The sequence below is a fragment of the Silene latifolia genome, chromosome 8, assembly GCF_048544455.1.
Source record: "Silene latifolia isolate original U9 population chromosome 8, ASM4854445v1, whole genome shotgun sequence".
In the NCBI taxonomy this organism is placed as follows: domain Eukaryota; kingdom Viridiplantae; phylum Streptophyta; class Magnoliopsida; order Caryophyllales; family Caryophyllaceae; genus Silene; species Silene latifolia.
The window spans coordinates 100,779,937-100,852,025 of record NC_133533.1 but is presented as its reverse complement, the minus strand read 5'-3'; the positions used below and the strand labels follow the sequence as shown (position 1 = coordinate 100,852,025).

The 72,089-nt window shown below is 35.7% G+C and overlaps 3 protein-coding genes and 1 non-coding gene across 6 annotated transcripts; all 4 read left to right on the top strand.

The window, feature by feature from the left end:
* Positions 1-26,580: 26,580 nt before the first annotated feature.
* Positions 26,581-36,643, top strand: LOC141597130 (protein trichome birefringence-like 16). Of its 3 annotated transcripts, XM_074417482.1 has the most exons (6): positions 26,599-26,703; positions 27,887-27,973; positions 28,160-28,392; positions 29,515-29,778; positions 34,158-34,353; positions 35,165-36,643. In XM_074417482.1, exons 3-6 carry the CDS (start codon positions 28,242-28,244, stop codon positions 36,009-36,011), a joined length of 1,458 nt encoding a protein of 485 aa, XP_074273583.1. In that variant the 5' UTR covers positions 26,599-26,703; positions 27,887-27,973; positions 28,160-28,241; the 3' UTR covers positions 36,012-36,643. The 3 variants fall into 3 exon arrangements, with proteins under 3 accessions (XP_074273582.1, XP_074273584.1, XP_074273583.1); XM_074417481.1 differs by lacking the exon at positions 27,887-27,973 and having other exon boundaries at positions 26,581-26,703; XM_074417483.1 differs by lacking the exons at positions 27,887-27,973; positions 29,515-29,778 and having other exon boundaries at positions 26,589-26,703.
* Positions 36,644-43,141: 6,498 nt separating this feature from the next.
* On the top strand, positions 43,142-46,011 carry LOC141595634 (protein NEGATIVE GRAVITROPIC RESPONSE OF ROOTS-like). The gene is made up of 5 exons (XM_074415596.1): positions 43,142-43,231; positions 43,480-43,555; positions 44,528-45,027; positions 45,216-45,402; positions 45,590-46,011. The coding sequence occupies exons 1-5, from the start codon at positions 43,226-43,228 to the stop codon at positions 45,607-45,609; spliced, it is 789 nt and encodes a 262-aa protein (XP_074271697.1). The 5' UTR covers positions 43,142-43,225; the 3' UTR covers positions 45,610-46,011.
* Positions 46,012-58,701: 12,690 nt separating this feature from the next.
* LOC141595632 (MLP-like protein 31) lies at positions 58,702-59,826 on the top strand. Its single transcript, XM_074415593.1, has 2 exons — positions 58,702-59,010; positions 59,333-59,826. Exons 1-2 carry the CDS (start codon positions 58,806-58,808, stop codon positions 59,608-59,610), a joined length of 483 nt encoding a protein of 160 aa, XP_074271694.1. The 5' UTR covers positions 58,702-58,805; the 3' UTR covers positions 59,611-59,826.
* An 11,840-nt stretch (positions 59,827-71,666) lies between these two features.
* On the top strand, positions 71,667-71,773 carry LOC141597844 (small nucleolar RNA R71). The gene has a single exon (XR_012523058.1). It is a non-coding gene; the product is annotated as a small nucleolar RNA R71 (small nucleolar RNA).
* The last annotated feature ends 316 nt before the right edge of the window (positions 71,774-72,089 follow it).

Below are 72,089 nucleotides of genomic sequence, written 5' to 3'. Positions count from 1 at the left end.
AACAACTCAAAACATACAAAATAACACAAAACGAAAAAAAAAAAAAAAAAAAAAAAAAAAAAAACGAGTTGAAAAAAAAAAAAAAAAGTCAGCGGCGGTGGGGTGGCGGCGGCGGGGGTGGTGGGTGGTGGTGAATGAGGAAGAGAGGAATGAATGATTTATTTGAGTTTTTTGATTTTTTGGGTTTTTTATTTATTTGGATTTTTGGGTTTTTTTATTTATTTGGGTTTTTTTTAGAGTTTGAGAGAAGAGAGAAATGAAATGTGTAAGATGAAAGAGAAATGGATGAGTGGAAAACAAATATATAGTAAATTAGTGACTAATTAGAGTGGATTAGTGAAGGAGGAGAGAGATGGTGAGATTAGCTTATAAACACACTTTTTTGGGGTTGATCTCAAACCTCCATCTCCCTCCATTCAATGGCTCATAATAGAACTTATGGACTTAATATATCTAAGGACTTTAGTTGATCTCTTCTATATATATATATATATATATATATATATATATATATATATATATATATATAACCAAATGAATTATTTAACTTTTTTTATTCTTATTATATTTTGAATTAATTAATATTTATAATCTTATTTAGTTATTTTTTTTGTATTGAAATTGCAGGAGGATGACATACTCACATATCAATAACATTGCATGAAATCTAGAAATAATGGTTATGGAACATCTTTGTAATTTTCTTTTGACTTTAATATTGTTAAAAGGCTACTTAAAACATTTAATTTTTAATCCACGTGTAATTTTTCTATTGGTTAATAATAATTCACTTATCATAATTACTTTATTATCTAACTAGAACTAATCTCTAAATAGCATGTGTTACATGCTTATAGATACTAACAAAATATATTAGCTGCAAACACAAAAAGACAAATTAATACAAACCTTTTATTTTCCTCTCTTAAATTTGGTATCAATCTACCTATTCATTTAACTTTTATTTCTTTTATTTAATAGAAGGTCTTTTTATTTTTTCTCACCATTAATATACTTTGTATTTATTTTACCATAATTTTTTTTATCTCACCCTTAGTTCACAAAACCTTATTCTTATCTCAAATAAATTCTAGAAATTAATTAGATAATTAATTATAAAAATTTCCTTATATAAATATTACAAAAATCCTATAAATCATTTTTATCCAAAAAGTTGGTAGGTAAAGTATGCATTTTTAACCAAATGAATTATTTAACTTTTTTTATTCTTACTATGTTTTGAATTAATTAATAATCTATAAAATATAATTAAAAGGCTACCCTAAAATGACAAATAAACGCCACCTAGAAAAAGCCACGTAGGATCCAAAAAGTCGCCTAGATTAAAATTTAATGTGACGTGGCATATTTAAATGTGATGTTGCATATTTTTAATGTGACATGGCGAATTAACGTGACATGGATTATCAATTTATTATTACATGAAATTAATTAAAATCATTTTATCTATAAATTAATTTAATTCACTTATATTTATAATATAAAAAGATATTATCATTATTCTTAAATTAATTTTGTATATTTAATATATTGTTTTCCAAAATTTATATTAACCTTACAAATTTACATCAAATTTCATAATTTATAATTAATATTGACATTTTAACTCAAATTTTTGTAATAAAACATGTTAATAAACTTCATAATTTATAATTAAAATTGAAATTTTAATTCATGTTAAAGAATTAATTAAACCTCTTCATATTACTAAACACTCACCATTATTAACATTTTCCTATTTAATTCATTGTTTTTAAAATTTTTGTAATAAAACCTGTTAATAAATTAATTAAACCTCTTCATATTACTAAACACCCACCATTATTAACATTTTCATATTTAATTTTATTTTAATTAAACATGGTAATAATTGATTAAAACTCTTTATAATAGTTAGCACACACCAAAATAATTAAAAGTTTTTCCTATTTAATTAATTTTTGCAATATAATATGTTAATAATTTTATTAAAACCCCTTATATTACTCAACACCCATAATTTTCATTAACATTTTGTCCTATTTAATTCATCTCTTGAGTTCCTCTGCAATCAATTATCTAATTTAATAATACCACAAAATAAATTACAAATTAAATTAAAATATGGGAATTTATGGTTGTGTAATGACTATATGTAACACCCTCATTTATTTAGGAGCCTTTAGCAAGACATTCCCAATAAATAGGATTGTTACCATCTCGGTTGCCCGAGGTAAATGATACAAATTAAAACAAACCAAAGTACTTTAGTGACTTTAACTGAGTAATGGTTTTATTACATTGTCAACCGATTAAATTTAAACCTCAACATTACAATTTACTACGCAGCGGAAATTACATAAATAAAGTTGTAAAAGTCAACTAAGTGATCTAGACAGCAACTATGGTCCAAGTCGAGCTCACATCTCAATGCTCCCAAGTCATCTAATCTTTAGTACCTGTCAAATCTGCTCCCCATTATGGTTCATTACAAGTGTTAACGAATACACGGTCAACCACGAGATTGAGTAGGATAAAATACATTAAAACAACCAATCTCTTACAACTGTCAATATTCCAATCTCAAATGTTCACATGTCACATATCGACATCAACTGTCCACGTTATCCACCAGAGACTAAACCTGGGGCCTTCCAATTAATCACACACGTTATCCACCAGACAGAGACTAAGTGTAATACCCCGAATAAAATCAATTTTTAAGATAATAATAATAATAATAATAATAATAATAATAATAATAATAGTAATAATAATAATAATAATAATAATAATAATAATAATAATAATAATAATAATAATAATAATAATAATAATAATAATAATAATAATAGGACCATTAGAAACTTTATAGACTAAACTCGTATATTTTTCTGTATAAACGAAGACGGCTCCATTTTAGTATTTTTGTCTACAAGTATATGAGTCGGAACCGTTATGATTTTTCTACCTTATTAGATAGTTATGAAAAAGAAAAAGAAATAAAAGTAGAAATTTTATTTACACGTGAGAGTGACTCACCCCATGCATTTGGGTGGGTGTCACCTCAAAAATAAGTCCACCGTCTAATGCATGTATATATATACAAAAAAAAAAAAATTGAAGGAAATCAAAAATTTCATTTTACGCAAAAATGAGAGTTATAGTAAGGAAAATAAAGGGTGTTGGTTTTCATCGAATTATCTTATATACCTATTAAGGTATGATTTCGGGACCCTTCGTCGTTAAAATTATTTATTTACCGTCTTATATAGCCTGATTAGAATGATACGTCAATGATTAAGTATAGCTTTTGAACTATAGATCTTGTGTGTTGTCGTGTGATGATCGCAAAACTTTAGGAATTCTTATAAAAAAAATCAGTTAACTAAGTATTAATTACCGTCTTACCTAGTTGAAATAATAACATGTTAATGTTAACTAGGTATAATATATTTTGAGCGGTAAATTTCATAAGGTTAGACGTCATACTACTTGTTTTGGTAAAAATTTACCGATTATGAATTAATTATGTGAGTGATAGTGATTAATCTAATGCCAATTATGGTTTAAATGCAACGATAGGAATAACGAAATAAAGACGAGTGAAAAGAATGACACGGAGGATTTTTGGTGACGCGGAAAACCCGGTGTGGGAACAACCGCGGGGGGAGTCGGAATCCGGCCAACTTTGCACTATAATTGAGGTCAAATATGCAAGTAAGGAAATACAAGGATAAATTTCTAATGGAGTATTGTTGTATGGCAGAGGGAATTAGGCGAGTAAGAGTGTTGAAGTTGACGTTCAATGAGATGAGATCCCTTCAGTTTGTTCCTCCTTGGCTTTATATAGCTGATGGATCAAGGTCAAGAGTCCACCAACCTCCCTCCTATTTTTGTTGCTGAGTACTTGGCCAAACCCCAAAAAGTAGGAAGTTGTTTATTCTTTCACGTGGGTTTTACCAAAGTATGTATCTTCTTTGTGTTTGTTTACCACTTTGATCCTATGGCTCTCCATCCGCCACGTCATCAATCCCTCTTTATTGCTCTCCCCCAATCAACATCCGCCACGTCATAAGTAATAAAAGATGTATTTTTTATCCCTAACACTACTTAATCACCTGGATTAGTATAATTATTAACATATATATGATTAAGTAGGGTGAAGGTAGAAAATAAGAAAACAAAAGGAGAAGGAATGTTATATGTTGGTTGTACGCATTAAACCACTAATCATGATATTAGTACTTGGAAACTATGTAGAGCATCCAAGTTAAAAACCGGTGCATGATAATAGTGCTTTTACATGAAAGGTTACACTACTTAATTTTTTATCTATCCGTTATATTAGTTTTATTGTTAATTTTTATCTCGTCATTGTTATACTGCTCACATGTTATATAGGTTATCGTCTTATAAGTATAGTATTGTGATAAGGTTATTGTTGTCGTATTACATAATTGGCCAATTGTTGCATTCGGGATACGATTATTGGTTTGAGATGACATTATAGGGGAATAAAAACTGTGTACACAGTAGGAGCGTTGGCTTCATACAAGGGAGCAACGTTGGTAGACGTTGGCTCCAGGACGTTGGCCCATAGTAAAAAGGGAGCATTAGCTCCATGGCGTTGGCCCATATTAAAAAGGGAGCATTAGCTCCAAGGCGTTGGCCCATATTAAAAAGGAAGCATTAGCTCCAGGGCGTTGGCCCATGAGAAAAAAGGTAATGTCTATATCTCTTCAGTAATGGTATATCCTGTTGGTATGGTAGTCATATAATGTTTTTTTGAGATATCGGGTTGGTCCCTGACAGGTAATATTTGTATTCTGGTAAGTATTGTATGTATTGGGTAATATGGTAATAAATAGAATTTTATGAATATATAATATGACCTAAGACCGGTGGAGGGAACTGGAGTCATCCTCAGCCTGTGGTTGGCTGATTCCGTAACTTTCACTCTTTTTCAGGTACAAGTATTGGGGAAGGTCAAGTGTGAGGAATTGACATTATAGAGGATAATAAGTATAAGTTGTAAATAGTTTTAAGCTTTAATAGTTTATTTATTTTAATTGTTTAGCCTTGTATTCTCCGAAGAGGGAATAAGGCGGTGACGCCCTTGTAATTCCGCTGCTGCCTATTATTAATAAAAGAGCTATTTTGAGCTACCTGCTTGTTTTTTTGGGGCGTTACCGATTGGTATCAGAGCCGCACTGCAACCGCGTGGTGAGCCTTCGGCCACACGTTTAGCGGGAAAAAAAATTCTTGGGGCTAAGATAAAATTCGAAATCAATAAGCTAACTTTGAAACCGAGTAATAGCGAGAGTGGGTAGTTTAATTATTATTGTGCGTAGATCTTATATAGGTCTCGTTAACATTTGTGAGTGAGTTGTTGTGTCATGAGTGCTTGTGAAGATTTGGTTTTAGTTTATAGTGTGATGGTGTTATTTACGTATTTTATGACTCAATCAAGTTAATTGAATATAGGCATAAACCCATATGTAATGTAATAAACCTAGTCATTTATATTTGGATAAGGTAAGTTTTAGGCCAACATGTATCTTAAGGATGACCGAAGTTTAAAATGAGATCATTGATTCATTTACAAGGAGCATATATAATTGCCATATGGTTTAATATGTGTGCTATATTTTGGTGTGCGTAAACTATTTGGAGTTACTAATTCCGTAACGTGTAGCCATGTATATTAGAGTAAGATAAGATGGGTAGTCAAGTTTCGGGACATTTTACCTTTAAAATTTCTACTTTTTACCTTCCGCACATTAAAATTCGGGATTGTTTCTATGATTTCTTTAAATTTTATACTCAAACTAATTTTATGTATTAATGTTATTTGTTTCCTAAATTTTGTCTTGACATTTTGCGATGGCTAAATTTCCTAATATCCACCCTTCCGAATTAACTATGGATACTACTCGACCGCTAGAAGAGCATCTGCTACGTTTGGAAAATTACATGAACTATTATGCAGAGGTTCACGACTCGACCTTTCATGATATGTACATGCGAGGGAGAGCTTTAATCCTTACCTTACCACATACTGGAGCTTGGGATAGATTAAGGGAGAAATATATGCATGAAATCCAGGAATATCACCTAAGATTTGGGAATGGTTATCCAGAGACCCAAGATATTTACTTGGTATCTATGGCACTAAGGGAACTCGCCCAGACAATCGAAGAGGAGTGTGGGATGCCCGTAGAAATCCCCGTACCCTTTGGAGAGGCCCCAATCCCAGAGGGGTACGATTCCCCTACAGAGGAGTCATATATTGATATATGGAAACCCAAGATTGTAGAGTGGGAGAAGAAATTTGGAAGTGAGACATATGAGGGTAGCGAGTGGAAGAAACAGGTTAATGAGGTTATTGTGATGGACTCACCGGCTGGAAAGGGGAAAGAGACTGCTAAGGGCAAAGAGTGTATTGTGATAGCACCATTGTGTGGAAAGTTACCCATTCAGAAAAGACCTAAGAAGGATGTGGACCCATCTGAACCAGGGTGTAGTCAGTGGATGATGAACTATTCAGATGAGGAGGATGAGTAGACATAGATTACTCGAATTTTGACCCAACCAACCGAGATTAACGGTTTAAACAACCAAATTTTTTGTTGTAAGTACCCATTGGTTGTTTAGTGTATATGTAATCATATGTAAACTGGTCAGAGTTGGAGGGGTGGTATGTATAAGTAGTTTGGGTTAGTGTAACTGTTTATAGTAACTGGTTGTAAGATAAGTCTGTATGAGTGTGTGGCACGCTATTGTAAATAAACCTAACTATTAACGCATGTTCTATATAGTAGCATTATAAGCTATAAGCAAAAAAAAAATGATAGTTGTTACTATTGTTACTATTGTTATGCTAATTACGGAGGAATTAAGATAGTTGTGGGCAATATGGCAATTTTGGTCGTGTTATATGGCTAATTATTAGCAAGATGATTATATGGTACTCATGAAATGTGTGTATAGGCTTATGGCATAATAAATGATTCATTGAATTAGTAATCTTTGGTATGCAGCATGATGTGGAATTAACAATGGTATGATAGAATAATAGTGGCTGCTGGTAATTGTATGCGGAGAATATCACTTAGCCTTTAGTCGTGAATCGTGATCATGGTTATATCGAGGCTTTATATTTGGATTATATTGTGTTCGAATTGTTGGTCCCTTTGATCAGGTCTAGTGGGTGAGTAGCTTAAAGTCTGGTACTTTAAGTGTTGAGTGTAAGAATTAATCCGGATTGAGACCATAAACTTCATACTAAATTATTCGGTATATACTAGATGCGGAAGCGTACCTGATTATATGACGAGAGTTTGGAATAAACTGTCTGAAGGGACGGTCTTCAGGATTAGGTCTTCTAGTAGACACACATACCAATAGGGATCTCTCTACTGATGGGATGCGGGGAGATTAGGTTATTGTGTGCTACCAGGGACCATAACCCAGGTGACTTATATATAGTCTCCTTAATCTAATGCGCCCATCATGCATTAGTAACCTAATGGGTATCTACACAATTAAGACATCCGACCCATACTTTATAAGACGTAATTAATATGCCCGTATTATATTATCCAGATGGATCACTATATTGGGCTAAACTTAAACGATAACAAACAAATACAATCTGTATAATAGTGTGTCCACATGAATAGTATTGGACCCAATATTCTTACAATCTCCCACTTGGGTCAAATACAGAGAGTGTTTGACACCTGAAAAATTGTATTTATTTTATAACCTTACGCGCTCAACAATGCTATCAACATTCCAACGTCTTATGCAATTCGGTCCATCAATCATACTAACATAGGATCAAAGCGGCCTTTGCTACAGTTTGTCGTAACAGGACCCTCAATGGTCACGTATGCCAATATAACCAACGACATGAATCTAGTATAGGTGCGTAGCATGGAAACAACATCCAAATGTGATCCAAAATATGTATATCTCTAACTGGTCCACCTTAGTGAGATCAACCAAAATAACATAGAGTGAAACCGTAAACCGAAAACTATATTTCTGCAGAACTTAATAACCGTAAACTTTAACGTGTCTAACATGACAAACTCCCACTTAAACTGAATTTCCTTAAAATCGAAACACCAATTTGAGCAATTAGCTCAAGAAAGACCGAGGGTGGTAATTCCTTAGTAAGCGGATCCGCAAAATGGAGTTTGTATCAACATGTATAATTGACACATTTTCACTCTGAATTGTTTCTTAAACAGTACATCACTTGTAATGTTATTAGAAACTATAATAACTGCACATTTGTCATAAATTACTTAAGTGGTCTTTCAATACCATACTGAATTTGCAGCCTTAAAACAAATGTTTATAACCAACTAGGAGTCAAAATACCAAATGATCTCAACCTGAATCGATCTCCTATAAATAATGTTTTGTTCCAAATATAAATAAAAAACCATATTTGGCTGCCCTTAGTGGATCCAAGATCCTAATCCGTATTGCCTTAATATCTGTCCAACAAACTATAGAATGTACGCAATATCCAAACACATACAAGCTAAATATATACCATAATACTTAAACACATTAAATATTTCCTGAGACACGTGAATTTAAGCATTAATGAATTTTCTGAATATTTTCGTTAGGGCATTTAAGACTAATTTGTCTCCTTTACTGAAAGGGTATTAACTAGAAATATTTACTTACTCCCACTGAATCTTGAGTATCTACAATCATCTACCTATTCATCTAAAACAAATAAGATGACAGCAAGGCAGATTTGCAATCTTTATGACGGAAAACCTTACTTGAGCTTTATTGGATGAATTCCCTTATTGCAGAAAATCTACTTTGAATCTATTGAATCAAAGTTCTAGTTACTGCACTGACTAGTTTCATCAATATCACAATTGCAAAACAAACCTTTAACATTCATCCGATATAACCAAAAAATCGAATATGCCCAAAAGTCCTTATAGTCAATACCGACGCGATGATCCTGTGTCACATTACCTTTTACACCCTTCTTGGTAACAAATGAATATTTGAAACCAATATATTTCACAACTTTAGGTAATGGAACAAAGTCCAAATATCATCATTCATCAAATGACTTATTTTCTTTATGGCATCAATCCACTTATATGAGTTAGGACTTTCAATGGTTTGGCAAAAAGAGATTAAATCATCTTTACCATTCCATCATCTAACTCTTATTACAATTAGTTAATCCGTCACTACATTGTTGTCCATTTTTTTTTATCCATATAGGAAAACAATGTAATTAATGTAGTTGTATTTACCTTATTATGTGGATCTTCTAATGAATTGGTTATTGAGATATTTGAGTTTGTTTAACCAAATTGATCTTATAATCATGTATAAGGAGACTTAAAACAATGTCAATTACCTTTTCTCCCATTCAAACTCAATATTCTCAATGAACCTCTTAATTTTCGTCTTAAATAACTTGATTGTGGGATCATTACTTTATTACCCTTAAAACTTTAAAAGTATTATCCAACAAAAATAGCCATTGACCATCCTTAAGTCCAACTATTAACCTTATGGCTTTTAAACCTCAACCTTAATTAGTTGGACAACCCAAATGTGTAAATTATTTACACTATTATTAAATGGTCAATGCTATTGTTAGAAATTTATCCAGAGATAGCTGCATTCTTAAGAACTTATAAGTAAAGTAATATGGAAAGAGTATGAATAATCACACTCCTTACCAGGCCTTAGGATCTTGTTTGCATACATACTACACCATCCATATTAATCCTCATATGGTGTAATAATATCAAATACAAGATCAAACTCCTCTAGAAATTCTTTAAAATAACCTTGACATTGTTATCCTTAATATCATTTGCCAAAGTATTAACACTTATGTGCAAAATGACATAATTATTCCTTTACTGAGAAAAATAACTCAGTCAAATATCACTGAAAACGTCAAGAACTTAAAACTTCTCACAAATGAGATTTAGATATCCATGCCTAAAATCCGTCTACAAATTAACATAATAATTTAAACCATTAATACTTAGATGTAGAATGGTTCACCTTTCCGTATATATGTTAATAATGAGACATTTTAAAAAAAAAAAATTGGTATCTAATCTTCTCCCTTTAACTCTTAAATATGAATATCCGAAGTAAAGGGGTCAACAATTTCATTTTGACACAAAACTTTAATTTCCCTTTTAATGTGTCATACCGAAGAGAAATTATAGTTTCATAATTCTTCTTTATATCAATTGAACTTTAGTGCAAGTTTACTTGAAAGAGATTTCAATCTAATTAAACTATATAAAGTTATCAAAAATGATAGGTTCACCCTTATTTGAATTAGGAAAACACAAAATTAATTATTTCTCAATAGACAAGAAACCAAATTTGTCCATACAAAAAATAACCCTTTCCACCTAAAGGTGGTACCGAAAGTATTTTCCACATACAAATAAAAGAATAAGTCATTAATGATAACTAAATTAGTTGACTGTCTCAAATAACTTAGATGATGACATGCCCCAAATAGATGAATCTTTCATCATCAATTGGCTTGTAACATCTCAATTATACTTCCATCAATATACTTATGTGGGTGGAAAAACCAAATTCACCCACCAAACATGATTGGATATAAAAATTAACCTTAGACAAACCGAATGAGAAGTTTAACTTTACCGACACGCCAAGCGTTAAAATCGGTACTAGATTTTCCTTATGTGTCCAAACTCTTAACAAACTAACGACTAAAAAAGTCTAACCTTATGTTTGTTGTTGTTTCTTTGAGTTTGACTTTTGCAGCTTCTTAATGAACTTCTTAGTTAACTGGATTAACTGAAAAATGCCCTTAAATATTTCCTTAATATTGCCTTAGATAATCACTAAACAATGCATTTTGAATGCCCTACTCCATCCTCAAATCACGTGAGTCCACACGATCCTTTCCTTATGAGTAGCAATTATACATTCTTAAAGCAATGTTAAGATTATCGCGACCCGAAATAAGTATTTACATTCTCTTACCATTCATTTAATAAATGGTCTCGTCCGAATTGAGAATGTAACCGAATATGACAGATATAATGAGCATAAATGTCAATTGAATGAACAAAACAATGTCCTTATATTTTGAATAAATTCAAATAATTAAAGTGTCCTTGCAAAATCAATATCTAGTTAGTGGACATAAAAATTAATTAGTTAAGACATCACTCTTTAGTAATTGTAATCAAATATTGACGATAAGCTCACGTCGAATACTAAGCCTTCCTTTGGGCCGACTTAATATTCACATGAAAACCCAAATAATCGTCACATATTTATTACCCAACGTGTATATGCAATTCGGCCAAATAATGGTCTTCCTTTGGGCCGACCATTATTCGCATGAATTACACACACTAAACCCAGAATTGAATTTATTCACCTCAAAAACTTAATGGGCATAATCCTTATAAATGTCATAAATAAAATGACACTCCCTTAACTTAATTTTCAGATTCAAATATTGGCATCCCCATCAACACAAGACACCTAGCACAACATTAAGTTTAGTCTTTGGACATAAAATTAACTTGTAAGTGGTCATCTTGGTGTAGTGATCAAGTATTAACAATAAATTCCTGTCAAACATTAAGCCTTCCTTTGGGCCGACTTAATATTCACATGGAAACCTTACAATTGTTACATACCACCACAAGCATGATGAATTTCGCCAAATAATAGCCTTCCTTTGGGCCATTATCCGCATGAAACTCAATCACACAATCGTAGTCATAATATTCTAAATCATTCAACTTACACAATAGAGGTTACTTTGGCAACTTATTGTGTCGATCAAACAACCTAAAATATTAGACCCGTTATTATAAATCGATTTGCCAATTATTAAGTCCAAAACACAAGTCCTTAATTGACAAGTGACTTAACCTTTAGTGATAATATACAAAACTATATTAAAATAATTTCTCTGCCATATAAGCCCGTAAAACTTGTAGACTATACAGTACACAAGCATATAACCTTAATTTTCACTTGACAATATTCCAAACCACGACTAAGCAGAAATAATTTACATCATGCTCATGGTTTCTTCTAATCTTGCCTTACCCATGGAACCAAAATCCATTGTTACATGATTTAAATCATGCCTTATCTACATCAAATACTTAAATAGGCGAAATTTTAAATCTTGATTCTTTAGTCCAAATCCAAATAACTTAATATGAGTAGATTCACAAGGAACATATCAGATGTAGTCCTCAAGGTAGATAAAACGAATTTCAACATACCATGAAGTATGAAACGCAAGATTATGAACTTGTTAATCAACAAGAAAACTTTATGGGTTAATGGCAACCCAAATACTCTACCAGATGTTTCGTCAGAAACTAAACCACCAAATTCAAGATTGAATTGCCAAAAAAAAAGACTTAAAACCCAAAAAAAAAAATATTCCTATTGATTGAGGAGTAACATAGTAGCGACAAATACTTTACGTAGTAAATTTTTCCCAATAAAAAAACTTGCCACTTAAAAAACATAAGCCTCTATGTAATTACCAAATTATAGTCATCACCAGAAAAAACCAAATGAACAATATTACAACTGTCTAGCATATGCATATACCCGCAATTCCATAATCTCTTATTCAATTACACCAAACATTAACTCAGAGATTATTATGGGACACGGTTTATACTGTATGTGTGAATTTAGCCCACCATCATATTAGTTCTGACTTAGCTGAATTGTCTAGCACTTGACCTAACTTAATTATCAAAACATGAGATAATAACCAATATAACCCTGACCATTAACCTAATTACTTAAATCGTTGACCTCAAAAATTGGCCGAGCACTTAAATTTTTAAGTCAGATTATCAAATACGGACAATTCATACAAAGTCAAGCAAATTCACGTGATATGCAAGTATCCTAATCATTGCATCTGTAACATAATTAATGAAAAGCACCATTGGGCAAAAGCTTAACAATTAATTGATGATTTACCCACAACGACAACCAATCGTGTAAACATAAAACGAAAACACCGACGACCGTATAATTCCAAATTTACGCATAGATTCAACCGAATCCAAATCACAACCATGATTGAGAAACGAGTATTGTATATCTCAAATTGAACCCAAATAATTTAATATGAAGGTGGCTCGATACCACTTGTAAGTTAATCCTGGGATTGAGGCAATAAAACTTCATACTAAATTATTCGGTATATACTTAGATGCGAGCGTCTTTTTGATTATATGACGAGTTTGGAATAAACCGTCTGAAGGACGGTCTTCAGGATTAGGTCTTCTAGTAGACACACATACCAATAGGGATCTCTCTCGATGGGATGCGGGAGATTAGGTTATTGTGTCTTCTGGGACCATAACCCAGGTGACTTATATATATATCTCCTTAATCTAATCGCCATCATGCATTAGTAACCTAATGGGTATCTACACAATTAAGATATCCGACCCATACTTTATAAGACGTAATTAATATGCCCGTATTATATTATCCAGATGGATCACTATATTGGGCTAAACTTAAACGATAACAAACAAATACAATCTGTATAATAGTGTGTCCACATGAATAGTATTGGACCCAATATTCTTACATTGAGCAGTTCCTTTAATGGAATATTAGACAATATCGATATTAAAATTGAGATGAAAATTGATTAATAATATTGAGTTATGAGTTATGGGGCCTTTGAGCCAAGTTATATCTACGGTCCGGAATGACCGTGGTTAATGAGTTTTTATTTGAGTTGGAATCGATATTGAGATGGAAATATTGTTTCGCGGTTTTGTCCGCCAGTTCACTCACCCTTGTCCTCGTCTTAGGGTCGATGATGAGAATGCGATACTTGGTTACTTTGGAGTATAATATTATGAGACAGAGTAATGATTAAGACGGAGTAGTGAGATGAAACTTGGTTAATTTTTGGGGTGGGATGGTTTAACAAGGAAATCATTGGTTTGTAAGAAATAGATCATCAAGTACACATATATATAGCCTGAGTTGGTAAACTCATTATTTATTGAACCTTTGGGGTAGGTCGAGTTGAGAATGTGAATTGTTGACCAAATTCTATCTTAAACTGATAGCCATCATGATGTCAAAGCGAGTTTGAAATTTGATCTTAGGAGAAGTAGACTTTAAGATGAGTGTTCTTTTAACTAAATTTGATATTTAATTGAGAATAAGTTAGTACCATTTAGAGATTAATATTAAGGTAGTTGAGATTTATATTCTTTTGCTTTTAAAGGATACTTGGTCGTTAATTATGATGAGGGTTTTAGTTAAAGGATTTGGTCTTATTTTTAAAAGATTGTCTTATGAAACAGAATACCTGTTTTTTTTTTATATATAATAAATTCGATTATATTATTTATAGTATCTTAGATCATTTTAATCGTGATATTTTACCTTTAGCACAATTACTAACCCTTCTACTCATTAGATACTGGTCCTATTTCCGAGATTTTGAAGTTTTGATATTCAAATAGTTTCACGTATTACGAACATTTCTAACTAGTTAAAGTTAGTCTTTTATTTTCAAAAAATGTTACTTTTACTCAAGTGGTGTTAGTCCAGTGTAAGGATGGCAATGGGTAAGGTCTGGGTAGGGTCCGCCTAGACCCGAACCCGACCCGAGATTTTTCCTTTGGACCCGTACCCGACCCAGACCCGCAAGGGTCTAAAATTTGAGGACCCATACCCGGACCCTATGGGTAAGGGTAGGGTCTGGGTCTACCCGCGGGTCCGAGTTTCAGCCACTTTAGTACCAAGATTAACAGTTATGGGGTCGATAATATTAAAAAAAACAAAATTTATACTACTTTAACATTATGAGTTTATTAATTTGCCGATAATGGTGGTTGTCGGTCGCCGGCTATTAGAGAGGTTGTTGCCAGTCGCGTATCAGTGTTGTTGTGGTGGTTTTCTTGTGTCAGTGGTGGAGTGGTGGTATTGTCAGAAGAGTTTGGTTGGGTTTTATAACTTTATGGGATGAGGGAAGAGAAAGAGACTTTAGTTGGGTTTCTACAGTCTGTCAGTATGAATTCAGAAAAGTTGTAATTTTGATTTTTTTTCTTTAATAAAAGGGTCTAAGGGTCGGGTATGGGTCTCATAACTTAGACCCGGACCCAGACCCGAAATATTTTCTTAAGACCCATACCCGACCCATACCCATTGGGTCTGAAAAAATGAGACCCATACCTGACCCGTTAGGGTCCGACCCTCAGAGTCTGGGTCGGGTCCCCGACCCACTGCCATCCCTAGTCCAGTGGTAGCTGGGTTAAACCTTGAAGCTTGCAGAAATGTAGGAGTTGAGATGTCCCAGATTCGACTACCAGCTGGGGCGATGATCACTGCAGCCCCCGACGGGGGTGGCTTACATGGTCCATGTGGTGGTGCGGGAATGCATGGGCCCGGGGGGGACTCAACCCCCTCGTCATCAAAAAAAAAAAAAAAAAAAAAAAAAAAAGAATTTGAAAGTGAACTTTTCAATTTTACCTTAATTTTATGCGATTGGTGAGATGTTATGACTTGTTATTAGAGGCATCTAATAACTGGTTTAACGCTAACTAACGCATGAATGAGTTGTCTTTGAATTGGATTACTCGAATTTTTGTTCGCTCCGTGAATTCGTGCCTTCCATTATATAAGACATACGCTTTTTAATCATTCTATAAATATGATTGAAAGATTTTTGTTATATTCTAATAAATTTTTAAAAGTTTTGAGTAAGACGTAGTTTAGTCAAGTTTCGAAATTTTATACCTTTCGGATTTCTACTCTATGTTTTTCCGCTCATTTCTAATCGTTGTTGTTTCCAGGTTTTCTAGATGTTGATACTCAAACTGTTTTACGTATTTCGAAAATTTTAATTAGTTCAAAGTTCGCCTTTGATGCATTTTGCTATTTTCAAGTTTCGGGACGAAACTTATTTTAAGGAGGGTAGAATGTAATACCCCGAATAAAATTAATTTTTAAGATATAATAATAATAATAATAATAATAATAATAATAATAATAATAATAATAGGACCATTGGAAACTTTATAGACTAAACTCGTATATTTTTCTGTATACACGAAGACGGCTCCATTTTAGTATTTTTGTCTACAAGTATATGAGTCTTATGATTTTTCTACCTTATTAGATAGTTATGAAAAAGAAAAAGAAAAAAAAAATAATAAAAGTAGAAATTTTATTTACACGTGAGAGTGACTCACCCCATGCATTTGGGTGGGTGTCACCTCAAAAATGAGTCCATCGTCTAATGCATGTATATATATTAAAAAAAAAAAAAATTGAAGGAAATCAAAAATTTCATTTTACGCAAAAACGAGAGTTATAATAAGGAAAACAAAGGGTGTTGGTTTTCATCGAATTATCTTATATACCTATTAAGGTATGATTTCGGGACCCTTCGTCGTTAAAATTATTTATTTATCGTCTTATATAGCCTGATTAGAATGATACGTCAATGATTAAGTATAGCTTTTGAACTATAGATCTTGTGTGTTGTCGTGTGATGATCGCAAAACTTTAGGAATTCTTATAAAAAAAATCAGTTAACTAAGTATTAATTACCGTCTTACCTAGTTGAAATAATAACATGTTAGTGTTAACTAGGTATAATATATTTTGAGCGGTTAATTTCATAAGGTTAGACGTCATACTACTTAATCACCTGGATTAGTATATAATTAACATATATATGATTAAGTAGGGTGAAGGTAGAAAATAAGAAAACAAAAGGAGAAGGAATGTTATATGTTGGTTGTACGCATTAAACCACTAATCATGATATTAGTACTTGGAAACTATGTAGAGAATCCAAGTTAGAAACCGGCGCATGATAATAGTGCTTTTACATGAAAGGTTACATGTTATATTGGAGATTAGAAATAATTCGTTATATAGGTTAGAAATAAGAGATTAGAAATAATCTCGTCAAACTACTTAATTTTTTTATCTTGAAATAAGAGATTAGAAATAATCCGTTATATTAGTTTTATTGTTAATTTTTATCTCGTCATTGTTATACTGCTCACATGTTATATAGGTTATCGTCTTATAAGTATAGTATTGTGATAAGGTTATTGTTGTCGTATTACATAATTGGCCAATTGTTGCATTCGGGATACGATTATTGGTTTGAGATGACATTACAGGGGAATAAAAACTGTGTGCACAGTAGGAGCGTTGGCTTCATACAAGGGAGCAACGTTGGTAGACGTTGGCTCCAGGGCGTTGGCCCATAGTAAAAAGGGAGCATTAGCTCCAGGGCGTTGGCCCATATTAAAAAGGGAGCATTAGCTCCAGGGCGTTGGCCCATGAGAAAAAAAAGTAATGTCTATATCTCTTCAGTAATGGTATACCGACATTAGTGTCATATGAATATATCTTGTTGGTATGGTAGTCATATAATGTTTTTTTGAGATATCGGGTTGGTCCCTGACAGGTAATATTTGTACTCTGGTAAGTATTGTATGTGTTGGGTAATATGGTAATAAAAAGAATTTTATGAATATATAATATGACCTAAGACCGGTGGAGGGAACTGGAGTCATACTCAGCCTGTGGTTGGCTGATTCCGTAACTTTCACTCTTTTTCAGGTACAAGTATCGGGGAAGGTCAAGTGTGAGGAATTGACATTATAGAGGATAATAAGTACAAGTTGTAAATAGTTTTAAGCTTTAATAGTTTATTTATTTTAATTGTTTAGCCTTGTATTCTCCGAAGGGGGAATACGGCGGTGACGCCCTTGTAATTCTGCTGCTGTCTATTATTAATAAAAGAGCTATTTTGAGCTACCTGCTTGTTTTTTTGGGCGTTACACTAAGTCTGGGGCCTTCCAATTAATCACACACGTTATCCATCAGAGACTAAGCCTGGGGCAATCCAATAACCACTCACATTATCCACCAGAGACTAAGCTTGGGGCAGTCAAATTCTCATAAACCATCCCACAATATAATCGTATAAAATATACACAACTCCAATCAATTAACAATGATAATCACTCAATTAGCTTAATTAAATAAGCAGTCATAAATCATTCATCCCTCTAATAACATCCATGTATTAAACACGAAAACATGTATAGTTGAGTAGATTATCCTACCTCGTCAGCAAATTCCAATAATGCAATCCGAGTAAATATAAATCCAATTAACACAGCTTCCCACAACTTCGTCACCTAGACAAGTAATTATTATAATTACTAATTATATACTTTATTCAAATAATTCCATTAATTATAAATTAATTAATTTCGTTAGTTATAATCTCGTATTAAATCAAAAACACGTTACAAATAAACACACACAAACCATCCCATGCATAAACCTAGAGTAGGCAATGGGCCGTGCTGGGCCGGCCCGTGTGCCGGCCCGTCGTGCCTTCCCCTAAAATTGGCCCGGCCCAGGCACGGATATTGGGCTCCTCGGGCCGTGCCGTGCCAGGCCCACTGATCCAAACCTATGCCGCGGCCCGCTCAAGGCACGACCATTTTCGTGCTCGGGCCGTGCTGGGCCGGCCCGTGTGCCGGCCCGTCGTGCCTTCCCCTAAAATTGGCCCGGCCCAGGCACGGATATTGGGCTCCTCGGGTCGTGCCGTGCCAGGCCCACTGATCCAAACCTATGCCGCGGCCCGCTCAAGGCACGGCCATTTTCGTGCTTTCGGTAGTGCACGGCCCATGGGCTTTTCGTGCCTTGTCCGTGGGCCGGCCCATGTGCTTTAATATTTTTTTTATTTAAAAAAAAACGTTACATAATTGATATACTTTTAGTACTTTTTGTTTAATAAATGATGATTAATGGTTTAAATATATATTTTATTAAATATTAATGTACTTTTTGTTTAACAAATGATAATTAATGGTTTATATATATATTTTATTAAATATTAATGTACTTTTTGTTTAATAAATAATGATCAATGAGCCATTCTTCGTTCCGGGCCGTGCCAAGCCCGTCGTGCCTGGTGCGTGCCGGGCTCCACCGTGCCTGGGCCGTGCCGTGCCTAGGCACGGATTTCTGAAAAAAATCGCGCCGGAGCCCGTCTCAAGCCCAGTCGTGCCGTGCCCGTGCTTCCTCGATTTTCTCGTCAGGCCGGGCCGTGCCGTGCCGTGGGTCGTGCCTGACCGTGCCGCCCACCGGCCCGCGGCCCTTTATGCCAACTCTACATAAACCCCATGTCAAACACCCACATAAACCCGTTTTAAAACAACCCAACAAGCTCATGAATACACAGTTGAACCCATGTGAACGACCCATGAAAACAACACCCGTAGACACTCATTATCCACGGCCAACACCATCACCTTACACCACGGTGCACCACCTTCACCTCAGCCAGCCACTACCCTGACCATCCCCCTCGCACAACTCCCCTAAAACAGTCCCAAATTGCAGCAATAACATCCGGAACCCGCAACTCCCTCTATACCTGATACACACGGCATCCACGGCCAGCTACCTCCTGCCATTACCACCGTGGTCCACCCTCACTCCAGCCACGGTGGTCACGGCCTGACCCACACCCCAACAACACCCCCACACAACCTCCTGTAACACCATCAGCGCATAACAACGACAACAATACCAAACAGCAACAACCAACCCACATAACCCTGAAAACCACCCTATAAATCACCACTAGCGACCACCCAGAACAACCCAAGTCCAACGACACACCACCCCCAGCCACTTCCAACCCGAGTCAAGTCTCAAAGACCTACAACCCGCGTGCATCAACACGGTTTAACACACAACCAAGAACCCCTGTTTTCCTCTGTTTTATTTTGGCAAAATCCGGTCAACCACCGTACCAAACACCCCCTTGGACCACCCCAACTACTCCAACAAGGTCGACCCAACCACCAGGTCTCAAACCCACCATACCCAGGTCAAGTCGAGTCCATTTAAGGGTTCAAAAGCCGAGTAAAACAAGTAAATCTTATATCCTAACCACCCGACAACAACCCCTTCAAACACCCTCTTCCAGCCGGTCATAAGTGGTCAACGGTGGGTCCGGTCAACCTCTGGTGTCCCACGGTCAAGGTCGTAGTCTTAGGTCAGTCAACGGTTGTCTATTTAACGAGTTATATTACTCTTAAGGTAAGTATGTTATGAGACGATGGAAAGTTACCTTGTGACGATCTCCTAACTAGTTCTTCCCTCTCTTTTCTCTTTATATGAATGAATTAATTTTGTGTTTTATGATGAATAAGGTCTATTTATATAGTTAGGTCATAGGGTATAAGAAAGCAATTCGAAAACTATATAATTATCATATTATTATTACTATTATAAAATACATTTATTATTATTATTATTATTATTATTTTTTTTTTTTAAAATGCGCGCAGCTTTCATTATAATAAAAATAAAATGTTTACATGAAATTGGTGGGGAGCCGAGAGACAATCTGGGCTCCCACACCCTTAGCAACAGTAAAGCTAATACGAGTAAAAATGTAAGCGGCTACCCGAGCCCCATCTGAGATACCGAGAATTTCGGATCCGCTGAGCAAGGCAACAAGATCATCGAACTCAACTCCCGAGTGAAGAGAAAGAGAAAGGTAGGAAACCATAACCCGCTACCGCGCACAAATCCCCATACTTAGCACACTTTCGCCGAGCGGCATCGGCGACAACCCGCCCGACACAAAATCTGCCACCCGATCGAGTCAAAGGAAGAACCCGTCGTCAGTCGACGCACACATCACGCCCCTGTCCCAAGAATAAAGCAATAAATCCGCAGGACGAAGAGAGCCACCATGCCCATCAACAAAACCGATATCAACCTCCTTCCCCGCAGAAATACCAGATCTATAGCAGATGTCGAAGAGAGTGTCCCGGACAAGGTTATGCCGATGTTTAACGCCCACGATGCAAGACAAGAAACAGCGTGGTCCCCAAAACATCCCAAAGCAAAAACCCGAGAGCAAGCGGACGGGGCCTAGATACGAGAATAACGGAACACCCGGTCGATACCCAAGCACACTACGGTAAGTCCTTCCGTTCATAGTCTGACCCAACCCCGAGATAGGAACCGCACGTAACCAATCGGAGGAGTGAGAAGTCTGTGAGACGCCATAAAGCAAGCGATCGTGGTGTCGAGGTGAAAACTGGACTGAGGCGGCCACAGAACCGTCATAAATAAATGTCCGCAATTTCTTCATAAGTTTGGGGGCGCAATTTCACTAGGGTTACCTAAAATACCGAGAGCTCAGAGTTGCGGTAAAAACCTGCGGCATCATCAAAAGCGGGGCCAGCGACTACAATACCGGAAAGGCCGAGGAGCTTAGCACTCGCAAACCAAGACGGCGCAAACGGGGCGCAATAAAAGCATAAAATAAAACATCTCGCGCCGCATAGACACCAAGACCACCAAGATGAAAAGGGAAAGTAGCAAGGCGCCACCGCTAATCCCAAACCCCGGCCGGACGCGGTGACAATACGTTCAAGCCGGAACGAAGAGCGACATCAAAAGGAAGATGGACAGACCCAAAAACACTAGGGGAGCAAGTACGAAGTGAGAAATAGAGCTTAGAAATACCAGTACAGGCTCGAAGTAGAAGCAACTCACATTGCGGGTCCTCAATCCTCGCAACCAAGTCCATTAGCTCAATGGTCTTATTATTATTATTATTATTATTATTATTATTATTATTATTATTATTATTATTATTATTATTATTATTATTATTATTATATTCCTTCTTATTCACATTTTATTAATTATAAATACTATAATTTAATTATTTAAAATGCGTACCTTATTAATATAATTCCTTATCAAATTACGGGGTATTACACTATACAACCTACAATACCTATAATAGTTTCTATTCACTTTATTTATTTAAAATATGCCCATTTATCATGAGTTTCTAAGTATTGGATTTTATTTTACGATTTAATTTATTTATTTGATTATATTGATTATATTGAGTATTATTGTCGAGTATTATTGTTGAGTATTGTTGTTGTTGTTGTTGTTGTTGTTGTTGTTGTTGTGTCCAATAAAATATATTTTAATTGTTATGTTGTTGGTTTTATGAATCGTTTGCTTTTTATTTGAAATCATGTTTTCCAGTTGGTTTAATTTAAGTGACTTACATGTGTCAATGTTTTGATTCGTTTGTCAAGTTTTTGTCAGGTTAATGTTTTATCTTTTGGTGAATGTATTTTTTATATAACTTTAAAGCATCATAAAACGTATGTGAATGCAGATAAGGCAAACCATCACGTGGGTACGGAAGAAATACAAAAGGCATAAAACTAAGGTAAAATTAAAGGTAAAAAAACGTAAGGTAGAAACTGGTAAGTAATGAATGATTGTTGATCTCAAAATCGAAGTCTTATAATATTTCTTTTAATTGGTTATTAAACGTATATTGTGGTGTAATTTTATTATTATACTTTCCTGATCAACCTATTTAAATTTGTATTTTTGTATTCACGAGTATAATCGATCATCTCTAACATATATTTTTCTTTTTCATTTTATATGAACTATTATCAAGGCATGTAATAAAACGAAGCGAAAGTGAACTTTCAGATAAATATTGAATGATATGATTTCTAAATTCTACTTCGTATGTTTAAGTTTATATGTTTTTTTTTTGTCAAAACAGAAATAATACATATAACTTACTCTCATAATTTCCAAAAAAAAAAAAAAAAAAAACTACTCTCGTAATTAATGGTAAATAAATAAGTACAAATAACTAAATGCAAATCTTTAAAATTTCACAATTTACTTTTTGAACCATCAAGACAATAATTAATCATTTTAATTATGTCATTTCCTCTTCCAATTTATGTTTTCTCCAACTCCCACTTTTTGATTTTTTTTGTCTATAAAATTTACTTTACTTTTTTAAGTGGTTTATGCTTTTTTAAGCATTATAAGATGATCGTTGATCTCAAAATAGAGATCTTATAATATTTCTTTAAACTTGTTATTAAGCGTATATTGTTATGTAATTTTACTATTATGCTTTCCCGATCAACCTATTTGAATTTGTATTTTTGTATTCATGAGTATAATCATCTGTAACATATATTTTTCTTTTTCATTTCATATGAACTATTATCAAGGCATGTACTAAAAGGAAACGTACTAAAAGGAAGCGAAAGTGAACCTTCAGATAAATATTAAATAGTATGGTTTCTAAATTCTAATCCGTATATTTTTTAAGTTTATGTGTTTTTTTTTTCAAAACCGGAATAAATTATTTTATAGTCTTTAATACTATTTTTATTTTTATATAGGATCGTGGACATAAGTATAACAAGAGATGAATCAAATTCTTGAGATAGTAATAAGGAACTTAAAAGATTTTATGAACCGTTTGGAATTCGAATTTAGGGAATATAGTTTTTTAGATTATTAAGCAATTGAAATAAAAATTTAATTCGTAATACATGCAGTAGATACCGACCATACCGTTGAATCGTATCCAATACTTTTCTATCGATATAATAAATGTTTTTCGGATGTAAATAATATTTGAAACATGCACGTGGTGATAAGACTTTAAAGATATTTCTATGGGAGGGTTGATGAAGAGGTTTGGAAATAATTTGGAGATGACTATACTGAGGTATTGAGTTTATAAAATTATAAGGCGTCATTGAAGATTTTTCCATACGGAATTTACTATATACGGATGGTTTCAACTTTTAATATTTTAAAAAATCACTTTATTATATTGCGGAGTAAACACACTTATATATAAAGAGTCGTCTTTGTTATTGCTCTATTGTCAAGTTTCTATAAATTAGTAGCTACCACATTGTCACTTGCAGCCTTGCAGGATTCGATTTAAAAAAATAAACCAAAGTTGTCAAAAAAATAAGGTATTAACTAACTAATTTCTATGTATTTCAAGACTATATATTTTTAAATAGATCAACAACTAATTGCTCGAACAAATATTAACATACGATAAAAATATCAAAACTAAAACAGATAAACCCGTGAATTTCACGGGTCACAAACCTAGTTAATATATTATTAATGTAATATTATTGTTTGTTGAGTTTTGTTTGATTAATTCAATTAAAACAAAATTTAAACTAATTTTAACACAACCTAAATTATTAATTAATTTTTTAAAAACATAAAAATTGAAATTAAAATGATTAATATAATGCAATTGAGGAACTAAATATATGTTCTACATTCAAATTATCATATCCAAGATTAAAAAAAAATTGTTTATTTTATAAAGAGATAGTGTTAGTAATAAAAAGAGAATCTAGATATGACAATCGGGCTAGGCGAATCAGGTTTGGATCGGGTCAAGTGGGGTCGGGTTACATCGGGTTCGGTTCATATCGGGTCAACCTGCCTTTTCAACTCGAGTTGGGTTCCGGTCGGGTCATTTTGGGTCAAATGATGTATCGGCCGGATCGGGTCATCAATTTAATCGGGTTCATATCGGGTCGGGTTGGGTCACTGATTATCGAGTCGTGTCGGAGTACTGGTCGTCGTTGGGTTGGGTCGATTTCCGTTTGCAATATTCTTGGACTTTGTCGGATCGGGTTTGCTCGGGTCCAGACGGGTCACTTGGATTAGGTCACTCGAATCGGGCCAGACTTGTCAGCTATAAAGAGAATTATATTTAAAGATTTTGTAGTCAAAGGTATTTGGAAAAAAAAATAGGAAACAAAAAATATAGAAAAAAAATAAACTTCGAAAATAAACCACATTTAATAATTTATTTTCTGGTTCAAATGAGGGCGCTTACTGATAAAATCGAACCCTCAATTTTCATAGTTAGACCATCCCCAAGCAGAAGGTCACACTAACTGAGTCACCAAAAATTTACCTCTTAATCACACCTTATTAATCTTGACCCACTTTCACCCTCCCAAGCAGAAGGTCACGACCTAGGTCACCAACCCAATCATTTTTCCACTTTCCAACATTTACAATCATTTACCACATTCACTACCCCACCAAAACCTCTCTATTACTTTTACAATTATTTTTCCATTTACGTTTACAATTATTATTTACTATAATTAAGTTATTTTTGTCATTTTAATAAAATAAAAACTACTCAAATATGTTAAGTAAATTAATTTTGGAAAGTGTAAATTTTAAAAAAAAAATCGAATTAAAATTGACGGTTTTATTTGAAATATTAAATCTAAATGTTACGATATATCGATTCTATTAACGAACATATTTGAAATATTATTACATATTTGACGATATACTAAATAGACGATATACAAATATACCGAATATGTTAACGAACGTATTTGACGATAAACTAAATAGACGATTGTTGTAAGCCAATAGAAATGCGACATGTTGAAGGTCACCAACCTTCAACCTCTTCTCAACTCAAGGTCACCAATTGACCTTGAATAACTCAAGGTCACCAATAACAACATCGATTTACTCGCTAATTACGTCATTAGCATGACCCAACAAGGTCACGACCCGGTTGGTGACCTTGCTTGGGCATGGTCTTAGAGTAAGAAAATTCTTACTCTCTTTACTTTTAATGATTTTATTTATTTATGAACATGCCCAACAAAGTCAATTTTAGCCTTCTAAGTTCTAATAAGTGTACATTTCCACAACTAGATTGCATCACTCAAAATTAACGATGGTGGATTTAGATACCAAATGTACAATAAACGTCACCAATCCCATACATCCATACTCACGAGTCACGATGTTTCCAAGACCAAACTGGGCCTAAATCTCTCAACAAACTCATTAATCAATTTATTTACGAGTAATTAATTAGCCACCTTGACCTCCAGTACTCTGTTTCAATTAATTAATGGGTTAATGACAACAATTAATACTATAGTCCGATTAGCATCAAGTCTTCACTCTTCATCAACTTTCCCGTATCTTTGCTGTCGGTTCTCTAGTCGTCAGTTCGTCACACTCGTTCACCTTACTATTGTGTACCGTATTGATTACGTACTTTTCGTCACCGAAAAAACTAAAATCTCGGTTATTTATTCATATTTTGGATGGAGTGCATCATTTTTTTTTCTAAAATGTGCTATATAGACACATATTAAGAATATTTAAATGGAAAAGTTGGTAATAAATATGGTATTTGAATTTTAAAATTGTGAATTTTTCGTATTATTTTAATTTTCATGATTTTATTATACACCTTTCCATTTAAATCCCTTTTAACATGTGCCCTTAAATTATTTAACCTAACCGCGAATTTTAGAAAAATCGTTCTTAAATCCGGTGTCTCACATTCTCAACCATTTTTCATTTTAATTTAGTTATTTAATTTAATAATTTTAATTCATAATATATTTACGGTATTGTTAAAATATTCGTACCATTGTGGAAAATAAATGTAAAGAACATCTTTTTCACAAAAATTTCAGAGAGACGATATCTCAATAGCGTTATTGAGAGACCTCTCACATGATGAAGTGAAGGACCCACTGATTTTCTTTATTCCCTATCTAAATTAGTGGAAGACGGTCTCTTATTAGACCGATTGCATCCTTTTTAGGAGGACTATCTTTTTTGTCGTCACAAATTCAAAACAAAACACTCTAAATTTCTCTTATTTTCTACACTTATTATTACGGAGTATTACCATTTAATTCTTGGCATTTTCTCCGTTACAAGGTAAAATTTTCTTCTGATTCTCGTAAATGTCAGTGTAGTTTCTATTCTAATTTTTATCTACCAATCATTTGCGTTGCATAATGTTAATCATATGCTGATTTGTCGCTAATTTTGCACGATTTTACCACTGTTTTTTGCTTAGATTTCATCGATAAAGATCATAGTGTTTTTTTTTTAATGTTGATATTAAATTAATTGTTTTTGTTATTTTGTTAGATCAAGCTGTTATTGTGAAAATGACTGATTAAAAGTGTAATTAAAGATGGGGTAATGATAAATACAACCCACTGGGTTATATTTAAGAAACCAAAAGAGGAAATAAATTCTTAATATATGCATTAATTGTATTGATTAATGTGTAATTTAGTTCTTAATTCCTAAATTAATACCCAAATTAGAAGGTATTTAATGCTTAAATACAACCCACTGGGTTGTATTTAGCATTACCCTTAAAGATGAGAAGGATAAAAACATGAATGTTGGGTGAAGAAATTGGAAGTAAATATTGCAGATTTGTGTGACATTTACATAAAAAGGAAAAAAAGTGGAGAAATATTAATGTTGTGTTTGTTACTCCTAAGTTGGAATTAAATTAAATGTTGTGAATTTGAATGGTTTTGTAACTTTGCTAACTAGGGTTTGATTACTCTTTCCGTCTCGGCCATTTGTTTACCTTTTATATTCGTTGTGACGAGTATATTAATCAAATGTAAACCAAATGATTGGGATTTGGGACGGAGGGAGAATGTATGAACTATGAAGTATGATTATATTATAAGATTAGAGCAGAAAAGTAGCACAATGTTAACTACTTCCTTTGTGCCCATCATTTGTTGACGATTGATTAAAATAGCCCTCGTAAAGAATAAAAAGAATAAACAAATGATTGAGACGGAGGGAGTATGTTTTGCAACTTCGATAATCCGACTGCCAGACTGATTTTTTTTGTTATTGAGAAGCATTTCCTGTTTTTGATCAGTGTTGAGTAAGTGCTCTAATATTTGGGGTCTGTTCTGATGATTAATTTCCATTTTTAATGGAGGTAAAGACCTACTATATTGGTTTTGTATTATGATGGAATAAAGCAAAATGAGTTACCAAATTGGTTGGCCTTATTTATATTATGTATATGATTCAATTCTCAATGCAATTTTGATTATTGGTTATTCATCTGTGGGTTTAGGGCTGCGTACATACGAATCTCTTCTCCTGCCATTTGTGGGAGCCCTAGAAGCATTGGGGTAATCTTGTCGTTGCTGAAGATTGCCGAGTAAATCTGTTTTCCGTGTTCTTTTTTCTGTATCCTTTTTTTTTTAAAAATCATTTTCAAATATGTGTGCAGCATATGTGAGTTTGGAATGATTTATAGGAGTATGTGATTGCTTTAAATGATGATTGGCGAATTACGTGTTTATATAAGCCACTGATTATTGTAGGATGTTTTCTGTATTTTCAGTATTTTTTATGCTGTGATTTATGGGAATTGATGGTTGGGCTTCAATCTTAAATCAAGAGCAAGCGAGTGACAGGGTAGCAGGATGAAGGGGGGTCTTTTGGCGCTGAGGAGCACTAAAGTAGCTTTTGTCCTTGTTACGTTGATTTGTACTACATTTGTGATCTGGGGATGGGACAAAACTCCTTTTATTGTTTCGTTAATCCCTGAGAACCAGTTCTTCAAAATATCTCCAGGTTTGCTCCTCAAAGTTGTGGTTTTTCTTGAAGATGATTGAGTGTTCCTAATCCTGGTAGCTTACTGAAATTGTATATGTAGTACTTCAATTCATATCAGCTCTCAGGTTCATATAAAATAGCCTACTATCCAGTTCGACAGCTTCTGATGGGCGATGGCTGGAGAATCTAGAGATATGATTGAAAGTCTGACATAGTTCTAGCGTAAATTTGTGTAAGACAGCCCATATTATGTATTGATGGTTTTGGGGTAAGTTTCAAAGTCTCTAGTTTTAGGCTCGCCTCAAACCCTTATAATTTCACTTCCTCTTACTCTTGTCCTAGGCTTGATATAGCTTCGTGATTTACTTTTAAATTTTTGGCAGATACTTGCAAATGGGGCGTATTAGCAATTACAGATAACATATTAGTTTTATGGCATCAACAAAGGATAGTCTATTTTACTAAGCCAATTTTGTGTAGGCCGTCACTAGGCTGTTTATCAAGATGCTTCATAGTTCCTTAAAGCAGTTTGCAGTTTGACTTCATAGTTTTGCGGACTTGCGATTTTAGTTTGTTGATGTAAGTTACATAGTTTAGTACTTTAGTTTACTTAGCTATAGGTTAATCTGCCCAACTACTATTGTTGGGCAGCTATATATATCAAAACTCAAAAGCTATAGGTTAATCTATTGGATAAAGCACCAGCAGTCTTTTTTTAACTTTGTGCCAAAACCTGATTTGGCGTCTCTGATGTTACTCACTAGTTCCTGCAGCTTGTCAATCTGAATTAAAGAAACTACTCCCTCCGTCCTAGTTATTTGTTTGCTGTTTTTTTTATTTGTGAGGGGTATTTTAATCAAAGGTAAACAAATGATTAAGATGGAGGGAGTATATATTATACTCCCTAAACTGTTGTGTGCTTAATCCTGGAAAGTTATTCAGTATTGTCATTTTCAACAAAATAGTATTCTGTATTTCAATTTTAGATAACTTCCTTTCTACCACATCCAGTCTTGTGTCTCAAATATGAATCTGAGAATCAAACTCCTTGCTAGTCTTGAATCTGAGGTTGAATCTTGCAAGAAATACGGTGATGGCGGTCTGGTCTCTTAAATGGTACTTCTTTTCTATTGATTGCAGATATATTCATTGGTTCCCCTACAAAGAAAACTTCTGATGAGGTAAATAAGGATACAGGCAATTACTTGATTTCACCGGCAATAAAGGAGATAGCATACAAACCTAATGAAAAGGCGTTTGATGTGGAGGCTCCAAATAAGGATGCGAACAATGTCTTGCTTTCGCCGGCAATAAATGAGACAGCATACAAACACAATGAAAAGGTGTTAGACGTGGAAGCTCCAAATAGCTCTCCAACCAAGCATGACAAAAGACCCAACAGAGGTAACTTCTAATGCTTGTTAATGTAGGAATGAAGTTCTACTGAGGTTCAGTTGACTTTTTGCTGTTATATGATTTGCCAAAGAGTTAAGCAGTTAGTGTTGGCATGTTGGTTTGACCTATATTACCTTATTGGTTCTGGTAGTTGGCATTTAATTGATCGCCACTTCTTATGTGTGCTATGCTGCATCTCATGGACCCTGTTTTCAAGTATGAGTTTGAATGGCTAAAAGGTCACTTTTGTCGTACCCTATTGGAAAGATCGAGGTGCAGTCATTTTACTTTGTTTCTCACTGAATTCAAAGTATTCCTTAATGTGAGTTGTGATTCAGCAACCAACTGTGCTCTGGAATTTCTTTTGTCACTTTATTAACATAAGATCATCAACGTCGGTCTTGTTTCTCATTTGATGATGAAATTTGTAATTGATGATGGATATAATCCCCACGTTGGTCTTCATGTTGCTTTTCATTGTCAAACACCATCAAGAAGACGAATGTACTCGTCTGCATTTGAATACACTCATGCAAAAGCCAGTTGGAATGGATAGAGAGAGGTGAGAGATGGGATTTTTTAATATTATTTTTTTTGCCGTTGTTCAAGAGTCGGATTTCTTCAGATATGTAGGATCTATTATTCAAAAAGATGGGGAGTTAGACGGAGATGTGGCTCACAGAATTAAAGCGGGATGGTTGAAATGGAAGAGTGCTTCAGGGTTTTTATGCGATAAAGATATGCCCCAAAGATTAAAGGGAAAATTTTATCGCACGGCAATTAGGCCTGCCTTACTTTACGGTTCCGAGTGTGGGGCCGTGAAACATTGTCACATTCAAAAGATGAGGGTGGCGGAGATGCTCATGTTGAGGTGGATGTGCAGACATACAAGAGGAATGAGGTGATTAGGGAAAAGGTAAAAGTGGCGCCAGTAGAGGACAAGATGATGAAAAACCGACTAAGATGGTTTGGCCATGTGAGAAGGAGACCTATGGACGCATTAGTTAGGAGGCTGGAGACTTGGAGAACAGAAAAGGTCCCTAGAGGTGTAGAGGAAGACCGAGACACACATGGTTGAGACTTGAGAGTGATAGAGCACGATATGAGATTTCTGGGGCTTGAGGAGAGTATGGTGACGGAGAGGGCACAATGGAGGGAAATGATACATGTGGATTTTTAGTATTTGATGTTTTTTTTTTGGACATATTTAGTGTTTTTATTTAATTTAAAGTAATTAAATTATTTATTCTTCTCTCCTTTATTACACTTTTTTACCAACCACTTTCTTATATATTTTACTTGGTTTACTTTTCAGGCATTCCGGATCCTTAATTCTATTTCGGTTTTCAAAATCGTTTTAATCTTTTCTCTCGATTTAAATTTTAAGTTTTTATAAAAGAAATCCGGAATTCGATTTTAAAACCTCTAAGTTTACCTTGACTTTACATTACATTTTCGTTCTCCCTTTTTGTTTTTCATTTTCCCTTTTCTATTCGCATTTTGAGGCGTGCGTTCACCCATGGACGGTTCGAAAGGATGATTCATGTCAGCCGACCACAAATCATTTTGGGATTAAGGCTCTGATGTTGTTGTTGTTGTATAAATCCAAATAGAAAATTTTATATATGTTGATTTTGTTTTTGTCTACAAATAGAGACCACTTCAGATAAGTTGGAGTTATTTTTCTAGAGAGAAAATTATGGGATTTAAGTTATGGTGAGTTGATTGACGTAGGATGATTTTTGAGGGATATTTTATGATGAGTGGCAATCTGTTGCGGATAAGTGAGCGAAAGTGAGCGAAATACGGCAAGAGTAAGATGATGAAAATAATGTAATCGTGGATGCAAACAGTCTTAAGCGTTCAACGAATTCAAGCACAGTTATACCAACTTAAATGTCAGTTATATATATATGAAGCTTTATCGTACTATACTTTTTTTTGGATAATAATACGAAACCAAACAACCTGAGTTATTATATTCTTCTGCCAGTATCATGTGATGTAAACATATATAGAAGTCCTTTGAAGTACGACTACTCCTCAATATTATCTCTGCCCAAGCCTCTCAAATATATGCACTGTGGCTTCCTGTCTTTGTCATAATTGATTAGTTAATTTAATTTTTGGTGTGTAATTGACTGCCCTTAAGGCTTATTCATCAAGATATGCCACTGTGCTTCCTGTCTTTCTCATAGTTGATTACTTAATTTAAATTTTGGTGTATAATTGACTGCCCTTGAGTCTTATTGTGAAAAAATCCAAAATATACCCACATGCGAGTGTCCCACATGGAAAGACGAGGATAGAGTTTACCACTTTATAAGCTAAGGGGCTATTCCATCTATTGCCAATTGGTTTTAGAGTGGGATGTCCTTGAACTTATGAAGCGGACTCACCTGAACAAGTCTTGGGGAATTTTCAGACTATCTGAATGGACTTTATTAATTTATAGTGTCTTATCAGTCACACTGACTGGTCAAGATGAAATTGAATTGACGGCTTTTACAAAAATAGGCATTATTGAATGGACATGTCGACTCATCGATATGATTGACACGTACACACCTTTTTGCTTCAACCAAGATGATTTTGCACTTATAAGTGTACTCTGCGGTAGGTTTGTAGGGAAATAGGCACCCTCTGGGTGCAGTCAGGAATCTTAACGCAAGTCATATAGTTTATCATGGAATTTTTTTTTTCCTGAGAAATTAAATTCAAGGATTCTGTCATCCCTAACCATATTAAGTTTTGTCACAAACTTGGTGATGATAAAACAAAATTTTCTCTTAAAAGGATCTTATATCCCGCCCAATCTTTGTCCCAGTCACTCCAGAGACCCTCTATTCTTTAACTTTGGATGGACTACTTTCTCCATTCATTTTATTTCCATATGTTTGTCCAATATATGTGAGGAGAATTCGAAACAAAATATGTGAAATGAAATGGGGAGTATCATCTAATATGGCAAATTGCCTTACTATGTGCGCTTCTTATAGTACAAACTACGAAGAAACAAGCCATTAACGCTTTAGAGACGATGGAGTGTCAATAAAATTTTCATTGGGCCATAGGGAAACAGCCGCTCCGTGTCTTAACACATGGGCGACCCCCTTTCCCATCATAGACAATATTCTTGAGGCACTTGGGTAATGTTGCATTCTTTATTATTTTCTTGAGTGTAGCTGAAATATTGGCTCTTAAAACCAATTTTTTTGAGAATCATTGTCATTTACTCCTGTTTATAATATATGGCTTAGTTCACGTTCATTTCTAATTTCTCCACTGTTGTGGGACATACACAATTTACTTAATGCTTATGAGCCTTATAGAATTAACTATTTCGTCTCTGATATTTGCTGAGAAGATGCCTACATACTCAACTTATCTTCCTTTCTGGTGAAATTCAGTCGTGCATTGCGGTTTTGGCACTTCATTGACATATCCACTGGCTAGATTGGTTTCAAAATGTTGTTTCTTAGATATTTTGCTGTATTTGCACTTTGTACTTGGGTGGGACCAAGAAGAGCACCAACTCTACACTGCCTTCTAACTGGCTGATTGATTGAAATAGTTAGTTCCTTTACTTTAGGATTTCTTATCAAAGCAGTGCGCTCATCCGAACCAAAAAAAAATGATTTCGTAGACAAAGAAAGTTGTTTGGTGCAAATTTTGGATGGCTGAAATAATGTATCATTTTTCTTCCATGGCATTATGGTAATTTCATCACTCTTCGAAAACTGATAATTATCCTAAACCCTTTGGTTTGATAGAGAAATTTGGAGGGAAAGGGAGGGAAGGGATTTGAAGGGAGACAATTTTCTTTAGTTGGGTTGCAAAATAGAGGTGGTGGGATTTGGAAGGGGGGAGGGAAAATGGATCCCTCCATTTTTCTTCTACAAGGCATGCTTTTTTTTTTTTTCCTCCAACAAAAGAAATATTTGAAGGGAACCTTCCCTTTCCCTTCCCTTTTCCCCCTCCCCTCCCTTTCCCTTCATTGTTTGTATCCAAAGGGTGGATCTCTCATTCCCTTTCCAAATCTGTTACCACTTGTTTTTCAAAATACTTCTAAATAAACGCAAAACAAATGATGCTTGCACTTGATCGAGGAACTATTTTTTAAGGTGCAGGGTAAGTTAACCTTAGTATTGAATTTGTGCTTTAAAAAAGCAGCTTGCTCTGTGGCTGTATAGGCTTCTTTTGTTGCTCAGTGCCTTAGTTTTTCCTTCCGTGCCATTTTTTTTTTCAGGAAAGGGATTCATAGCTAAGCAAATAGATGAACTATTCCGAACAATATTTCTGTTGGATTTTTGTTGCTCTTTATTTTCTGTAAATATGTTTCTTTTGCCATCAAATTCAACTAATTCCTTGCATCTTCTTTTGTTCAGTCTGCAATTACGCAAAAGGGAAATGGGTTGAAGATGATCACCGGCCTTTTTATTCCGGAGGTCGCTGCAGGCAATGGCTATCAGAGATGTGGGCATGTAGAGTAACAGATCGCACTGATTTTTCATTTGAAAAGTTTCGCTGGCAGCCAGATGATTGTGAAATGGATGAATTTAGCGGAATCAAATTCTTGAGAAGGTCTGCTTCCTTCTATTGTGATTGGTTCATCTTTGTGTACTGTATTACAGTTTTGTGTAATTGTTAGTGTCTTGTAGAGGAACCACTACAAATTGCCGGTTTAAACACTTCGGATGTTTTAGGTTTATGGTCGCTCCACTATGCTTATGGTAAGATTGTGGAAGCCACGGATATTGTTGTAGGGTTTGGTTTTGTACTTCTAGTTTTGCCGGACTTGCTAGTTTCATCCGCGACCTCCACCCCCACCGCCCAAAACGTAATACGAGTGAAAAGGAGACTTATCAAATAGTCACTGGTTCTATAGGATGACAGTATCTTCAGTTCTTCATCATATATGCTTTGCTCGCTGATTCAGTTTTCACCTGAACTGTTGTTGAGTTTGGCTCTCATTCATATAAGTTCCTGCGAGACATTAACTAAACAGTGCCATTGCTGTCAGTTTATGAAGGTGTTTATGTTTATGATGTCTAGGTGAGTTGTGAGGGATTGCTTATTTTCCGCTCAGAAGTTTTTTTTAACAGAAGAGATATGTGATATTCTTTGTTACTCAGACTGTTTAAATTTTGGGATACGGTTGTGTATCCAAGTGTCATATTGCACTATTTTAGGAAACTCCATATTTTGGTCTTAAAATAAAGTGTCAAAGTGTCATTCTCATGTACATGTGTTGACTCTCTAATTACAGAGGTACACAGTAATATAAAGGGTCGTAGACTTGTAACATAGGTGATATGGTGATATGCGATATGTGATATATCTATGACTACAGTGTTGTGTTTTATTCTGAAGCTATTGTCTATATGCATTCCAGGATGCGAAACAAAACCTTGGCTTTCATTGGGGATTCGCTTGGGAGGCAACAATTCCAGTCATTGATGTGCATGGTAAGTGGTGGTAAAGAAAGGCGTGACGTGATTGATGTGGGATGGGAATATGGTCTTGTGAAAGCCCGTGGTGCTTTACGCCCCGATGGTTGGGCCTATCGGTTCACCCGCACCAATGCAACCATCCTTTTTTACTGGTCTGCATGCCTTTGTGACTTGCAGAAACTTAACCCATCTGACTCCAAGTCTGAAGTTGCTATGCATCTTGATCGTCCTCCAGCATTCCTTAGACAGTTCCTTGATAAATTTGATATTCTAGTTCTTAACACTGGTCACCATTGGAATCGTGGGAAACTCGATGCAAATCATTGGGTTATGCATGTGGGAGGGATCCCCACTCCCGACAAGAACATGTTAGAAGCAAAGAATCTGGCAATCGCCAGTGTTGTCAAATGGGTGGATTCTCAGCTTCCATATCATCCGAATTTGAAAGCCTTCTATCGTTCAATCTCACCGCGACATTTCTTCAATGGAGATTGGAATAGTGGTGGGACTTGTGACAATATGAATCCACTGTCGAAGGGGAAAGAGGTTTTAAAAGAGGAGAGTGCTGATCCAGCTGCGGCTAAGGCAGTCAAAGGTACAAATGTAACACTGTTGGACATAACGGCACTATCTGAGCTTAGAGATGAGGGTCATATTTCCAAGTACTCTATTAGACCATCGCCTGGAATGCAAGATTGCTTGCATTGGTGCTTGCCCGGGGTTCCTGATACTTGGAATGAAATTCTTTTTGCTCAGTTGCCGACGTCCAGAAAGAAACTCCAATTGTAACGGAGTGTAACATTCAATGGTAAGTCTTGTATGAGGAGGTCACTTGTGAGGCTAACCCATATGCCATATCCTTATGTGTAGCTTAGCTAATTATAAAGTTAATACGCCGGACTTAGAGAGACCATCTCATATAAGGTTTTGTGGACATCGGAACTAAAAAGGCCATCATGTGCAAGCTAAGCTCTAACTTTTAAACAAGTCATGTCTCGGGTTTATGACCTGGCCTTGGCGGCTCAATAAGAAGCATACATGAACAATATCGCTTCTGGGGCCTGATTGCGAGCTGTACCCGATTAGTCTAGCTAATTTGGGCCCATGGCGTTGTTCTTGGTATGCTTGCACTTTCTTAGCCGAGTTTAGTTCCATTTTTCTCGTCAAATTATTAATTCTGTACCTTAAGGTGAAGCGTTCCACAATAGAAACTACTGTGCCTGGGGATGTGCGATTGTAAAGAGCTCTTACAACGAGATTTGCGTTTCTTGTAAGAATATAGAAGTTCAATTGTTAGGAATAGCGCAATTTACACTCTCATTGGTGTTTTGTAAACTTGTATACATTGTTATCAAATGTATGTATGTACTCTTGATCTGATCAGAATAATAATAGTAGCAGATGCTACATTTGGTAACTTACATTCTCATTAGTAAACCATCTTGTATCTCTTCATATCACACACCGCCTTCCATTGATTCTGATTAATTTAGATTTCAGACGGGTTTTAACTTTCCTTACGAGTAGTTACACCTTCAAACTTTTTAAATATGATTCACTTCATCCAGATAAAATTACACCTTCAGACTTTCATTAAATTACATATACTTTTTATATAATAAAGAGACCATACGGATAAATTTAAGATATAATTCAATTCTCGAGACATTTCGAAAAACATCCCTAAAAAAACAAAGGGAGATGGGTTTAGTAGAGCATACCAAGGTCCAAGAAAGTGGGTTGTTTCCTCTGCACCATGTTAGTGTCATAAAAAACTGTAAAAGAGACAGCATTTGAATGTTTCTATTTTGAGGAACTTCTATCCTTAGTAAGTTACCAAATGTAGCATGTTTTTACAGCCAATACTCATCAAATATTTCAAAGTGGTTATTGGCATTGGTTTGCATCTCGAGAAGGGGGCGGCTTTAATTTGTGACTCCTATGCGCACATAGTTTTACATATTTTACTGCTAAATTTGATCAAATCAAGTACCACTACTTGGTATTTTTTGTTGCTACCAATATAAGATTCATTAATTTCATGCTAAAATTTACTAATCTCTAGAAGTTTTAACTTACATGGCCATTACCTTATCATAGTATTTCGGTTGTGGTAATCTCTCACCAGTGGTGGATCTAGGGGGTTAGTAAGAGCGCTCGTCCCTACTGACTATCAAAATTTTCCAAGGTTAAAAGTTTGATCTAGTGTTCATAGCTAGATAGTACGGACACTTCTCCTAACTAGCCGTCTCGTGTCCGACACCGTGTCGGACACCCGACACTTGTCGGACACGCGCCTAATCATATTATAATTTACACGAGGAATAAATTCTCTAAAGAGATTGATTAGAAGATTGATTTGGGTGCAAAGTTAGAATTAGTTATAGTTAAGGTCAAATTTTACCTTCAGTTACCTAAATTTAGTATCAAATACATTAAATTTAGAATCAAATACATTACAAAAATAAAATCATACGCTATTTATAACCATAAAATATGTTTTTTTTTTATAAATTTAAATAGCGTGTCCCGTGTCCTAAATTTCATGGGATGCCGTATCACGTGTCCGTATCGTATCCGTGTTCGTGTCCGTTTTGATGCTACCTAGGTTCATACTTCATAGTATCATTAGATTAAAATTTGTACCACACTCATTGTTATAGTATTCGCTTGTAAAATACGGTGACTGAGTCATTCCCTAGTAAAAGATAGAAGTACAAGATGCTAGATTTTGTTTTGGGAAATTATTTTAGATAAAAGTAAGACGTAAAGACTTACAATGGAATATATTCAACCTACTAATAATTGGAGATGAGTAGTTCCTTATTTGGTTTTTGTCTATGGACCACAACACTAAAGCCTAAAGAAGCAAGCACTTGGCTGAATACCGACAGTTGTAATTCTTGGGCTAATGGAATATGTTTGTGTTTTATCCAGGTAATTTTTCTTATGATTTTTTTGACGTGTGTCTTAATAACACATTAATAAGTTTAATATGGAAAAATTTACAAGATATTTCTATTAATAATTACTCCCTTTGTTTCGGTTATTTGTTGTCCTTTTTCATATTGTGGTGTCTCAGTGAATTGTTGTCCTTTCTATTTTAAGAATGAACTTGATGATCAATTTGATCATTCACATTTAATTTGTTCCACTTGTCATTTAATAATTGGCCTAATCCTTCTTTCTTGGTTTTTGTGCCAAAACGAAAGAACAATTGACCGGGACGAAGGGAGTATTATATATGCAAATATTTATACGAAGCTAATTAGTTCAAACAAACTTCTAAATTACATTTTCATAAACTTTTGTATAACTTCAAGTCTACAACATTGTATGTACGAGTATAACTATTATTAACTGAGATACATAACATTAATTTACATGTCCAATAATCTCATTACACAAATTATATGCATAATATAATGAGGATTTGTTAAGTGTAGATGTAACATGAAAAGAATAGATGTATTATTAGTTGAATTTGGACAGCATTCATGGAGTTGGAAAGTACAAAAACTTGACTATTGAGCATGGACACATGCACAATATTACAAGTTCAACCATTGGTCATCAGCTGTATTATTATGGCTTTTTTCACGTAGCCCATACCACGCCCGTGGACTCGTTTCCTATCCTTCAATATTATTCTCTCCGATCATTTGTTTACGTTTGATTTTACCATAAAGACCAATAAAAGAGAAGGGGACAAATCAATTAGATAATTGGACCAAATTATGTGTAGAGCATCAAACTGCCAAATTAAAGACATTCCTAAAACCGAAAGATAAACAATTGATTGAGACACCCTAAAATAAAATAGGTAAACAAATAATCGGAACGAAGGGAATATTCCGTATTATTAAAATGCCACACGTACAAAATTACTACTTGCTAACATACAAATATTTACAACCCTTTTCTTTGTCTTTTAACGTCCATCATTTTGCATGTCAAAAATTAGATTGCATGTTCTAAGCAAAGAACAATGGCCCCATCTTGAAATTAGAATTTAGGTAATTATTATCTATGTATGGACCCTATATACCCAATTTAAATGTAATAAGTCATGTGCCATGTTTATTTAGTTTGGTCCAAGAATGAGTCATATTTGAAGTGATCGACATACTCCAAGAATTTATGTTCCACCATATTCAACAAAACTCGAATCAAATTTCCCATATTGTCAAATCATGCTTCATACTTGTATTCCTTAACTTCCTTTTGAATACTCTACAAGTTATAACATCATATCAATCAATCATATCTATCTGTATATATATAATGAGAGATTTTTTTTCGAGCGATTACAGATAATTTAACTTTTTAAGAACAGTTTTGAGTTATATTAGAGACACCGATTACTTGTACGAACTACCTCATAATTATAATAAGATAAAGAAGATAACATAATTAAATTGACTATAATACATAAAGAAGCTAGAATTCCACGAATAAAGTTAAGTTTGTATAAAGATAGTAAAATTTAATGTTATGTTTGTATAAAACTATGATATGCATAATCACAACTATACCTTGTCACCAAGCTAAGATTTCTTATATAAAGCTTACCATCTATTCACTTGTGATATACTTCTATTAAGCAATGATATTAACGTAATTCATAAATATACGACATAATCAAATTCTAAATACAATTATATTTGCATGTTATCTATGGAATCAGTTGACATGTTATCTATTTCTTCAGTTTTAAAAATGAATTTCGGAACACTGTGTAACAATGTATACCTATAACTATAACTTTATTTTAAAATTATTAAGTTCATTAATCCGTATATCTTACCTGCTTTCAACCTAGTACATTATATATGTAAGAAAACCAGTTTAACTAAAACCTTAAAGCGATCTTTTGGTTACGCCTCACTCGAATTTGAGAAGACCACTCATAACATGTGCTCAAATTCAACTTATGAGATGTTTTGAGGCTCTGAAATATTTGAATCCAAATCTTTTGGTCACGCCGCCACTAAATAACATACTATGAAAAGATCATCTGTATCAAAACATTAATGCCTAATCAAGTGGTTTTATACCTTAATATTACAAGTATTGAGTATTGGAGAGCCTTAGGGTGTGTTTGGATAACAAAAGTGGAGAGAAAAGGAGGGGAGGGAGAAGGAGGGAAGAGAAAGGGATGGAAGGGAGAATGGAGGAGGTCATTTTCCCTCCAAATCTTGCCTTTGTTGGAGAGGAAATAATTTGGCTTGGAGGGGGGAAGTGGAGGGATTCATTTTCCTCCTCAAAATCCCTCCACCTCCATTTCTTCAACCAAACAAAGGATTTATCATCCTTTCTTTCCTCCTCTCTTTCCTCCAAATCCTCCTATCCAAACAGACTTGGGTCCGTTTGGATACAATTTTAGGAGGAAAGGGAGGAGGGGAGTGAGGGGAGGTGAAGGGAGGGGAGAGAAGGGGAGGGCAAATGGAATGTGAGTGTTTGGATAACAAAAATTATGAAGGGAAATGGAAGGGGAGGAAGGAGGGAGATGAAGAATGGATGGAGGATTGAAGGATGGTGGTGGTATAATTGAAATTAAATAATGTTTTCTTTCCAAATCTTTACCCTTGGAAAGATTATAATTTGTTCATAGGAGGGAAAATAAGTCCTCTCATTTCTCTCCCCTTCCATTTCCTTTCTCTCATATTTTTTATCCAAACAAAGGAAATTAAATCACTCCCTTTCCCTCCCCTCCCCTTCTCTCCAATTCCTTCAATTCAAACGGACCCTAAATCTCAAAATGATGGAATTATATAAATAATTGATAGAGATATGATTGATATTAGCAAGGACGAGACAATGAGACATACTGTAGTAGTTTGAGATAACAAATTGAAACAATGAATGGAAAGTGACAAATTGCCGCACTTGGGAACTTGAAATGGTCAGCAACTAGTAATTTGGAAGCAGAATTTTTCACAATAATATAGTCCCTCCGTCCTGGTAAATTGTTATCCTTTGGTTTTTGCACAAAGACCAAAGAAAAAGGAATGAGCCAATTAACAAATAACAAGTGGAATAAATTAAGTGTGAATGATCAAATTGCTCATCAAGTTCATTCTTAAAATAGAAAGAACAACAATTGATTGAGACACCCTAATATGAAAAAGGACAACAAATGAGCGGGAGAGAGGGAGTAGATTATTAGTAGTTACAATCCATCTTCCTTTCGACGATCACATTGTGACCTCTCATAACCTTTCTCTCGCTTGCCCTTCCATTTGCTTTCCTACTTAGGCCCTGTTCTTTTGGACTTAAAGTCACTTAATTTAAGTTTACTTCAGATCCTATAAGTTCATTCGATTCGAGATCGATTCTATAAGTTCAGTTCAGATCCTATAAGTTCAGTTCAGTTCAGATCCTATAAGTTCAGTTCAGATCCTATAAGTTCAGTTCAGATCCTATAAGTTTAGATCAGTTCAGATTCTATAAGTTCAGTTCAGTTCAGATCCTATAAGTTCAGATCCTATAAATTCAGTTTAGAAAAATTACATACAAAGTATTATTTTTAAAAACCGACGCAAAAACATTCGAATATTCGATATTATTAATTATTTGATACATATATACATTATTATTTAAAAAGAAAAAATTATCACTCTTCTCAATATTTTTTATCGTAATGTAACCATAGTATAATGTATGAACAAACCAATGTATATAAAGTGGAAAAATGTTATTATTTTACCTTGTGTTTTAGACTATATTTTCTTATAAATGTTCTCTTTTGGCTGCCCACTAATTTCTTGTAAAATTTTTGTTTAATCTCAATAAAAGTTTGCGTTTTTTATAATAATAATAATAATAATAATAATAAAACAAAAGTTGCAATTTTATAAAATAATAATAATAATAATAATAATAATAATAATAATAACAACAGGAACAATAATAATAATAATAATAACAATAATAATAATAATAATAATATTTCTTGTAAACATTTTTTATTATTCTTAATACAAGTTCGGGTTTATAAAAAACAATAATATTAATAAATTAATTTAAGTTAATTTAAATTCGGATCGTGTAAGTTCAATTCAAATCCTATAAGTTCGGTTCAGATCATATAAGTTCAGATCCTATAAGTTCAGTTCAGTTCAGATCCTATAAGTTCAGTTCAGATCCAATAAGTTCAGTTCAGATCCTATAAGTTCAGTTCAGATCCTATAAGTTCAGTTCAGTTCAGTTTAGATCCTATAAGTTCAGTTCAGTTCAGATCAGATCCGTTTCAGTCCAAAAGAACATGGCCTTACTCCTTGTGAGAGGTCACAAGCTTATAATGGAATAGTACCATCACAAATGAGAATTTGTGTAATAGTTATCGTGTGCAACGGTTGTATAACATAACGATTAAAGATCACTTTAGTATAAAAAGTGAATTTTACCGTAAGTAGATTATACATCAGATGTACTATCACCGTTGTATAGTTTTTGAGCATTACAATAAATTTTTTGAGTTTTGTTTTAAAAATTATGAGTTTTAGTATAAAGTTTCTGAGTTTATTCATTTAAACATAATCTCAAAAAATTACAATATAACTCAAAAATATTACACATAAGCTCAGTTAAATTTGAATTTTGACGGAAAATAAAATAAAATCTAACTTATAATAAACTTTAATAAGTTCAGAAAAAATTACACAAAATTCAAAAATAAATAAGGTCTAAAGTAACACATCCGATGTATGTTCCTATTTCTCAATATTTTATGTTAGATTGTAATCTTGTAAAATTGGTTATTTTATAATAATAAAAACTGATCATCCTTATCATAAAATAGTCACGTTTTTATCATAAAATGATAACTTTCTAATAGTTGTATTATACGACGGACTTATAGACTTATAGTATAATTGTGTTCTCACGAAGCTCACCTCTATATATAAGCATGTACACCTTGGTTTCCTTTCATCTTCCATTGGCTGTTAGAAAATCTTGTTCCTTGAGAAATTCTGCCTGAAAACTATTCTCTCTAGCAAATGAAGGTACGTAAATAATACTCCTAGCTAACATTGTTTGATTTAATCTTACTTTTACAAATAAGAAACTATTGTACCATGTACAACCACCTTATATAGTTATATGTATAATAATTAACCTCGTTCGATAATAGTAACATTAACCAAGTTGTAATGTACATTCAGAAAATCTTTATCTTTATGGTTGTAACTTGTAAGTTTTGTTTTGGATTGTTTACGTTCTCAACTACTGTCCATTTTTCTTATTTATGCAGCTTTTAAGTTGGATGCAGAGTAAGATTAGTGGAAATCAAAACATTAGTAAACCACATATTCATCCTTCTCATGGAAGTAAGTATTTATGTTCTATACACATTCTTCTTTGCAATTTGATACATAATGGTTCATATTAGTCGTTCCCAAATCATTTGTTATAATGTTTCTTTGTAGTTGTTGTCGGAAATATTTAGGGTTTCCTCTCCTTTGTTTTGTGTAATCCCCTATTTACTAAATGAATAGGCGAAACTCCAAATTTTCCCGCCTAAAACATGTTTCCTAGAATAGGGTTTTCTATTTTTAGCATATACTATAAGTATTTACATGACGGGCTATAAATGGGCATAATCTTTTAGATTTGAATATTTATAACATTCAATATTTCACATTCTGCATAAATTTATCTCCGGTCTTTCTATGATAAAGAAATTATTTTTTTTCTTAAGAACTTTATGATAAAAATTCATTGATTATTTTTGATAAAAGGTTGCTGCTAAAAAAAATATGTTATTAGTAAATATTTATAAAATAACATCATTAATTTCTCGGTAAAAAAAAAATTCAAAAAAACACTCATTTCATGACTTCTTACGATTTATTTTTTTATTTCTCAAATCAAAATACAATGATGAGAAACATGAAAAATAGATAAATTGTCAAATAATACACTGAAAAGTAAAACTTTATAAATATCGTGCATACATTGCACGGGGTCTATACTAGTTAGTATACTAGTCCGATGTCACCTTCACCCAATCACACTTAATTAAAAAAGATGATGTGGTCCAAAAATACTCCGTCCATCCTAATACTTTCTTATCTTAATTAAAATAAAATAACCATCATAAAGAATAAAAAAAATAAACAAATGCTTTGAACAAGGAAATTCCTATATACAATATAATGAAAATAAACTTGTTAAGTTTATTTTTTTTTAGTATGATCGTTATGGTGTTGCTAGTGTTTATGATCATTATGATGCTTATGATCGCGATAATATTGTTGCAAGTGTTTTTGTTGATGAAATGATTTCTTTATATTTGATAGATCAAATTATAAAACCAGTAGATCAAAAAGAAGAATTCAGTGACTGGCCAAATGGGGTTCTCTCAATTGGGACACTATTCAACAAAGGGTTAAAAGATGACACAATCAAAGAACACAATAACGAGGTTAAAGATACTTCCTCAAAACATGAACAAGATTTGACTTTCGAAGAAGTTAATCAACTTCAAAAGGAGTTAAATACGATAATTTCTTCAACCGATCTTGATTTGTTCTCGGGTTTTGAGGCCGAAAAAAACAATCATGGTCCATCATCCAACTTGGAGGAACATGATCACGAAGAAAATGATGATCAGCATTATACCATCGTCCCAAGTAACAAAGCGAAAGATGTTTGCTTAGATAATAACACGAGTAATGCAATTAGAAAGAAGTCTTTGTCTTTCCTACTCAAGAAGATCTTCATTTGTGGCGGCGGGTTTGGCCCGACAATTAGTTTAAGAGATCCGACAATGTTACCCCCTAAGACAAGAATCAACAAGGTATATTTTTATTTTACCCTTCTACTATTATATGAGTTACGTACCCATTTACTATAGGTGGGTAACATTATAACTCAAAGTGAATTGTTGAAGTCACTATTATATGATTTCAAACAATAATGAAACACTTGGAAGTGTAGCAAGTAATTATAAGTGTGTTTGTGATGGGAATGAATGAACTTGTGCAGATGTTGAGGGCATTACTGAGAAAGAAGATACATCCACAGAGTAATTGCCAAACCATGGCAAGAAACATATGTTTGGAGAGAAGACAAACAGATGATGATTATGATTATGATGAGAATAATGATCACAATGCAAACTTTTACCTTGAAGGATCTGATAACAGCAAATGGGTCAAGACTGATACTGAATGTAAGTTTTTTTTTTTTTTTTTTTTTTTCAGTTTAATAGTCGCTCTCATTTCATAACGATCTTCCTATTTAAACAATTGATATGTAAAAAAGTGGCGGAACTAGAAGGCTAGCAAATGATCCTATGTGATCATTAATTATAAATTTCGAATGTTAACTATAAATCCTGGCTATTTACGTTATTGCAGATATTGTTCTGGAGATTTAATTCGACAAATCAAGTTACAAATAATGGCGGGCTATTTTACCATCAATTTTATGCAGATGACACACACTCCTCCAGCTACCTAAATTTTCTTGCAAGAATCTCATTACAATAATAAGCGCAGGGTTTTTTAATCTCCATATGTCATTTCATATTGGAGAGGTTTACTATTTATCCCTTGCTATCTTGAATTTGAAGAATTTTTTTTTTCTAGGGTTATATACATTATATAGCCTAGTTTAATATCAGTATTTGCATGTCAATGTGTATAAAGTAAACATTTTATGTAGAATGGAGAGTGTCATTTGTTCAAAGAAATATTTTGATGTCTGATACATCTATATTTGTACTCCTATTAAATATTAAATGTGATTTTTTTGATGGTATTATCATTATCATTGTGGAGTATATGCAGCATTTTGGACTAACATTGTGTGCTTCCTCTGTTTCATTTATTTCTTTACGTTTACTTTTTACACAAAATATTAAGGAGAGGTCGGAATAAATGGTGTAGGGAGACATTTGGCAATAAAAAGACTTTATTACCCCAAATCAAGTGGAGTAAGAAGGATATCATAGTCATTTAGAAAAATTGTAAGTGACTAAAAATAAAAACGTAAAGAATTAAATGGAACGATCCAACTTGAAATATATAAAGAACTCAATGGAACAGAGGAAGCTAAGTATTGAAAAAACCAATTTTATTTTGTGGTTTGCATCATTCAATTTATTCCAATTGTCGACTCAAAGTGCACCTTGATAAATGAACTGATATTGTTTGAAAAGGGTCTCTAAATAATTAGAGATGTATATCTAGCATTCCAGCCCAATACTATATCAGCTAAAGTCTTAGCTAAAATCCTAATAAGTATTGAATATTGAACCTGTCAAACGGGTCGGTCGGGTCTGGTTTCGGATTGGTTTGGTCTATTATGAATTGAGTCCTACGGGTCACGAGTCGGGTTAGGGTCAGAATACGGGTCAGAATCGGTAAATTTACGTGGTACCCCCGAACTATGCCATTTTGCACGTGGTATCCCACTTTTTAAGTTTGTGCACAATGTACTCTTGAGGTTTGATTTTTAAGCATGACGTGCTTTTTTTTATCGTCTTAAAATATTCAATTGAGCATAAATCATAAACCAGAAATCGGATTTTGCCAATTCTTTTTTTCAAAGTGATTAACTCTTCGAGATCTATATTTTGGCAAAGCGAAAATGGTTATTCGAAAATCTAAGATCGAAATTATGGTTTATTAGAGGTTTACACACTAAAAAAACCCCGACAAAACGTCACTCAACATTTTTTCTCCTCAAATCATAGAGTATGACGAGATGATCAATTTTAAAACACAAATTGATCGATTTTGAATTCCGGTATAGGAGTTATGCTCAATTGAATTTTTTTATAGAGACAAAAAGGATAAGCTATGCATGAAAATCAAACATAAATGGTATTATGTATGATACGTGCAATTTATATAGTCTTTTTAGCCTTTTATTGCACGCATTTCTGTATCATTTTCATTGCTTTGTTTGCAAAATGCCCCGAATTGGCTACTTTAGTTCGTCTTGTCTCATTTGCAGGAAATGGACCTTAAAGTGGCGATATCGTACCTTTTCGTTCTTCTTAGCATGCATTTTGAGGAGATGAAGATTTAGAGCAGAATGTCGTACCTCGGGAAGCGTGAAGGTGGTCTTTGGAAGCTAACCAAACGAGTTCCTTGTCGATTTTAGTGGATTACACCCGATCGAGAGGATTTGGTGATCGATCGAGTAGTTTTGGCAGTGAAGATGTTCGATCGAGTCCCTGCTGTACTCGATCGAAGTAGGCTATTTTGGAGGTGTTCGATCGAGAGCCCAAGTTGCTCGATTGAAAGGTTTTTCTAGAGAATCACTCGATCGAATAGTTTAAAGTTGCTCGATCGAGTGACTAGCTTATGACAGGCTAGTCGTGTACCTACCAAAAATAACCAACTGGCACTAACTAATATAGCTAGGGAAGTCGGGTCGATCTCCACAGGGAGGCAAGTTATCTATTAAGGCTCATCTATTTAGGTCACTAAATGGGGGGTTTAAATTTGGTTTTCTAAACTAATAAAGGCTTAAAGGAAAGAGCAGTAAAGAAAGAGCAATAAAAGACAGAAAATATAATAAGATGATCAAATGAGAGAACATGTCAGGATTCCGGTTCACCATGGTAGTCTAGCGACTCAACTGCAGATAGTCTAGATAATTTACTGTGAGATGGAAACAGGAAAGGTCCTTCTGGTCCACTTTCTATCCTAGATTTCCACTAACTTAATTTCCATCCTCGTCAGGGTAGTCTACTGTTCATAGCAGGTCTATTTAGTCCAATCTTCCGATCCAGGAGTAAATTTAACCAGATTAAAAGTAACTTAGAAGCGTGCACTCAACTAAGTCGATATTATAATTATTGCCATGGGTACAAATTCTCACAAGTAAATCATCTAGTCTATTCGCTACATCGTCACAATCCTACCATGGATTCCCTAATCCCAACATGAAAGAATTTAGCTACTCATATTACTAATGATGTCAATAATAATAATAATAATAGTGAATAAGCTAATGAAAGACATGATGCAATAACAATGATTAAGCATAAAACAGATTAAGGCAGAAATTAATTAAGAGAGAAATGAGAATTAAAGCAATAAATAACAAGATTAAGATTAATAAAGGAAGAAAGATTACAATCACAAGCTATCCGGCATAAAGAACAACCAAAATCCAAGCAAAGAAATCCAAGAGCAAGTTACAGTAGAAAGTATTAAGAGAGATTAAGAGAGTAAAGTGTCATTCTAAAGATGAGTAAAACATAATTAATAACCTAATTATAAATGCTTAAATAGAAAAACAAAGTCTATCCCGAAATAAGTCCAACACGGGTTAATTAAGCCCGTGTAATATCAAAACCTCTCGATCGAGCAGTATAAAACCACTCGATCGAGGACTTCAAAGGCTAAACCTCTCGATCGAGAGGAAAGATTACTCGATCGAGGAAACCCAGAAATCAACATTTCGATCGAGTACAATAAAGCACTCGATCGACCTTTTCAGCACTCCCAACCACGCGATCGACCCAATAAACCATTCGATCGAGTGTTCTTCCTCCAAGTCAGCTTCGAAATCATATTTGACTACTTCGTTGACCATCCCTTCACGCACTTCAAGACACAATCTCGCTCTAACATTCCCGTCTCCTTAAAATGCATGCAAAATAGGACGAAAAGAGTACGATTTCCCTACTTTCAGGTTCAATTCTGCAAAACAGACAAAACAAACCAAAGTAGCTATTCCGGGGCATTTTGCAATACAAAATAGTACAAAAGTGCATAGAAATACGTGCAAAATGAGACTAAAAAGGCTATATAAAACACGTATCAAATCTCCCCAAACCGAACCTTTACTCGTCCTCGAGTAAACTAAATGCAAACTAATGGAACAGAGATGAAAACTCAGAGCTAGCTATAACTTGTCTACTTGAACCAATTTAATGCAACAGAAATCAACAGTTACAGCTAAAGCAGTCAATATGCAAACGAATTATAAGATGTCCATAAATAAAGCTGACATATCGACCTTGCAAGACCAACAAAATCGGGCTCTCACGTGGTCACTCCTCTCATGAAGCAAAGAGTGAATTATATGTGTATAAGAGAGAAAGAAAACCAGTCACTCACCTAAACTGCGACCTACATAGCATGCATGCAACAAAAATGAAAGACGATTCAGGTACTATGCACACATTCCAACCAACAATGTCCGTCACAGCCGAGGGCTTACAAATAGTATAGGAATAGTGAGGTTCAGGTGAGAAAAGGCAAAATAAATTATGGAAATGTGGAGGTAAAAGCGCCAAGCTAGTTCCTAAACAGGACCATATAAGACCGTCCGAATCTCAACTGACTGAAAATAAAGACAAGTGCCCTTCATCAGCACACATCTCACTATCCAAATACACTATATCCTAAAAAAATTGTATGAATAAGAACAAGGAGTAGACCGTCACAAACTTCCCTTTTTTTTAATACGATCTTAATTAATCAAATAACACAAATCAATTTTTTCTAACTTTTCTTTTCTTTTTCCTCTTCTTCTGCCTTACGTGATTCATCTTGTTTTTTTTTTTTTTCAATTTCAATTTTTTTTTCTTTCACTTTTTTCTTTTTTCATTCTTTTTCATGTTTTTTTTTTGTGTTCTTCCTTTCTCATTCCTCTACCAGCTCCAACAATACACACGGGCCAAACTCGCAAATGGATCAACATACCACAAAAGACACACTAAACTAGTTTGATTGGGTGTGGACGCAGGCCCACGGGGGTCGCTCGGGAGTGAGAAGCGAGCAAGCTTTTGCATTTGTGGAGTCGCCACCAATTTATTGTGGAAAATTGAAAACCGTTCGAATACCTCGTGCCATGTCAAGACACAAAGTAGTGACATGAACACCAAGAACTCGTTACCCTTAGAATTCTATGTTTAGAATGACTCTCGTGGATGCCAATGAACACGGATGTTCACAGAGATCTGGAGTAAGGGGTGAGGGTACGTATTAGTAAGCTCTTTTGATCGAACACCTAATCCCGCCCACCTCGATAGCGGCCTCTACTAATGATTAGGGAAAATCGTCTATACTCGATATGTTGAAGGTTATATGCATGCGATGCAACATCCAATAAATTAATCCTAGTATGTGAGAATTAACTAAGTCGGTTATCACCTAATTTAGCATACAATTTGGGTCGAAGTAGGATTTTAATGTTGATTACATGTGAGAGACATACAAGCAACAATAAAGAATACAATAAAGAAACACAATAAAGAAAACTACAATAATTACAATGGGTTAATTGATTTTCGTCGAAAATACATTTAAAACGGATAATTTGAGAAAAGAAAGAATAAATAAATTAACGAACAGATTAATAGTGGTAATATGATTAATAGTAAATTAATACGTAATTAATAAACTAGGTCAAATCAGAAATGTGAGTTTAGAGACATAACTCAACCCGGAACAGGCGCAGCAGAGCTGCGTCCTTTGGAAGAGGCACAACAAATGCTGCGTCTGTTCCTGAGTTCAGTTCTGACTATGAAGCCGGAATTGCAAATTGTTAATATTCATTGGTGATTTAAATGCTCGATTAATAATATTTAACTCAGATAGAAGTTGTTTAACAAATTATTTACATATGATTGAGTCAATAAAACATGGATGGAATTAAATTAGAACGAATTAATTACAAGGCTAATTACGGGATTAATGATACAAATTAAACAAACTAAATTAATTAGGTTTATTAATGATGAACTAATGATGGTGACGATAGATAACAGGTGAAAATATATCAAAGAATGAATTTCAGAGACTCAACATGGATGAATCGAATCTCTAAAAACCCGAATTGATTTTAAGGACGAAAACCCGCAAATATGAATTATAAGGGATTTAAGTCGGGAATTAAAAGATGAATTAATATTAATGGTAAATTATATGTTAAATTTATCATACTCAAATTACGTGTTAATGAACAATGAACAAACAAAGACGAAACAAAACAAACAGAGAAACAAAAGACGAAAGAAGAAGAAAGGAAGCAGGAACTGCGGCAGCCTCAGGAAGAGGCACAGCAGGTGCCGCGTCCCTTCGAAGAGGTGCAGAAGTTGCTGCGTCCTTTCTCGACGTTTGTCTCTTGATAATCCGCAAAAAGGGTTTAAAATAAGGTTTTACAAATCGGTTTTAAGTGTGTTTTCGACGTAAATCTTATAATAATGATTACAAAAAATAAAGTACAATAATAAAATATGGGATTTACACCCTCAGACTTACATTTTTGACGAAACGAGATTGACTAAGTTAACGTTTAGTGATGCTCGACTCGAATGTACGACGAAAGTGCCCTCTTAGAGGAAAACGAACAAGATTGATTAAAGTTGATTGATGTGGAGTTGGTCAAATTGGCCGGTCATGCAAAACGAGGCCGGAACTCAGGAAGATCCGAGCTTACGTGGTCGAAAGTTCAAGCACGTAGACGCCAAAAAGCAAGAGCGTGGTCTAGAATGCAAAAGGAGAAGAGAAGGGCGGACACTCGCGTGAGAAATATGTGAGACCGAAGGTCTCTATTTATACTAATCACACGGAAGGATTTAGGGTTTTGGAGAAACTTTGGAAGTGAATCTCGAAAAGATATGAAAAACACGCAGAAAGGACTTGGGGAAGAGGCGCAGCAGCCACTGCGTCTCTTGGAAGAGGCGCACCACCTACTGCGTCCTTTCCCAAGTGGTTTCCTCCTGCGCAAGAAAGATTTCCGCGTTTCTATTATGGAATTGCGGTTTGATCTCAATTTCCTTCATATCATATATAATATTTACGGGATATAATTTACCAAAGAGATTAAAAGATTGAAAATATGGAATAGAAATATCCGGAATATTCCAGAATATTCTGACCCGGCATTTTAAACGGTTATTAGAAAATGAAGACGGTTTTTGACCCGGACTCCAAATGTACTCTAATTACTGTCAAAACGACCGTATCGGCGCGTAGATGACGACTATGAGGTAGACACAAGTGTTTGAGCTATCAATTGACGATAAACTTACGAACTGTCATAAATCGTTTCGTGTACCAAACATGCGGCCCAATCATCACCGGGTGGTTTGCGGAAGATGCAGAAATGAGGTATCTACAGAGCCCCCACTTTGACTGAGGCTTGGACAAGGCGAAAGTCAAAGTATAGCCATCAGGTCAATCAAAGATTACAACCTGACGACTATGGCGACGCGAGGCGCTCAAGGGGTCGAGAGCAAGGACTGTCGTCGGGAACATTTTAGAGTCTGTCGACTATCGGGGAGGGTCGTTTAAAGTCCATTAGACTACATAAGGAGGCTCGCCAGCCATAAGAAGAGACCATACCTGATATTCCTTGAGACTCCAAGGGAAGGTAAAACGTGATATCGAAGAGGCAGCAGGACGTCGGCAGGAACTGATGGGGAAATCTGCTTGGGTCGGTTTTCAAACAAACTTCGGCAAAATTTGAGGTTGGTGTTGATCTCCACGTGTTGAGAGGGACAATTGTCTGTCCGAAACTCTCGCTGGGGGAATGTAACAGTGGACTGATCTCCACGTCTTGAGAGGGACAATTGTCTATCCATAACTCTCGCTGGGGGAACAGAATAGAGGTGTGTCGAAACACCTATCAAAGGGTACTCGCTCGTTGTGACAAGCAAGGTCTTGATAAAAATACCGCGATAGTTTGCAGTTGGCTTAGAAATGCGGGTCCGGGCGAAGAATAGACGTCAAACGGACCAAATATACAATATATGGTATCGAGGAAGAGGAGCACCAAAGATGGGCCCACAAACAACGAACTTATAACGAATCTTCGAAAATTGATTTGGAGGGAAACTGAGGGAAGAGACTGATGATAAAGATGGGGAGTGTACATTGGAATAAATTCTCTCCTTTTGAGGATACCCTTTCAAATGAGGAGTGGATGAAGCATGGTGAGCCTCTTGGTGACTCTTGTGATATCAACCCCTTCGATGACGGTCCTTGTTGGGATGAGCCAATAAGTGACTCTTGGGAAACCCAAGTTGATGCCATTGAATCCGCATTGAATGGTGGCAGAAGTGGTTGCCTTGAATATTGTGAGTTAGGCTTGTCGAAGGGAGAGCATAATGATATAGAGGCCACTTTGCTAATAATGGACCATTTGGTGGGAAAATCATAGAAGACAAGGGTAAGAAAGGAGATGTTGGAGACCCGATCTATAAGAAGTTAACCATTCAACTCTTTATCCCCCATGCACTCTCTTTCTCAAGTGAAAGCCTAATCAAGCATGCCTCTCCTACCATTGGTCCCAAATATGGCGAGAGAACCCCAAGTACCCACAAAAACTTGAAAGGCCATTCCTCTCTTACTTTGACAAGATATGCTAGCCACTTGGATCAAGTCATTAAAAACACCCAAGAGGTAGTGCCAAGATGGGTAGGAGGACCTTTGACAAGCATCGTTGGATAAGGAAGTGGGCGTGCTTTGTAATAAAGTGGCCATGGTTATACATTTGCTTGTTTGAAGCTTATGCCCAAGCTTTTGATCGTTTGTTAAGGGCATTGAGTAACATGGACAACATCAATGAAAATGGCAATTTGAAATGAGTTTGGTGGAGTCCTCCCTCAAACCACCATTTGTAAAATATCATATCCTTTGACTTTGCATGACATTGCATTTATTTAGTATAATTTGCATTAGTTGCTTGAGTTTTGCATGAGAGCAAGTGAGGGAGGATCACTAATTGTGTTTAAAGTGTGTAGAACGCGAAAATAAAGTCGGGCCGGTTCCTAGTACATTCGCGCGAGTAGTGAAAGCTCTTGATACAAACATGAGTAAGCATCGGGGTATGGTTGACGTCCATCACTATCCATCTTTGGGCACAAATAGGAATTTGCACCGTCCAAACGAGATGATTGGTCGAATTTGTTGGGTTAAGCCTAGGAAGGCTGGATAAAACGACCTAAGAAGGTCGAGTAATGAAAACTGACAATTGTCTCATATAAAATATTCCCTAACCTTGTTCAAGTTTTACCCTAGGTAACACTAGACTTAGTCTAATTGTATTTCCCCAGCGGAGTCGCCAAACTGTGGACATGGCAACCCGCGCAGCGCGCACGCGCGCGTTGGTTTCGAAGCGGCGACACTTCTCCCACGGAACTCCGGCGCAACCAAAGCACGTCATGGGTCGTTACCGATTTGAAAGGCATTGAAACCAGTGAAAAGTTTGACAAGCCTGCATTTGTGGAGTCGTTACCAATTTTCATGGAAAATTGAAACCGTTCGAATATTTCACGTCATGTTAAGACACAAAGTAGTGACATGAACACTAAGAAACTCGTTACCCTTAGCATTCTATGTATACAATGACTCTCGTGATGCCAATGAACACGGGTGTTCACAGAAATCTTGAGTAAGGGGTGAGGGTACGTATTAGGAAGTGATACGAATTTGGATAACATTGATGAGCTGGTTGTGGATGTCGATACGGACAGTCCTACGGAGTGTTCAAATACTGGTTCAAGTGATAGTCCAAGGACTCAATTGACGCCACGTCAAGCTAGTTGGATTAAACACAAGCCCATTTACATTTTATTAAATTTTATTTTATAAGTTTGTAATGTGTGGAATAAGCTTAAACTTTCAACAGCATTTAAGAGTAAATAATGGCCTATTAATCTCAGCAAGTAAGAGGCTTTAAGTCTAGTTAGTAGCGGGTTTAATGTCTAATAAGTGTGGCACTTATTTAGACCTTTTAGATGCTTATTTTGGTTATGTTGGGCGTGTGATTAGGCTATATAAGGCCTGGTTGTATCTTTGCATTTGACATCCAAGAAAAAAAAATAATATTGAATAAGAAAATTGAAGTTGGTGTTTTATTGTGTTTGAAAGTTTTGTTAACATAGGATCGACGCGTTTTCGTTCCGAATTTGTGTAATGTTTGACGCGTTTCAAGCATTAACCCGAGATATAATCAATAGATCTTGATTAGTTCACCATTGGTTGAGTTATAGGTGTAGCTCAAGCAAATATCTCATTGGTTCGATTTATTCACATAATTCGAAACAAATATCCTTGTTACTTTGTTTTCGTTTACAAATAAAAATCTCCACAGACAGTCTCAAAGACTGTTACTTTTGATCAGATTCATTCAAGAATCGATATTCAGACAGTACCAGCGGCTGTTCAGTTTCATTGGTTTCTGCTTCACCTATACGAGTTCCCTTCTTTTCAATCCAACTCGTATCAGGAAGCTCTTTTATTCGAACACCTAATCGCGCCCGCCTCGATAGCGGCCTCTACTAATGATCAGGGAAGTTATTTATACTCGATATGTTGTCAATTGTACTGCATGCTATGAAACAAACATGTTTTGAACCTAGCATGTGAATATATACTATGTGGGTTGGCAAACAATTTAGCACTCAATTGGGGTCAAAGTTGGGATTTAGGTTGATTGCATGTGAATGTGCCAGATAAATAAATCATACAAGAGCTACCTGAAATAAATAAACAAATACAATAAATAAATAACAATTGATTACAATGAATTAAATTGAATTTACATCATAAATACGCTCAAAAAGGAGTTGAAAAGAAAATAAAATAAAAAGAAATATGAAAATATGTCGAATTAAGAGTGATAATATGAATAATAGTCGATTGGAAACCTAATTAGAAGCCTACATCAAAACGAGAAAGAGTCCAGAGGCAAAAACCAACCCAGAACAGGAGCTACAATTGGTGCGTCCTGTGGAAGAGGCGCATCAACTGTTGCGGCTGTTCTAGAGCTGGGTTCTGACTGTGAAAGTTAAACCCGCGGGTTAGTTATTGTTCGTTGGTCAAATTATGTCGATTATTGATATACAACTCGAATAGAAGTGACTAAGTCAGATTATGCATACTAATATCGTCACAAGTAAGATTAAAAGGAATTTAAACGAATTAACAACGATGTAAACAATTTACGATGTCGGATTTACAAAGATCGAAACTTTGAATGAATCTAAAGAAAGTAAAGATTGAAATTAACACTGGAAAACAGACTAAAAGCATGTATAAAGATGAAAAACAACGACTCGATATGGAAAAATCAAATTCTTTAAATCCGGGTTTGAATAAATAATGAAAACCCGCAAATATTGATAATAAGGGATTTATGTCGAAAAAAGATTTCATAAGATTAAGTAAAAACTAATTTGAAAATTATTAGACTTAATAAGGGGAAAAAACGAAGAAAGGAAAAAAATAAAAGACGAAAGGAACAAAACCCCGAGGATGAAGAAGAAGTGCAGCAACTGAAGGCAGATTCTATGGCCTTCCAGAAGGCGCATCAGTTCATGCGATTCTTCCCCACGTCTTTTCTCTGCTGTTTCCGTCAAAGAGTTTTAAAAAGTGAATTTAAAGGATGATTTGAGCATACTTATGACATAAATTCTTACAAAAATTATAATAGAGAAATAAAACAAGATTAAAGTAGGATTTTACACACTCAGACAATTCATTTTTTTTTCATGTTTTGTGGTTAGGCGGAAAATTCGTTTTCTAAGAAATAACTCATATAAATTTTATTTTTTATTTTAAAGAGGATTGACTTCATATCTTCTCTCTTTATCATGAAGATTGCACATATTTCAAAAACATAAGCCATTCAAACCTATCTGGATTTTTTACGTGCTATCATTGACAATTATTTCTAAACCCTAATTTCATTAATTCAAATTAATTTAATCTCCCTAAGTTGGTACAAAGTATAACATAGTTAATAAAGTAAATAAATTAGAATAATTACTTGATCGACATGAGAATTAGCGCCCATGCTTTAGTAATCAATTGACGGATTTAGTTAACTTTGTGAGGAAGAGAATTAGAGAGTGTTTGATTTTTTATTTTTTTGGGGGGAAGAGCAAGGTATGGAAAAATATTTTTGAAATAATGGTCAAAAATAAAATATTTGTCGTTTTGGGTCGGTTTTGAAAATATTTGTCAAAATGGTGTCCACGTAGGCTCGGGATTTCTAGACCTGAAACACGCCACTACTAATGGCGTGTTTTGTGAAGGAAACACGCCATTAGTAGTGGCGTGTCTTTACAACAATTTTTTTATTCAACTGACTAAACTTTAAAAAAAAAAAAAAAAAAAAAAAAAAAAAAAAAAATTTACACAAGACACGCCATAGGGGATGGCGTGTTTCCCCTCCGAAACCCGCCATTCCCAATGGCGTGTTTGTTTTAGTCCATTTTTTAATGAAGTTTCTTTCCCTACTTATTATAAACACGCCATTTGTAGTGGCGTGTTTTAGGTCCAGAAATCCCGAGCCTACGTGGACACCATTTTGACAAATATTTTCAAAACCGACCCAAAACGACAAATATTTTATTTTTGACCATTATTTCAAAAATGGATTCAAAATAATGGCAAAAAGTCTAGAAAAAGAGTATTGTTTGTCCATGAGAAAGCAACTAAGTAAATCTTCTATTATTGGAAATTTAGAAGCCATAGAATATTGAATGAAAATGTTCACAAATTTATTGTTATATCTCCAATGTGAGTACAAAAGGATTAAAAGTGATGGAGTAATACAAAATTATGGAAGTTGATAAACGTACATGGAGAAAGCAAATAATTACAATGATTTAATACACTGCTTTAGGGTTGCATGGTGCAGTATGGAGATTACAGGTTAAACGTGATATTCATAATGAATGAATTTTTTTTTTGGGTACAAATATTCATAGCGAATGAATTTGCGAACATTTTCATTCAATATTCCATGGCTTCTAAATTTTCAATAATGAATTTGATTAGTAATTTGATCACTCACACTCAATTTATTTCACTTGTTATTTAGTAATTGGCCCTCTCCCATTTCCTTGGTATTTGTGCCAAAACCAAAGGACAACAAATGACCGGGACGAGAGAGTAAACAAAGACTCCCTCCATTTCGGTTATTTGTTTACATTTGGAGGAAATAATTACACATAACCAGGACGGGGAGTAGAAAGGAAAACAAATTTGCTATAAACTAGCTGTCATATGTGATATATGCAAGTGATAATGGTCGAAATAATTTCAATTTCAATGATACATTGAATGTAATTAAAAGATACATAAAAGATATGATGATATATATTGATTTTGTTTTTGATGCAAATGGTATATATTGATTCTAGGCAATATTCTTTACAATATTTACGTCATTTTTTTATTTCAAAGGAGATCAACTTCATATCTTCTCTATTTATTACGAAGATTGAACAAATTTTAAAAACTTAAAACTATACTTTTTTAAAATTAAAACACATACGGATTAATAATTGGATACAAAAAAGTCGTCTACAACGCAATTCAGGTGATTCTTTTACGTGCAACCATTACCCAATTAGCAACAAACAAATAATTCAAATATTCTACATCTATTTTTCTATATTACACACATCGAAGATGAGCCAAATAGTTTACAATATCTTCCAGTTCATCACGGCTATAAAAGGGAGGTCCATTTGGTAGAAAACTTCATCACAACAAAGCTATTTACATTCATTCGATACATATTTTGTGTTACATTATATAGTCATATATTTCTAAATTTTGAGCTTATTATTCTTAGTATTATTAAGCTATGGCAGCATCGGCAGGCCTTTTAAAGCGAAAGTTAGTCGGAGAAGTTGAGATAAGAGAAGGTGCCGGTGATATATTCCATGACTTCCTTGCAAATAAGCCTCACCATCTTCCTAACGTTAACGGAGACCTTGTTCAAGGATGTGAATTGCATGAAGGTGCCTTTGGTACTCCTGGATCAACCATCGAGTGGACCTATACTGTTGGTAATCTCCTAATATTCCGTAATATGTTTTCTATTATGTATGGTGTATGTATTAGCTTTTATATCGTTAAATTCTTTTTATGCCGTTTTTGACAAGGAGTACATTTAAGATCAATTTAACAACTTATGAATAGTTAAGACTGGAATGTTGTGACAATAGGTCACGGGTTCATCATATCCGCCTACCCCCTATATTGTATTTGACATGCTAAGAGGGGTGAGAAATGGCTTAAACAAGTACATTGTATGTTTGTACTGTAATAATTATTGTATCATCATAAATTAACGTGAAATTATTATGATTATATATTTATCACATATAGATGGAAAAAGGAAAACAATAAAGCAAAAACTGGAAGTGGTAGATGAAGAAAACAAGGTGATGAAGTTCAAGTGCATTGAAGGAGAGCTAATGAAGGAGTATAACTATCTTATTGTCACTTTTGAAGCGGTTCCTGTGAGCAACGAAACAAGCAAAGTGATTTGGACATTTGAATATGAGAAGAAGGAGCCTGGTTTGCCAGAGCCAACTGCTGAAATGGATGCCCTTGTTACTTTAGCTAAAGAGATTGATGACCATCACCATGGCATTGGCAACTAGGCTCTCGTTCGAGTCTATATACTACGTACTCCCTCCATTCCAATCATTTATTTCATGTGTGTGCCTTTAAGATTTAATGTGATGGTTTATACCTCGACTGTTTCTGTTTGTGTTATGTGTTATGTGATGCTGTGTACCTCTGACTGTTTCTCAATAATGTAATTGTGTGTGTATTACGGTTCTTTTATGAAGAATGTAAGCAAGTATTATCTGAAGTTATAGTACATCTCTTCATCGTGATCTCCATAGCCTTCTCATAATAGTGATGAAGGGAGTAACGGACTGCTTCACCATCATACTCATTTATACTTGACGTACATATATCTAAAGACGGGTCAAATAACTTCAAAGTGGTGACATTTTTGACCCCACCATCCCACTTATTGCCTGTCATATATGGAATGTGGTATTGTATTTAGCCCGTCTTTAGTTATAGACGGATATGTGCGGTCTATAATGAAATTTTGTGTTATCTAATATAGGAGTTGTGCCATATTATTGAATGTAAACTATACAACTAGATAGTCCAACTACGTACTATACATTCTCTCTTTTATTGTTCAAATTGATTTTTTTTTTTTATTCAGTTTTTTCATTAGACAACGAAAATCTCTTGAACATTACTCTTATGAATTGTTAAGAATATTTATATTCAATTTCCTTCCCTTAAGACGAACATATCCATTTTTAGATAAAACGAGTACCAACACTCTATTTGTGTAGTAGGGTGTAGACGTGACTAATGTTTCGCTAATTTTATGTTTATGATGGATATGCCGATCTCAAACGTAAAGTTATAATTTATGGTATGTCACATTGACAAAGTTTATTGTATTTAACTTTTTATAAATGACCTCACACGGTCACAAGAGAAATTTTCTGGCTCCGATACTACGTGGAGATCACGACAAAGAAATAAATAGCAATTATTTCACATAACACTTTGGGAAAATGCACAAGGTGCCCTTGAGATTTGCTATTTTGCACAAAGTACCCTAAATTTTGATCCAGAAAACTTTAAATGGTCATAACTCGTGCTTTTGAGATCTGCATGTGACGATTTTTTTTTTCAAATTATTCGTCTTTCCGAGAACTGTGATTTGAAAAAAAAAATTCAAACTCGTGACCAAGAGAAATGGTCACTCAAAGTTAAACATCTGCAGTACCTGTCATAACCTGCTCACCATCCCCGAATGGATCACCGTAGGTTTTACAAAACAACAACACGGGGTCAGTACCATTCCATTAAGATAAGACAAACAAACAATGTAACCGGCTGATCATCCTCCGTAGTAACCGACTACACACCGAAGTGTGTAGCCCTGCCAGATTACCCATCGCAACAGCTAATCCACTCCGCCAGTGGGTGACCGCAGCCTGATGGTATCAAGTAATACCACGCAAGTGCACGATTTTATCGTTGTACACTTTAGAGGGTCGATCCCATAAGGAGTAGGTGGACTACTAATCGTTCTAATTCACGAGCTTAGCTAAGTCGAAATAAAATAGAGAGGTTGTAACGAACTAGCACTAAATTACCAAATTAAAAGGCTGCAAACTAGACAAGCAAAGAACAAGCTAAAGGATTAAGAATAGATCAAATAATAGGAAAGACTAGAACTCGGTTCTCCCACGAATATACGTAATTCTACATGCTAATTCTCTCGGCTGATCAAAAGGGGTAGAAAGGTAAGGGGGAGATGGCTCTAATTCGCCTAGAACCTACCTCTTGGGTTCGCAATAGGACACTAGTTATCCCAACTAACCCCCTTCTCGGGTTCGAAAGTCGGTACCCCTAACTCAACACCTAACAACCCCGAAAACATGCATTTTTCCAAGGTAGCCTAGTATTTGGTCAAGGTCATTAAGCCCTCATCATATTCCGAGTCATCCCACTCCTCCTCTCGGAGGTCGATTTCAAACACTAGTCTAGAGGTACCCTCCCTCGGTTCTCCCTTTCGGTCTCAACCTTAGTTGGTGACAAGGTCGAATTCCGGGTATCCAATTCACAACCAAACCAACTCTCGTTGGTGGACAAGGGTCACAAGTCGACACTACCCAAAAATCAAACCTTAAACATGTAATTTCTCTAAACTACCCTCACCAATTTCCCCCAACAAATTAGCCTTAATGAGAATTAATTAGTGAAATTACCCATACCGGGTCAAACCGAGTCCTAGAAGAAGACTACTCACTAATCATGTTTCTAAAGGCAAGATAAACAATAAAGATGGAGTCTTTAAGCATAAACATAGTGGGAGGATGAATTCTACTTCTAAACATGCAACAATCCAACAATAATGATGAAGAAAGATAATTTAAACTAATAATGAGGATGATTAAACTAAAAGACACAATCTTTAACAAAAACAACTCAAAGATCCAATCTTTAACTCAAGTAAATCAAAGACTAAATCTTTGGGTGAAAATAACAAGGATGAACAAAGGAAAGATGAACTAGAGTGAAAACAACAACAATCAAATAAAAAGGAAGTAACTTTAACCACAAGCAAGGTAAATATTCAAAAATAAGGGAAGTATAAACTAAGGAAGTATGAAATTAACAACTAAAGCAAAGAAATAAATATGAGAAAAGGAAATATACCAACAAAGAAGAAAGAAAATAACTTGATTGAATTGATTTCTTCACAAAACTAAGAACAAGGTGAGATCCAATGTTCTTCCCAATTTTCTCTACCTAACCAATTTTTGATCCAAAAACAAGTGTTATCAAAGTTGTTCTTACAAGGTTGCCCATTTTCTATATATATCATGGGCTTAAAAACATCAAAATATAAACAATTCTCAAAAACAGCCCGGTTACTATTCCCAGCCGGTGTATCGATACACCGCCTGCCCCTTAGTTACACCGGCTGGAGGAAAGTTACACCGCCCGCTCACAAAGTTTCACCGGCTGGCCAAAATTACACTGCTTCTGATCACAATGCACAGACTAGGGGAAGGAGATACACCGACAAGACTAAATGAGATACACCGACTACCCTTGAGTTGCACCGCGCCTGATCACAATACACTGGCTAGGGGAAGGAGATACACCGACAAGGCTAATCTTGATCCTTGGCTACCAAATGTTGATCGGTTTTGCATGGGGAAGCGTGCAACACTACAAAAAGCTTAGCAAATAATCCGGTGAGACTTATTTAGGCAAATTAATCATAAACTCGAGTAATTATCAATTAAATGCACACAAAATTAGGACTAAAGCAAGGATTTTTGACAAGAATGAAGGGGCGATAACGTAGTTATCAAATCTCTCTACACTAAACCCTTACTCGTCTTCGAGTAAGCTCAAGTATGATCAAAATGCAATATAAGTCAAAACTCCAATCCTAAAGTGAATGCATAATATAAGCACCACTTAATTATTCTAACTAATAACATCCGAACGAGTATTAGCGCAGTCAACGCCCCTTCAACTCACAATTTGACACTCATGAGGGGAAAGTGCCCTATTGCAAGGCAAGTTGGGTCTTGCTACAAAATTGCGATGCGTCAATCATTAAGGCACATAATCAATCAATAGAATGCATCTAACAGAAATGGCCCACTTTCCTCATCTAAGTGGCCGGATTTTCAAGCAACAAAACATGGTCTTGGTCGGGAGTACCGTCTCAGAAGTTCCAACGGAGGTTACAACCCCCTAAGCATGGCTCAAGCAACCCTAGTGTGACCAATGCTCAAGAAACACATTCAAGAGCGGGGTAAGGGGAAATAGGCAAGTCCGCCGAGAATTACAAAACCGACTCGAGATTCGACCATGAGACCCATGACTAAGGTAACCTAGGCAACGATATCCTCACGGTTTTCACTCGTCACTCAATGAAAGAACAAGGTGATTTTTGTGACAAATAGTAACCAAAATCACTCTCCTAACTCGACTAGCGAAAACGTGCCGCAATCTAATGTGTAAGACCGTCCTATGTCCAATAAAATGCAAACAATGGTACAATGCACACAATATGAAACAAGGGTTGTAATGGGGCTAGGGAGTAGGACAAAACGGGATTGGTGCAAGCACCGTTTGGATATGTGGAGTTCAAATCAAGAATTGCCGACACATCGTAACCCATTTCTTATTGCAACACATGAGACACGTCTATGCCCTAACATAGCATGGATCACCAAAACTATGCAAAAATTGCATAAACCCAACTCAAATTGGAAAAATTCAAAAGTACTCCTCTTATTTCAACAAATGGTAACGTCTACACCCTAACAAAGACTCGGTTTCCCAAGCCATGCAAAAAAAAAGTGTAAACCCGACTCATTTTGGAAAAACATCAATTTCCCCTTTTATTTAGCAACGGCTTTTTCTACCCCGTTCAATGATGAGGAGGGGTGTTGCTTGCCTCTTTCTTTTCTTGACATATATACAACTCAAGTAAGTTTTTTTTTTTTCATGACTTTTTCACTTTTCTATTTTGTTTTTTTTTTCATTTTTTTTTCAAAACCTCTTATTTATATACAATGCCAAATGCATACCAAATTCCGACTCAAGTGGACATGCATGCTATCCACCATCATGACCCAAATCACCTCCTACAACACAACTACAAAACCTACCAATTCTTGATCAAGGAAGGGTGGTTATGGAATGTAGCTATTTTGGTGGGTTTGCCAAATGGAAAGGCTAAGTCTCAAAGGGGGTGAATCAAAAAGGGAGATAATGGAAGGGACAAAACAAGGCAATTTGGCTATGTGAGGTTCATATGCATGTGAAAACAAATTTTATTTCATAACTTGTGCACAAAAATGTAATGCAATTTCATGGTCTAAGGACGAAATGACACACTTATGCGTCTTGATGTGACACGTCTCGCGAGGAGGCCTACTCTCAAACCTAGATGAAGGCGGGGTATGAATGTACCCACCCTAGGAGGCTCTACCTTTACCTTTGAGTGGTTAAGTCGAGCCCTAGGTCTAGTCTACGGCCCTAGGTCTCACAAGATCGGTCTAAACTCATTGGCCAAGCCCACCTCCCTCGGCTAACTAAGAGGTCACGGGTGCAAGCCACGGGGAGGGGAAAGGAACAATTGGACGCATAACTCATCACGGGGGTACTTGGTTCCCTTCCTAGACCATGTTCTTCCTTAAAAACTTTATTCACAAACGGATGCAAAGCTTGAATTTGAAAAACATATATATACAAGAACATATGCATGCGAAAATTGGACAAAAAAAGAACATAGACATGCAACAAGTTGACTAAGCCTAACAACACATCAACACCAACAATCCAATAGTTCCCCAAAGGAACATCCAAGGCACAAAAACCCATCCTCCTCCATATTATACAACAATATAAAAAGAGAGAGAATGGAAAAGGAGAAAGAGAAAAGAACGTGTATACCAAGCGGTCTTCTAGTCTCCTGTTTGCCTCAAATGGTAAATGCCTATGCCAATGGTTAGCCAACAAACAACATATATATACAATGCAATGTTTTTGGAATTTTTTCTGAAATTTTTCAATTTTTAGGCATTTTCTTGAAATTTTTCAAATTTACAAGTATTAACAAAAATAAACAAATATTCACAAGAGTGGATATTTCCCTCCCCGCACTTGAAATGTACATTGTCCTCAATGGACAAAAGCATAGGGAGTGAATAGGAAAAAGAAAGGAACATATTTTTGTATTTTGGATTTTTGAAAATAAAAATAACATATTTTGGTGTTTTTCAATATTTGAATTTCCTCCCCACACTTATTTATTTACATTAGATCCAAATGGAAATAAATGTGTGGAGGAAATAAGAAAATTAAAATGCATATTTTTGAAATTTTGTTTTTTTTAGGCCCTCCCCATACTTATTTATAAACATGGGAGGGCATGTAGAGAAACAAAAGAACATGTTTTTGCGTTTTTTATTTTTTAATAATGCATGCAACTACATGTGACGATATAGTACAAAATGTAAATCCTAATGCAACCTACATGAATGCAAACTAAATGATGATTAATATTAAATATATTAAAAAATAGTCTAAATGCAAAAATTAATATACTACATTTGGATATGTGGGAGAGTCAAATAAATTTGGATTGAATATGGGGAGCATACCGAAGGCTTTGGATTTTCATTTGGGGAGCAAAAGAACAACACCCGACTCCATCAAGGGTGTGATTACGAGGCCAAGGAAAATTTCTCAAAAATCTCATTCACAAGCAAATTTTTGTTACTAAAGCATCAAAACAAGCCGGTCCAAGAGTCAAAAGGATAAACAAAACCCAAACCGAGAACAATACCGTGTTATGCACAAGGACTACCCTCCCCACACTAACTCACAAATGTCACAAGCCAAACAAGACACCTAACCCACCCTCCCCACACTTAGAAGAAGTCAAGTATGTTCATTGTGGTGGATGTTGTGGGGGGTATTGGCTAGGATCGTAGTAGCGGTTAGGGTCATAGTATTGGTTTGGATAAGGCCCCGAGGGAGGAGGTGGGTACCGTGCCGGTTGGTACGGGTTGTAATCCTTGGGGGGCATGAAGGTGGGTGCGTTGTAGTCATAGCCGGGGGGAGCATAACCCATTATGTTTGTGAACATAGGGTTTAGGTAGTTCAAGTGCATGTTGCTCATTTGTTGTTCAAGAGTTACGGTTCTTTGGGCATTTTGTCTTATGATCTCTTGGTTAGCCAATGCCACGTTTTTGCCTTCCAACGCGGTGGCATAGGCTTGAGGGGCAAGGCTCTCGGCTTGTTGTGACGAAGAGAGTATTTCACTGTGTTGTTGCTTGAATCGAGTGAAGGAAGCTTGGTCATAGTAGAAGGGGTTGAAAGGAACTTGTTGGGAAGAGCTACCGGTGGTAGATTGGGGGTGAGGGTGTGACCGAGGTGGATCCCCTTCCTCTTCCTCTTGATCATCCTCCTCACTCCCTTCCTCCGGTTCATTAAGGCCGTTCTCAAAACGTGGTGTGTCATCATCAAAATCACAGTGAGCCACATCCCAATAACCTCCCGACTCCCCTTTCTCCCTCTTTACCCACTTGTATTCCCCCTCCTCTAGAGGCATTTCCCAATTTAGACGGTTATGGATCATGGTTCTAGGGGTGTTTGGGACCCGTAGTGCCCTCAAAGGAGATATAAGGCAAAGCCAATAGTGAGTCTCTCTAACAATCATGGAAAGATACCCCGCTTCAAGCTTGATCTCATCATCTAGAGGGGTGAGATCGGACACAGCATGGTTCAACATCCTAGCTAGGATAGAGACAATACCCCCACAAGACACCCCCGAGGGTAAGTCTTTTCTAATCTTTTCAAAATGCAAAGTTAGGACAAGCGGTAGGTCAATAGTGGGGGGATTACCATAGAGGGCCTCATGAATAAGTTGAAGTGAAAGAGCACTCACATTCGAATGGGTCCGGGGGGAGTGCAAAAAGGAATTGGACAAAATTCGGGCAAAGTACTTAATGGTAGGGTTGCGAATCTTGGAATAATATTCGCTTCCCGCACTAAACCCACCCTTCTCTCGGGTCAACATTTGCCAAAAATTATTCCCAATAGCCCGATGGGTCGTCCTCCTAGATGTGGAAGTCGCTCCCCCCGGGAGTGAAGGTAGGCCAAGTAGTAGCCCAAAGTCGGCAATGGTCATTTGGTGGGTAAGTGACAAGGCTTTCCGGTAAGTGACAAGGCATTCCGTACACCAACCGGAACGGTGAAGTTCCTATCGGTGTTTTGAAAGCGGTCCGGTAAGGCCATAATGCATCGTTGAGCTTAGTTGACCAATCCTTCCTTGACCGGCTCATGGTCTTCTCAAGAATCATCTTAATCTCACGGTTTGAGATTTCGGCTTGTCTGTTTGCTTGTGGGTGGTAGGCAAGACTACGCCTATGTTGCACCCCATGTTTCTTTAGAAGAGCATCTAGAGTCCTTTCCCGAAAATGCGTTCCACGATCACTAATCACAATTCTTGGAACCCCAAACCTTGGAAATATGATCGTTTCCATGAGTTTTGTTACCAACTTTGCATCACAAGTTTTTGTTTGGATAGCTTCAACCCATTTGCTCACATAATCCACTGCAACAAGGATGTACTTATTCCCATTGAATGATGGAAAAGGACCTTGATAGTCAATCCCCCATACATCAAACAACTCTACCTCTAGGATGTAGTTCATTGGCATCTCATGCCTCCTTGAAATATTGCCGCTTCGTTGGCACTTATCACACCCCTTGACGTAGGTTGCCACATTATGATATAGGGTATGCCAAAAGAAACCGCATTAGAGCACCCTTGCGGCGGTCTTTCTTGAACTACCATGCCCTCCACTTGGCATATCATGGCAATGTGAGATTATCGGCTTCAACTCTTCACTTGGAATGCACCTCCTAATTATCCCATCCGCACAAGATTTATATAGGCAAGGCTCATCCCAAAAATATTGCCTTAGATAATGAAAGAATTTCTTCCTCTTATGTGAGTCATAATCATATGGGATTATCCCGGAGACCAAATAATTGACAATATCCGCATACCATGGCACCTCACCCAAACTTAGGGACAACAAGTGATCATCGGGCAAATAATCATTGATAGGAAGCCCATTGTCAACATTGAGGTTGATTAACCGCGACAAATGGTCGGCCACCACATTTTCAACTCCTTTTTTATCCCTGATCTCCATGTCAAACTCTTGTAGAAGTAATATCCACCTAATCAACCGAGGCTTGGACTCCTTTTTTATGAGCAAGTGTCTCAAAGCAACATGATCGGTGAACACTATCACTTTAGCTCCCACCAAATAGGTCCGGAACTTCTCCATAGCAAAAACTACCGCCAAGAGTTCCTTTTCTGTTGTTGAGTAATTGGTTTGAGCTTCATCAAGAGTTTTGCTTGCATAATGAATTGCATGCACCTTTCCATGCTTCCTTTGGCCTAAAACCGCGCCTAAGGCTTGATCCCTTGCATCGTACATTAGCTCAAATGGCAAGTTCCAATCCGGAGGTTGTATGATTGGAGCACTTGTCAAAGCTTCCTTCAACCTATTAAAAGCATCAAGACATCGGTTAGAGAACACAAAAGGAGCATCTTTGGCTAACAATTCGGTCAAAGGTCTCGCAATCTTGGAGAAGTCCTTGATAAAGCGGCGATAAAAGCCCGCATGTTCAAGGAAACTTCTCACCCCTTGACATTGGTGGGAGGTGGGAGACTAGCAATGACCTCAACCTTAGCCTTATCAACTTCTATTCCACGATTGGACACTATGTGTCCCAACACAACACCTTCTTGTACCATAAAATGGCACTTCTTCCAATTAAGCACAAGGTGAGACTCTTGACACTTGTTCAAAATTTTCTCCAAATTTGCCAAACAACTTTCAAAGCATTTCCCAACAACCGAAAAATCATCCATAAAGACTTCCATTTCTTGTTCAACAAAATCGGAGAAAATGGACATCATAGCTCTTTGAAAAGTAGATGGTGCATTACATAGCCCAAATGGCATCCTCCTATATGCATAGGTGCCAAATGGACAAGTAAAGGTGGTATTTTCTTGGTCACTTGGATGGATAGGGATTTGGAAGAATCCCGAGTAGCCATCCAAGAAGCAAAAGTAGTTGTGTTGAGCTAATATTTCCAACATTTGGTCCATGAACGGTAAAGGAAAGTGATCCTTCCGGGTGGATTTGTTCAACTTCCTATAGTCCACACACATCCTCCACCCGGTTACCGTTCTAGTGGGAATCAATTCATTTTTGTCATTTCGCACTACCGTCATTCCTCATTTTTGTCATTTCGTCTCAATGGAGGATGCATCCTCATTTTCAAGTAGAATTTTATGAGTGCATAAAGAGGGACTAATCCCTTTAAGGTCACCAATCGTGTACCCAAGGACACCCTTAAACCTTTTGAGCAAAGAAAGTAGTTTTGAGGTTTGGGTGTCATCAAGTTCACTATTGATGATGACGGAAAAAGTGGAATTATCACCGATAAATTCATATCTCAAAGAAGAGGGAAGAGGTTTAAGTTCAACCGAAGGAGGAGGCGTGGAACTCTCCTCCCTCTTACCAACTTCCAACATTTCAAACTTGGGAGCTTGTTCATGAATTGGAGCGGAATCCAACATCCACACATATGCAAGAGTTTCAACATCTTTGTCATCAACTTCATACCCATTAACAAGACAAGTTTCCAAAGGATCCATAGAGGAAGCTTTTGGGTCATGCTCCTCCATGGGATTCTCTAGAATGTCCACAATGCAACAAGTGTCACCTAAAGATGGAGCTTCAATAGACTTGGTGAGTTCAAATTCCACTTTATCTTCACCCACTTGCAAAGATAATTTGCTACTCTTCACATCAATCATAGCTCCACCGGTGGCAAGACAAGGTCGCCCCAAGATAATAGGCACATTGTAGTCCTCGGGCATATCCATGACAAAGAAATCACATGGTATGACAAGCTTGCCAACAACCAAGGGTACATCTTCAATCACACCAATGGGAAATTTAACCGACCGATCGGCTAGTTGAAGTGAAACTCTAGTTGGTTTCAAATCTCCCAAATCAAGCCTTTTGAAGATTGAAAGAGGCATGAGGCTCACACTAGCCCCTAAGTCACACAATGCTCTTTTAATAGCCACTCCTTGGATAGAACACGGAATTGAGAAGCTACCCGGATCTTCTAGCTTATTTGGAAGCTTGTTGGTGTGAGTAAGAATAGCACTACATTCCTTAGAGAGGTTGATGGTTTGCATCTCTCCATTCTTCTTTTTCAAAGTGACAAGTTCCTTAAGAAACTTACCATAAGATAGAATTTCGGTAATCATATCAAGGAAAGGAATCGTGACATTCATTCCCTTCAAGATCTCAACAAACTTCTCATATTTATTTTCAAGCCTAGGCCTTGCAAGCCTTTGTGAAAAGGGTACCGGTGCTACATACTCCCTTGGTGGTGGAGTACATTCTTTGGCCTTAGTTACAATAGGTTCATCTTGCTTTGGAGGATCAACCATCTCCACCTCCTTAGACTTCTCCACCCTAATCTCATCTTCTTCCACAACTTCAACCGGATGCTTTTTCACTACTTCACTAGTCACCCTCTTCCTCTTCCACTTAGGAGATTTCTCAACCTCCTCCAATTGCTTTCCACTCCTCAAAAATACCGCATTCATCTCCCTTGGTTTAACCGTATTACCCGGAAACTTCCCTGGATTTTGAGCCAATTGACCCAATTGTTGAGAAATTTGGGCCACATGAGTTTCCGTAGCCTTTTGAGATGCTCGTATTTCATCATTAACCCGATTTTTTGAGGTAATGTGGTTATCAAGCTTTGAGTCGGAATTTTGGTTTGCAATCACCAATTGTTCAAAGGCTTGTTCCCAAGATGGTTTTTGAGGGGTTTGGAAGTTTTGGTTTTGAGGTTGGAAATTTTGGTTTGGTTGTTGATTGAAATTTTGTCCCTTGAAACCCCCAAATGGTTGTTGGTTTTGGGTGACAAATTGTTTTCCTTGGAAACCGGGTGGAATTTGCCATTGGAATTGAGAGTTTTGATTGAATCTTTGTTGTTGAGGTTGGGAAGTGGTTGGGTTTTGAATGTTTTGTGAAGCATAAGACAAGAAAGGGTGCGTTCTTTTTCCATTGACAAATTGGTTGTTGTTATTATTGAACCCTTGCCTTGCACTTGTGGATTCCCAAACTCCATTTGCTTGCTCATAACATTCCTCTTGGAGGGGTGAAATCAAGGGACACCCAATGGGAGTGTGCCCTTGTTCCCCAACAACTCACAAGACAAGACTTGCCTCATATCGGAGCTTGGAGGTTTTGAATTTAGCAAAGCAACTTGTTGGGTGAGTTCATCTAGCATTCCCTTAACCTCCACATTCAAAACCGCATTAGAATCCTTGATCTTGCCCTTTCTCAATTGCCTATCACTTCCCCACTCCATAGTTCGCGAGGCCATCTCCTTAATTAGCTCCTTAGCCGCTTTATGCCCCAAAATGTCTAAGGCACCTTTTTCCGACCCCGCATCTAATGAAAGCCGAAGGTCTTGAGTCAACCCTTTGTAAAAATTGTTCACTAGCTCGGCCTCGGAGATGCCATGGTGAGGGCATAACCGTTGGAGTTTCTTATACCGCTCCCATGCCTCATATAAGGTCTCATCCTCTTCTTGAGTAAAGCTTTGTAGTTCACTCTTTACTTTCGCCGTTCTTGAGGGTGGGAAATACTTGTTCAAAAATGCCGAAGCCAACTCATCCCATGTCTTGAAGGAATGCGGGTCACAATTCTTTAACCAATCCTTGGCCGAACCCCTAAGTGAACAGGGGAACAACCTAAGGCGTACCGCATCATTGGAGACCCCATTCGACTTGTACATATCACAATTTTCAAGGAAGTCATTTAGATGATAATTTGGGTTCTCCAAGGGACCTCCTCCAAATTGGTTGTCTTGAACAAGGTTGAGCAAGACATTCTTGATCTCAAAGTTATTAGCTTGAATTCTTGGCCTTTGGATGCTT

What these genes read in the sequence shown, in the direction of transcription:
- LOC141597130 (XM_074417481.1), top strand. Translation starts at nt 28,242, where the DNA reads ATGAAGGGGGGTCTTTTGGCGCTGAGGAGCACTAAAGTAGCTTTTGTC. An exon ending in GTTCTTCAAAATATCTCCAG is followed by an intron (nt 28,393 to 29,514) that starts GTTTGCTCCTCA and finishes TATTGATTGCAG; the next exon opens with ATATATTCATTGGTTCCCCT. An exon ending in TGACAAAAGACCCAACAGAG is followed by an intron (nt 29,779 to 34,157) that starts GTAACTTCTAAT and finishes TCTTTTGTTCAG; the next exon opens with TCTGCAATTACGCAAAAGGG.
- LOC141595632 (XM_074415593.1), top strand. Translation starts at nt 58,806, where the DNA reads ATGGCAGCATCGGCAGGCCTTTTAAAGCGAAAGTTAGTCGGAGAAGTT. An exon ending in CGAGTGGACCTATACTGTTG is followed by an intron (nt 59,011 to 59,332) that starts GTAATCTCCTAA and finishes TATCACATATAG; the next exon opens with ATGGAAAAAGGAAAACAATA.
- LOC141595634 (XM_074415596.1), top strand. An exon ending in TATTCATCCTTCTCATGGAA is followed by an intron (nt 43,556 to 44,527) that starts GTAAGTATTTAT and finishes TATATTTGATAG; the next exon opens with ATCAAATTATAAAACCAGTA. An exon ending in CTAAGACAAGAATCAACAAG is followed by an intron (nt 45,028 to 45,215) that starts GTATATTTTTAT and finishes GAACTTGTGCAG; the next exon opens with ATGTTGAGGGCATTACTGAG.